Raw genomic sequence first — 72,089 nt, forward strand, 5'->3', positions numbered from 1 at the left:
GGCGTTAGAAATTCTCGCGCCCAGGCCTGGGCGCTGAAAATGCTTCCCAGACAGCGAATATTTGCTGTCGGGCACGCGTGCTCCCCTACTTTGTTTAAAGACATCCGTTATCTTATTTCTATCCCAAAAAAGAAAAAAAACGGTATTTTGAAAAAATAATAATAAATAAGAAATAATAAAATAAAATATCGTTAAACAAAAATATACACAATGTGGACCCACTTATAGGACACATCTAATCAGGAAAAATTACGACCCACCAACAGGTTGTAATCACAAAAGCCCTTCTACATAGGCAAAATAAGAAATTCAAAATGGGCTCGCCCACCCTCAGCGGGCGGGGTCTGCGTCACTAGCCGCGCAGGTCCTCAGTTTTCGAAAAATAAAGTCTTCAAATTTAAAATAGGCTCGCCATCTTCAGCCGGCGGGGGTCTACGTCACAAACCGCGTAGGTCCTTATTTTCAAAAAATTTCAAACAGATTCGTCCACTTGAGCGGATGGGGTGTCCACCCTCAGCGGACAAGGTTCGCCACCTTCAGCGGGCGGGGTCTACGTCACAAACCGCGTAGGTCCTTATTTTCAAAAAATTTCAAACAGATTCGTCCACTTCAGCGGACGGGGTGTCCACCCTCAGCGGACAAGGTTCGCCACCTTCAGCGGGCGGGGTCTACGTCACAAACCGCGTAGGTCCTTATTTTCAAAAACATCAAACAGATTCGTCCACTTCTATCGGACGGGGGGTCCCCCTCAGAGGACAGGCTCGCCCACCTTCAGCGGGCGGGGTCTGCGTCACTAACAGCGCAGGTCCTTAGTCGCTGCAGCGATAACTTTTACTGGATTTTCCTTCGTTTTACTTCCTATAAAAACAAGGGGGTTTTCTCGTTTAGCTAACCTTGAAAATGAGAATCTTTAAAAACGTTTTACCTCGTGATTGGGCTTGGCCAGGCCCAATTACACTTTACAGCTTTAATTTCGAAAACATCTGTAGTTACTCCCAATGACAAAGTGAGGGAGTTTCTACGCATCTTTAGATCCTTCCAATGACAAAGTGATGAAGTTTCTATACTATCAGTTGACAAATCCCAATGACACGTGAGGGATATGTCGACACTTCAAGTGATGACCCTTAAGTCAAATGTTATCACTCGGGGGCTCGTGAGACCCTCGCAAAACAGGTCACATACACCATGACTTGTGTGACGCACTCCGTCTAATACTTTGACCATCGTCTTACTCCAAGACTCAGTCAAAGTGGGGGCTAACTGTAGACACCTACTTTTGTCCGCATTCCCGCAAGGGAAAGGTTCGATGATGAAAGCATAAATCTCCACTTGACAACGCATCTCCTATAAAATAAACGAATCTCGATTCCCCATTCCATTTTACCCGAAACCTGCTATTTATGGAAACCTGCTAAAAATAGTAACTACCGTAAAAGGTAGCTTCTAAAAGTGGCAAATCATAAAAGATAGAAACCTGTCAGAATTAGGTGTTGCATTCCAACATAAATCCTAAATGAGATAGAAAACTGCGAGAATCCTATTCCTAAAAGGATTCGGAAATAAGAGTTACGTATTAATTAAAATCCTAACGAGCCTAGAGTTCGTAACGGGCCCACACGCATTCCGTCACAAATTGATACGCGCTAAAAGACTCAAATTAATCTCAAACTCTACGGATTTTAGAATCCGAATCTGACTAAACAAAAAACTGCCCAGACCCTATTTTCAACGCCTGGCTCTGGGCGCCGAAATCTTCGGCGCCCAGGCCTGGGCGCTGAAAATACCTGGGTACGTTTCTTTTCCTAATTCTTTGTGGATTAGAACTCTGCAATTCTATCTTTCCACGAACTCTTCCCTATAAATTGACCCCTAGTTTCGACGTGAAAACGACACACAAAAACACATAATATATTCTGAGTATTGACTAAGCCTCTCGCTGCGAAACTGTTCACGCGTTCTGTCGCAATCGATCCATAAATCGAACAGAACGTATCCTGTCCCATAATCGAGATTCGTTAAATAAAAAGGAGAAATAGCAAAGTCAATGTGGTTAGTTTTCTGAGAACCCTGACGCACCTCTCAATGGTGCGTCGTAATGTGTCCCTTTTCGATGATTTAACTGCTTTCCTCGCCCTTTTTATGAACTGTTAAACTAACCTAATATGATTGTTCTATCATGCCTAATAAATATAATATTTTTGGGAAATCGGATTATCATGCTAGGTCCCTTAATGCTATTTAAATCAGATAATCACGATCGAATTAGTATTATATGCTGCATGTTGCTAAAATCAATTCAGATTAGTTTAATAGTTAACGCATGTCCCTTCAATTATTTATGCTGAGCTAGTAAGGATATCCTGCCTCTGGAGTTATCGACGAGCGAATTACTCCTCTCGGTAGTTACAGTCCCCCTAACCCTCAATCTCTACCTTGCGGGTGTATATTGAGAGATCCCCACACCAGGGATCACAAGGGAACCTACGGCCGTCGTGGTCAAACATAATTGCACTCCCTTTATGTCACGATAACCAGGTTTTGTCAGTTTTTCTCATTGTCGTTAAAAACTGAATGGCGACTCCTATATTACTAGTCAATTGGGTGTATACTCACAGGAAATACAATTACACTTGATTGAATAAAAAGAATAGTCACACCCACGAGGGACAGGTCACGCATTAGCCTCGCGCTTTTTCGACCCCCTCACAAACACTAGACGACTAGAATGCAAGATGAGTAGTAGTTCTGTTTATTGAACTATGTGGACATGGCAATGTCGCAATCATTTGCATAGATACTTACTTGAAAAGATTAGTATCGGACAAACCTATGAAACTTTACAGTAAGAGATGAAAATCTGTCATAAGTAAATTTCATTACATTATTAGACACTAATCCTGAATACCTGAGTGATTTGAGATTACTTGTTTGAGAACTGGTTACTTTGACGTTGTCAAGCGTCGCACCGTAAAAGGAGACTATAACGGAAACGCTCAGGTAATCACCTATCAAACGAAGTCTAACCTCAAGATCGCAAGATTGGGATTGTCCTCCTATAAATCGGGATGAGATGCCGAAAGTTGTACAAGGCTACTCGGAGAGCTAGAAACTGAAAAATGCATGGCCATGCTCAGATGAATCACAGGCTATGATTATTTGTTTATTTGATCAGTTGAACTCTTAAATCGAGAAATACCTCTGGACATAATAAGGATGACTACTCTTACCTATGTTCATGAGCAGGCATCAAGCGACAAAGGAATTAGGAAATGCACACTTGTCCCTAAGGACAAGTGGGAGACTGAAGGAAATAATTCCCTTGGTCCAAGTATGCATTTAATGCTAAGTCAAATGAATGCGGTTCAATATTAATTAACAAGTTAATAATTCAGTGAGATCAAGTGAACTGAATGCCTAGCTAGAGGCCGCTTCAGTTCAAGTGGAATTAATGATATTAATCCATAACTTACTCTTGGCTGAACCGTAGGGTCACACAAATAGTACGTGAACGGATCAAATATTTAAGTGAATGCATTATTCACTAGGTACTCCATTTATGATCATTCAGAAACGACGGATCTCGGTTCCAGTGGGAGCTAAAATAGTCGAAAGGCAAAATAAAGAATACTCCGGAAATGATGATATTGCTGGAAACAAAAATATGGTTCATAACGGAAATATAAATATTATCCAAGTCGTAGATGTTGTTGGAAACAAAAACATGGTTCGTATCGAAAAATATTATCGGAAATAGAAATATTGCCGGAATCGGAAATATTACCGGAAACGGAAATATTACCGGAATAAAAAATATTGTCTGAAAAGGAAACTATTTCCGGAATCGGAAATATTAACGGAAACGTAAATATTTTTTTGAAACGGAAATGGATTCCGGAATCGGAAAACGAATCGGAAGCTCGACGAGCGACAAGCCGGCAAGCGAGCCGGCCCATCGCTCGACAAGCAAAGGCCGAGCGCATAGGGGTGAGCACGAAGCCTAGTGCTAGTGCCCAGCCGATGGGCCTAGAAGCACAGTGGGCCGCGCCAAGCAAGCAAGGAATCAACAGCGGTGCAGCCCGCCAAACAAGCAGCAAGCCCGCCAAGGCAAGGCTGTAGCACGCTGGGCCTTTGGCCAGCTGCGGCTGCGGCTGGGCCTAGGCAGGCACGCGCACAAACGTGGCCCATTGTGGCTACGTTGGTTGCTTCGTCTTGGGCTCGAAGAACAGTCCGATTACTTAGTTTCCAAGTAACTTTGGGATTAAGTATTCCTAGTCCTACTAGAATTGGTTTGATTAAGAGTTTAATTAATATTACAATTATAGTTGGATAAGAATTTCAATCCTAGTAGGGTTGGTAATTCTTTTCCTAGTAAGACTCAAATTCCTTATTTCCTACACTATAAATATGAGGATAGGCCCTCATAATTATATACATTGAAAATCATATTCTTTTCTTACATTGTGTTCAAGGGAGAACATAATATAGCCTAACCCGAATACATAAAACCTTAAGTAAAATCCTAGTTGGTTAAATCTAAAGCGGATCTGAATGTGCAGTGGACTTTCTACGTAGGGGCAATGTTTGGGGCTATAAAGACTTGTTCTTGTTCGGTATGGGAGGAGCTAGGGAAGGCATGCATCACATTGTATGTAACCTAAATTATGCTAATTGACTATGTGGCAATTAATTTGGATTCTGGCTTTATGGTTTTTCCACATGAATTATATTATTGTATTATTCATAACCTAACACCTTTAGCCCGTGCTTCCGGCTTATGGATCGAGTTTCGCGTTTCCGATTCATTTTTTGATTCTGGTAATATTTTTGACTCGAACAATATTTTCGTTTTCGATTCCGACAATATTTCCGATTTTGACAATATTTCCGTTTTCAATTGTGAGGGGGTCATAAAAAGACGGGTTTAGGGTCTCTTCGTTCTCTCCCCTCGTGTATGTGTGACAAGCAATATTAAGTCTATGACTCTAAACCCCTTAGCCTAAGCCTCTCGCTGCGAAACTGTTCACGCGTTCTGTCGCAATCGATCCATAAATCAAACAGAACGTATCCTGTCCCATAATCGAGATTCGTTAAATAAAAAGGAGAAATAGCAAAGTCAAAGTGGTTAGTTTTCTGAGAACCCTGACGCACCTCTTAAGGGTGCACCGTAATGTGTCCCTTTTCGATAATTTAACTGCTTTCCTCGCCCTTTTTATGAACTGTTAAACTAACCTAATATGATTGTTCTATCACGCCTAATAAATATAATATTTTTGGGAAATCGGATTATCATGCTAGGTCCCTTAATGCTATTTAAATCAGATAATCACGATCGAATTAGTATTATATGCTGCATATTGCTAAAATCAATTCAGATTAGTTTAATAGTTAACGCATGTCCCTTCAATTATTTATGCTGAGCTAGTAAGGATATCCTGCCTCTGGAGTTATCGACGATCGAATTACTCCTCTCGGTAGTTACAGTCCCCCGAACCCTCAATCTCTACCTTGCGGGTGTATATTGAGAGATCCCCACACCAGGGATCACAAGGGAACCTACGGCCATCGTGGTCAAACATAATTGCACTCCCTTTATGTCACGATAACCGGGTTTTGTCAGTTTTTCTCATTTTCGTTAAAAACTGAATGGCGACTCCTATATTACTAGTCAATTGGGTGTATACTCACAGGAAATCCAATTACACTTAATTGAATAAAAAGAATCGTCACACCCACGAGGGACAGGTCGCGCATTAGCCTCGCGCTTTTTTTCGACCTCCTCACAGTGGCGACTCCACTGGGGATAGTGAAGGAAATACTCGTGCTTGTAGGTAATCAAAATAGCCGAAGGGTGAACGATCCTACCCCGCGTTTATTTCCCCATCAAGTTGGGACGACCTGAAAATCAGCATATTAATGTGAACGGGCAGAACATCATAACAAATCTCGGCTCCCTCGGGAGTTGGGACTAAGGATACCTTTTTCGCCAATAGGGGGGTTCATACGCCGCGCATGTTTCCCACTCGGTACTTGTGCAGGTAGTACACCTATCCCGAACCCAATCGCTCGCTTTTTAGGTCCCTCTCGCCTGCATGCCCCCTTGGCTTGCACTTGCGGGTTGGCCTCTTGAGCGAAATTCGTCTGTTGAAGACACTACATCGACCGGGGCATGTGTTGGATCTACGATAGAAGCGGTACCGAGCCAGGCGCAAATATTACCCATAGAAGCCTATCATAAACTACGTGGTATATTTAATTTTTAAATCCATGTTTGTAATGTAGTTATGTGTAGCGAAATATGTGATTGTGTGTGACAAACTATCCTAGAAAACCAATGACCTTAAAAATTGCCCAAACATTCATAGACTAATTTGCCAAAGAGTTATACCGAGACACGTGTTCCGCAAACCCGAATGATCGACACAAAATAAGCGACGCTCGGGATGGCCTGTAACGAATCCCGCAAACGCTGTCACGCGTAAAGGACGTTATTAGACAAGCACGCAAATCGAAGTCGCATAAACAGAAAACAGAAAACGAGAACCAGCCAGGGACGCATTTTCAATGCCCCTGGCTGGGCGCCAAAGTTTCTCACGCCCATTACTGGGCGCTGAAGTTGCTGCTTGACTTTCTGGTCAGGCGCAGCAGCCTCGGTGCCCAAGCAAAAAGAAAGTACGTAGCACCAAAAAAATGTTCATCAAAAGAATTGCTACGGGGGCGTAAGAAAAGCACTCGATTTCAAAAAGGCGATTCGCGAAAAATTAATAACTCTTTGTATCGTCGTTAGGCCTCCTACGACGGCAATGCTCGGCACCAAAACCGAACATGCTAACAACTATGAATGTCACACAGGCAAGTGTTTCGAAAATCCAAAGAATGACCAAAATAAAAAAAAACCCCAAAAAGTATACCGACAGAAGAAAGAGCGAAAAAGTGAAAAACCAATTTAGAGAGTCGAAGTCTAGACTAAGTAATGCTTGAAACTTTGGGAACCTAAACTTTAGCTTATCTTATCCCTAGGACCGATCCTGCCACTTGGTGCCGATCACGGAATCAACGGCTAGTACGTCTCGAAGATACATCACCAACATCAGGTTTAGTAACCCCAAGCTCTGTCCGTCGTCCCTCATTTCAAGGATCTCCGCTTCCCCAACCTCAATTCGCGCCTCCAAACATGTCCATCGAAGATTTGCGAGACCAGATGGTCCAAATGACCCAACTCATGGGCCAACTGAAAATGGAAAACGAAGCCTTAGCGGCTGCACAAGCCAAAAATGACCTCGAAAACGAGAAGAGGATCGAAAAAATGGTCCTACAGCAAACCATGGGGAGCAAATACTTCTCCCTCGAGCCTGAACCTTTTTCTGGCAAATTACCAGAAAAGTTCAGTTCATCTGACTTACCAAAGTTCAAGGCCACGGATAACCCCCGTGATCATCTACTAAGCTTTGTGAACACCATGAACTTGAAAGGCGTGGACAAGTCCATGTACCTACCTGCCTTTCCTTTGTCCTTGGAACCTGTGCCACTCAAATGGTACTATTACCAGGACCCTAAGCTCTTCCCTACTTGGGAAGACTTTGTCAATGTCTTCATCAAGCAATACTCGTCGAACATGGATTTCCAAGTCACCATGCGCGAGCTGGAAGTTCTCTTCCAAAAGAAAAATGAGGGTTTCACAACCTACTTTGCTAGATGGAGGGACCAGGCGGCCCAGCTAATCAATAGGCCTCCCGAAACAGAATTGGTCCAAAAATTCATTGACAACTTAGACCCGGCCTACAGACAACACCTTAGGTACCTGGGACTCGACACTTTCAAAAGAGTTTATGATGTGGGAATAAAAATCGAGGACGACCTCGCCAAAACCATACAGAGCAAACCTGCATATAAGACCAACACCTATAATCGGGGTAACACACCAAGAAGTCCATGCTATAGAAGAGGCTCCCGCCCGAAGATACCCTGTAAGATGGGTCCGAGACCGAAAGTTTGCCCCACTCGGGTCAACTTTGGTACAAGCCTTTGAAAGACTAACCAATCAAGGAAAGTTGAGACCTATAGGCCCCACCCGTGACCCTCCTGTCAAAAACAAATATTGGGTCGAAGGTACTTACTGCAAATTCCATCAAGGAAATGGGCATGACACTGAAAACTGCTGGTATCTAAAACATACGATCCAGGACATGATAGAGGATGAAGTAATACCTCTCCCTAACGTTGGCAAACCCAACAACAACAAGAGCCCACTCGGCTCTTGTCACATCTCTCTCGACCGACCAGAGAATTTCGACCCCACGGTGTATATTACACCTCAAGGTGCACCACTCGCTGTGGTACCTATGGATCGAATCGAGGGGGAAGTGTGCGGTGTGTGGAACGATGATGCTGAAGATATTTACCTATCTCAAGTCTCGGGCCAGGACCTCTTCACTGAAACTTGGCCCGGGTATGCTCTCATTGACACCACCTCTCAGGAGCCCGAGGTCGATAACCTCACCCGATCTGGAAGGATATACCAACCGGATATTCACCCACCTCCTATGGACGACATCCCGGTCAGGCAAGCTCTTGAGAACGGACGGCACGCCACCGTCGCGGAAATCATTGAAAATCCTCTCCTGAAACAACTGAAAAGAACCAAGGCTGAGATTACCATCTGGGATCTTATGTGTACTTCAAAGGAACATCGCGAAAAGCTTATTCGCTCACTTGACCTCATCTCAGTACCCACAGATATCACACCTGACTCATTGGTTAGCCATGTCACGAGAGATGCCGGAGAAAAAGCCATAGTTTTCACTGATAAAGACTTACCCAAAGAGGGGGGTGCTCACAATAAAACCCTTTACTTAGTGGTTGGATGCAAAGGACAAAACACCCCCCTAGCGCTCGTAGATAATGGTTCGGCGGTTAATGTCTGCCCATTGCGAACCGCCCATTGCTTGGGGCTAGGAAGCGATGACTTCCAAACCTCCTCACAAGGGGTACGAGCTTATGATAACTCCCGAAGGCCTGTGTTGGGAAAAATCAACCTTACCATACAAACTGGGCCTGTGGCACGCACCACGGAGTTTCAAATAATCGACATCAAGCCCACTTTCAACCTCCTCTTGGGGCGACCTTGGCTCCATGACTTAGGAGGTGTGGCTTCAACCTTGCACCAAATGGTTAAGCTTAACCATAACGGGGTAATACTAGAAATCCGCGCCCCTCCTCTCGACGTCAGTTGTACTATGGTTGGAACGGCCGAAACTGCAGATGACCTTTATGGGTTTCAAATGGAAGAAGCAATCCAGTTCATCGAAGATTATGATCCAGCATTCCTAGACCCGCATGCATCCCGAGTCATCCCTAGAATGCTGTTGGCTCAAGGTTATTTCCCAGGAACCCCATTGGGCATAAGGAAGAAGGAATGCACATTCCATCCTTTTCCCGACAAATCTACTCCCTTTGGCTTAGGTTATGAACCAACGGAGGAAGATATTGCTGACCGCCTATCTAGGCTACGCCTTAACAAAGCCAAACAAACCACCCTCCTTCCCCCATATCAAAGGACCCTTAACGGGATGTTTGTTCGGGAAGGAGAAGAACACCCATGCTGTGATTTCCCTGAACCCTTCGTTCAGGATGGCTTGCTGAAACCCGGATTTGAAATTTTCCATGACTGCCACACCTTGGATGAGGCACCCCACCCCACCAAGACTAAAACAGCTGAAATATTGGACAACCAGGCTCTATGGACATTGTTTAATGAATCGAGGCCTATGGAGAACGAGACTCCGATGACTACCCTAGCTTTACAAGATGAAAGTTTCGATCCAACCCGGTTAATCTCTCCTGCATCAACACTAGAAGAGGTCGAGAACGGATGGGTGAAGATATATCAGTGGGTCAACGCAAAAAGAATAGAATTCAAGACGAGTACCGGTGAAGGACCGAAGTTTTATGAGACTAAACCCCAGGCTTGAGCCACATAGAGCACCATTAGTAAAAAGCTCCTAGTAGTTCTTTAGATTGATAGAAAAAATAATAGAGACTTTAGATGGTCCTAAGGCCCTGTAGAATATGGGTCAGTTTTATTTCAGTGTGTTTTCCTTACTTTCCAAATCAATAAAGGCGTAATATTTTTCCTAAAAATTTTATTCTAACACTAAATAAACACCAAATGTACTTGCAAAATAAAAAATAATAATAATAAAAGCGGCCCACTATAGGCCCAACAAACAAAGCCCACTCGGTTTTGAAATAATGCCATGTGAACCAGTTCCCGAAACCCACAAAATAAACCACATTATCCCATCCTCAAAACCTAAAAAGCCAACCAATGTCATCATCGAACCTTTCCCTTGCGGGAATGGGGACAAAAGTAGGTGTCTACAGTTAGCCCCCACTTTGACCCAATGTTCGGAACCAATGTCATCATGAGAGCCAACCCATGCAACCCAAAATCAAAAAGAAATCAAAAAACAAATGCAAATGTTACCAAAAAAATAAATTCATAAAACGTAGAATTCACCAACAGCTTTCACATAAGACTCCATCATACCCTCCACAAAGATCTTCATAAGTTCCGCACCCTAACTCCATTTTCAAAACTGTTTTGAGTCACCAATAGAAAAAATTAATCTGGACAAAAATGCATTTCACGCTAACAGTCAAAAAACCTCCAAAACAGCCTCAAAATTAACTTTAACTATGAAGCAAAATATCAAGGCACAAAAAAAACGAAATAGAAATAAACGCAAGAACATGTGAAGCAAAACGTCAAAATTGACCGCCCAAGTTATTTTCAGCGCCCAGGGCTGGGCGCTGAAATTTCTGACGCCCCAGCCTGGGCGTTGAAACTCTCCGCCTGCCAAAGTTTCCTTTTTTCGAAAAGTGCTCGTCATTTTATCCGCACACAACGAAAAAATAACGAACACTTGGGGGGTACAGTGCGTATCCAAATAGGTTTACCAACAAATTGGTCGAATTTTACGCAACCTATGGAAAACGGCAGATGAAAATAATGGCAAATACTTCACTCATTTAACCGATTAAGTAATATGTTTCCACTTTAGAACATATCTACCAAAATCCGGCATACTAGAACTTATTCTAAAGCTAAGAACTACGCGTGACCTGATTCTGACAAGATACGTAGGCAATCCTTACCAAGGATTCGGTCCAATTAATAATAAAATTATATTCTTTGTGTAAAAAGGGTTAGACATATAAACAAAATTGAATGGGAACTAAAAATATGCCTTTATTAAAATATAATAAGAAGGAAAACAAAGTGCTAGGAATAAAAACAAACACAACTGAAATAAATAAAGGGCACCTACACCCTAGCAAAGAACTACACTACTCTAGTTCTTCCAGATCATCAAATAAAGTCTTGAAGAGAGCAATGTTCGCAGGATCCATCCCCCATAGTCTTCTGCGCTGCCCCAATATCAATCTCCATAAGAACTGGCTCGTGGACACTAACTTCCAAAGATGCCAAAGCTTTAGAAACATTCTGAGTTATAGCCTGCTCAGCCTCAAGGGCACAAACAGTGGTGGGAGAAGGATTACTATCATCGACTGGACCAGCCACTGTTTCTACAGGCGGCTGAGCCTTCCTAACCCATACATTGTTCCGGCGACGATCTCCGCGAGAGCTTGTATTTCTTTTAACAACAGCAGGCCCCTTCATGTTAGGCACCTTTTTAGGCCTGACACTGGAACGGGGAAGAACTTCCTTTCGCTTTCGATCAGGACGAGCTTTCACAGTCTTAAAACTATAGCTACGAGGTCTGGCAGAATCAGGACCCTCATACTTAACACGAATACGAGGTATCAAAAGCTCAGCCGGCTCTCCATTACGAGCCTCGGTCCTCACATCCTTGTCATCGGAACTCATCCACAACTTATAGTTTTCAGAAAGACCCACAAACCCATTTGTAGCTACAGCCCAACGCGGGAGACCATCATAACACCTAGCCCACGCTAAGACCCGTGTTTGAGCAAAGGTCGCTACCTTAGGTGGTACCGTATCAGAAAAGGGGATAGTCTGCCTTAAACCATATTGACGCATGACTCGGTAAGGGAAAATATAAATGGGACAAGATAGCCCCAACAAAGAAATATAAACCGATACATCAGACCCCCCTGTCATAGTAGTCAAACCCCACCATGGTACCACCCACTTAATAGAACAAATGCCGTAAGTAAAAAAGGAGGTCCATTCGGCCTCGTCCTGGCCTTGGTGCAAGTATTTTCGGTTACCCAAAGCTATAGGGCGATAATGTTTAGGATCGGCAGGAGCTTCCAAAAGTCTAAGCCGTTCCGCAAGCCAAATCTGCAAAAAACAGGTACGATCGAATCAAAAGAATGAAAAGAAAAAAAGGGTTCCTGGGGCGCAGTTTCAACGCCCAGGACCAGGCGCCGAATATTCCAGCGCCCAGCCCTGGGCGCTGAAACTCAGCCCCAGGCCAAAAAATGAAAAGAGGCGTATATGCGCGCAAAGAAAAAAGTAGATTACCTGCAGTAATAGGGGGCTTCCCTTAAAAATTTCGGATTTGGCATCCTTTTTCAGCTCATCCGCACTCAGCAAAGTCTTAGCAACAACCAACGGCATAATAGAATAGCAACTTTCCATCTGGCTAATCAAGGGGATCAGCCTTATGTCACCGAACTCACCATTATTATTTGACAGCAAATAATGATTCAACAAGCAAAATACAAGGGCTCGAATGTTCAATTTTTGTTCGGTCATATTCTTACTAGGCCTAAAATGATGGTTTACGAGTTTTGCCAAGTTAACCTTATCATCCACAACAAGTTCAGCAAACATGTTATCATCTAGCCCTAGGAAAGTCCTTATGGTTGTTTTACCCTCTTCAATAGTGCCTGGGTAACAGGAGTAGCATTAGTAGGATAACCAAGGATCGCAGCAAATTCATCAGGCAAAGGACATATTTCATTGCCCCGAAAGGAAAAAACATGATGATCGGAGTCCCAAAAGTTTAGGGCAGCATGCAAAAAATTATAATCAATATTAATTTGTTGTAAGCCTAAAAGTGCCTCTAAGTGGTATTCTTTTAACAAAGCTTTTTCTGTGGGAGTAAGGGCTCGTAGCCAACGCCTAACAGTCCTTTGGAGAGAGAAAGTAGGGATCGACATGGCAAAAGAAGTAAATAATTAGAGCACAGCAAAAAAAAAGAGAGAGAAAGAATTTGAGAGTGGTGGAAAATAAGGACGTACCTAGCCCCTATATATAGCTGAACGCACCCAATAAACATCCTGATCCCATTCGGAAACGTGTTTAGAAATCCGAAAATCAAATATAACCAGGAAAGAAATTTCAGCGCCCACCTCTGGGCGCCGAAATCTTTAGCGCCTGAGCCTGGGCGCTGAAAATGCAGCCCAAGGCCCAGATTTCACAAAAACACGGAACAGGAAAGGACTTAAGACCGTGTTGCTAAAACACGAGGCCCTATTGCAAGTAAGATCAAGCCCAAAGCACCTTTAGCTCCCAAATAAACAAAAAAATAATAATAACATTGAAACTTGGTCGAAACTTAGACTCATCTCAGAAAACGCTCCTGTACAATTTTCAAAAAAAAGCAAGTTAAATATCATGGTCATTCTTCGAAACACCAAAAATATGTGTCGTCAAGTCATTGGTTTTCCAAATAGAAAATGTCTGTCTGTCAAAGGGATAATCCGGGCCAAGCCAAAACCGGATGTCACCTGAAAGGTAAAATCGCACTCCACGGCTTCACTAAAATAGCACACTACTATAGGAGGTCGCTCGCACATACGAGCTTGACCCCGAACATGATTACAAGACGCGAAAAACAACCGACGAGCCCCAACACTTGGGGGCTCACGAATAGTGGACTCCAACAAAAAGCGTGCAATCAAAATCACATTCCCAGACTGCGCCACGCACCATAACATGTTTGGATATTTCAAAAAATATTGTTACACAAAAATATACACAATGTGGACCCACTTACAGGACACATCTAATCAGGAAAAATTACGACCCACCAACAGGTTGTAATCACAAAAGCCCTTCTACATAGGCAAAATAAGAAATTCAAAATGGGTTCGCCCACCCTCAGCGGGCGGGGTCTGCGTCACTAGCCGCGCAGGTCCTCAGTTTTCGAAAAATAAAGTCTTCAAATTTAAAATAGGCTCGCCACCTTCAGTGGGCGGGGTCTACGGCGCAAACTACGTAGGTCCTTATTTTCAAAAAAAACAAAACAAAATAAAATTTCAAAACAGATTCGTCCACTTCAGCGGACGGGGTGTCCACCCTCAGCGGACAAGGTTCGCCACCTTCAGTGGGCGGGGTCTACGTAACAAACCGCGTAGGTCCTTATTTTCAAAAATTTCAAATAGATTCGTCCACTTTAGCGGACGGGGTGTCCACCCTCAGCGGACAAGGTTCGCCACCTTCAGCGGGAGGGGTCTACGTCACAAACCGCGTAGGTCCTTATTTTCAAAAACCTCAAAACAGATTCGTCCACTTCTATCGGACGGGGGGTCCCCCTCAGAGGACAGGCTCGCCCACCTTCAGCGGGCGGGGTCTGCGTCACTAACAGCGCAGGTCCTTAGTCGCTGCAGCGATAACTTTTACTGGATTTTCCTTCGTTTTACTTCCTATAAAAACAAGGGTACTGGATTTTCCTTCGTTTCACTTCCTATAAAAACAAGGGTACTGGATTTTCCTTCGTTTTACTTCCTATAAAAACAAGGGGGTTTTCTCGTTTAGCCAGCCCTGAAAATGAGAATCTTTAAAAACGTTTTACCTCGTGATTGGGCTTGGCCAGGCCCAATTACACTTTACAGCTTTAATTACAAAAACATCTGTAGTTACTCCCAATGATAAAGTGAGGGGGTTTCTACGCACCTTTAGATCATTCCAATGACAAAGTGAGGAAGTTTCTATACTATCAGTTGACAAATCCCAATGACACGTGAGGGATATGTCGAAACTTCAAGTGATGACCCTTAAGTCAAATGTTATCACTCGGGGGCTCGTGAGACCCTCGCGAAACAGGTCACATACACCATGGGTTGTGTGACGCACTCCGTCTAATACTTTGACCATCGTCTTACTCCAAGACTCAGTCAAAGTGGGGGCTAACTGTAGACACCTACTTTTGTCCCCATTCCCGCAAGGAAAAGGTTCGATGATGAAAGCATAAAAACTCCACTTGACAACGCATCTCCTATAAAATAAACGAATCTCGATTCCCCATTTCATTTCACCCGAAACCTGCTATTTACGGAAACCTGCTAAAAATAGTAATTGCCGTAAAAGGTAGCTTCTAAAAAAGTGGCAAAGTCGTAAAAGATAGAAACCTGTCAGAATTAGGTGTTGCATTCCAACATAAATCCTAAATGAGATAGAAAACCGCGAGAATCCTATTCCTAATAGGATTCGGAAATAAGAGTTACGTATTAATTTAAATCCTAACGAGCCTAGAGTTCGTAACGGGCCCAGACGCATTCCGTCACAAATTGATACGCGCTAAGAGACTCAAATTAACCTCAAACTCTACGGATTTTAGAATCCGAATCTGACTAAACAAAAACTGCCCAGACCCTATTTTCAACGCCTGGCTCTGGGCGCTGAAAATACCTGGGTACGTTTCTTTTCCTAATTCTTTATGGATTAGAACTCTGCAATTCTATATTTCCGCGAACTCTTCCCTATAAATAGACCCCTAGTTTCGACGTGAAACAACACACAACAACACATAATATGCTCTGAGTATTGACTCTAAACCCCTTAGCCTAAGCCTCTCGCTGCGAAACTGTTCACGCGTTCTGTCGCAATCGATCCATAAATCGAACAGAACGTATCCTGTCCCATAATCGAGATTCGTTAAATAAAAAGGAGAAATAGCAAAGTCAAAGTGGTTAGTTTTCTGAGAACCCTGACGCACCTCTCAAGGGTGCATCGTAATGTGTCCCTTTTCGATGATTTAACTGCTTTCCTCGCCCTTTTTATGAACTGTTAAACTAACCTAATATGATTGTTCTATCACGCCTAATAAATATAATATTTTTGGGAAATCGGATTATCATGCTAGGTCCCTTAATGCTATTTAAATCAGATAATCACGATCGAATTAGTATTATATGCTGCCAATTGCTAAAATCAATTCAGATTAGTTTAATAGTTAACGCATGTCCCTTCAATTATTTATGCTGAGCTAGTAAGGATATCCTGCCTCTGGAGTTATCGACGAGCGAATTACTCCTCTCGGTAGTTACAGTCCCCCGAACCCTCAATGTCTACCTTGCGGGTGTATATTGAGAGATCCCCACACCAGGGATCACAAGGGAACCTACGGCCATCGTGGTCAAACATAATTGCACTCCCTTTATGTCACGATAACCGGGTTTTGTCAGTTTTTCTCATTGTCGTTAAAAACTGAATGGCGACTCCTATATTACTAGTCAATTGGGTGTATACTCACAGGAAATCCAATTACACTTGATTGAATAAAAAGAATCGTCACACCCACGAGGGACAGGTCGCGCATTAGCCTCGCGCTTTTTTTCGACCCCCTCACAAATGCCTAGTAGACATTCTAATATTTTTTCTGGTGTTGCCTTGTTGTTGCCTTCTGGATTGGTTCTTGGCTTGCTGTTGGGCTTCCCCGTTTCTCTGTGCTGTTGTGTTGCTCCTTGGAAGTGGAAAACATAATATTTTATTCCTCCTTCTGAACAAACAGGGCAATTGGATGATGTATTAATTTGTTTTTATCTTATATGTTGTTTTTAATTTTTTTTGTGATGCAATGATGACAAATGTCTAATCCCAGCTCTTTTTTGAGATCTTTTGTAGATCCGGGGAAATACTATGTTAATTTGTATGAGTTTTAGAATGAATCAATTCGCACAAACCTACATCCCTTAATTTGTACACGAATATAATGTAATTTGTAGTTATTTAAACTTCTTTAGTTTTTGTGAAAAGGAAAGGAATAATTGAAGTGCTAAATATGACAATTGTATACTGTAGTATGGAATATCACTATCTACAGAGGTATTAAGTTAAGCAACTAGTATATGTCTGAAAGTTCAGTTCCAGTATTACTGGGAATTCCGCTGAATAAAACTTCAGCAGTAATTGAAATTGCTTTTTGCAGGAATTCTTATTCATATTAGTGGAATTTTTTAGGGGATCCTGTCATCAAGTGACTCTGAGATTATAATCAGGCATGAATCTCAGTCTATTGTTTTATGATCTAGAGATTCTCGCGGCAACAAACATTGGTTCTGATGGAGAGAGGCAAGAGTTATTTGTTCTTGTTTAATGGTAGTTTATTTTTGAGGAATATTATTTGTTGAACTTGAAAAAAATATAAACATGTAATACACTCAAATGCTTACTGAACAAAGCACGAGCAACTTTGTCTTATAGAATCTCCGACTTTGGTATATGCCGTTTCTTCACTTCTTGCTACTGAAAATGAATGGAAAATGCAGTGTCTTGAAAAGAATTTTGATTCAAATTCATGGAGATGCAATATTTTTTGTACAATAGATAATGACCCTTGTTGCTTTAGGGTGTCAATAAATTGTAGTTCATGAATTGTCATGATATTTATTTAAGGGTTAATATTCTTTTAAAGAAATACCCAAAAAAGTTTTTGAAAAAAACATCCTCACCTTTAACTACTACATTAACCATAATCCTAAAAAGTTTTCGATCTCTCCTTAACATCTCGAGTCTAGTTACTCTCCTCTTTCTATTTGGTCTCACAAAGCAAATGTTTGCCCGAAACAAGGTTATTTTCTCGTGCTTATGGCTAGTTTGTAAATCTTACAAACACTATGTTTTCATCGTTTTTACTTTGTTTTTGTTGGGCAGTAATACAACTTTTGAATTAAATGTACCAATTCATGTTTTATAATAATGTCTTAAGATTTAACGCAATTTCGGTCAAAATTTTAAATTGGAAACAACCTGTGCAGCGTCGCAGTTGTGTGTGTCAGGTTATAACGTACAAGTGCGCCAATATACACCTTGGGAGGGAGCCCTTCAATTGGAGGTTGTATGACATTTACTATGTTACTTCTTTTGACTTCAAGATGAAATTTGTTACCAAACCTTTATTGAGATGACTAGTAATAAAAGTTCATTGGTTTGCTCTTTCATGATCAAATTAGGAGTACAAAAAAAGATGATTAGTTCTAATTCTTAACTTTAACATTAGTACTTGGTCTCTTTTGTTAAAAGCTAATAAACTTACCATGAAAAGAAAGGTAAACAAATATGGGTTCCTTTAGTGTTGCTTTGACATGTTATATTACTATATATACATATATATATATATATATATATATATATATGTGTGTGTGTGTGTGTGTGTGTGTGTATATATATATATATACATATATATATATATATATATATATATAACCCTTAAGATGAGAACTGAGAACTAATCTCAACCATTGATCCAATTAATCTAACATTCTAGGATTCACCCGAAAAATCAAAATAGTAAGGGTAGTATGGTAATTTTGGCTGGCTGAATGACATCCCCTTTTAATTTTGGTTTTCAGATTTTTTTTCTCTCTCTCTTCCTTTCGTTTTCTCTCTCCTATTTTCTCCCTCCTCCTTTTTCCGCCATTTCTGCAGTGAAATTTTCCTCATCTTTCAACTTCTTCTTCCATTATTGCTTGGATTTCCCTCTATTTTCTCATTTTTTCCCGCGATTTACCTCAAGGTATGTTTTATTTTCCGATTTAGATTATTGATTGTTTTATTTTCCGATTTAGATTGTTGATTGTTTTATTAGGGTTCGAATTGATAATTTTTGTTGTTTTACATGTTGATTGCTGCTCGATTTTTTCTCTTTCCTCTCCCTAATTTGGCGATTCAATCTTACTCTGGTTTGCTCGAATTTGTGCGTTTTATTGTATGTTGAAGAGAAAGAAATGAAATTATGTCTCACTTTGTCTCGTCAATAGGCTTGGTAATTTCTTACCTTGCAATGTTCTAACTTGCTTCAATTTTAGTTTTGCAATTTGTATATAATCTTCAATTTGTAGAATGAATTTGGTTAATTTTTGGATTATCCCTTTGGTTTACTGATTTTTCTGGACAAACGTTCTGACTGAAACAATTAAACTCAAGTGTTTAGAAGGTAGTATCTTAGCTTTGTTTAATGTTAGTTCATTCTAAAAAATTGCTTTGCTCCATTTCGGTAGAAAATTGGAGTTTCTCTTGCAATCCTCTCATCTGTAAGAAGTAAAAGCTCAATTCAAGCCTTTAGTTCTTGTTTCTCTTTCTCATATTAGGATCTCAATCTCTTGAAAATGATTAGGACCTGCTAATCCATTATTCTTGATGATTAGGACCTGCTGATCCATTATTCTTCTAGTTGAAATTAAGAAGTAAAAAAAAAATTGAATTGAAAATGATGATTAGGACCTGCTGATTCATTATTCGTCCAGTTGATAGTGTAGGTAGTTCGTTGTCTTGGTGTAACACTAATGTCAATGGTTGGTGTAGGGGAATACGTTAAACATAATAACATGTGCGGAACAATCCTTAAAGCCAGGAAACATGTAAAAGCACAGATTAAGCAAACTTACATTCGAAGCGTGTTTTCCACAATAATCTGTCAACGAACACGAACAAAGAACTCCACTTGTCGTTCCTGGTTCACCGACACGATCAGATACGTCTTGATAATCGTAGCTTAGACAATTGATCAAGATACTTTGCTTTTTGGAAGAACTCACTTTGGAGGCACAGAGAGAATTAGGGTTCTCTGTGTCTCTAGGGTTTGAGTAATGTGAATTGTGCTAAGTTGGAAATTCGGTTGTAAGGTTATTTACATAACCTTACTAACCGACCAAGCCTAGAGGCAAGGCCGGCTAGCAAGCCTTGCACGCCAAGTCAGACGGACCGCACGCCCGCGCCCAGCGACACACTGCAGGCCGAAGCCCAAAGCGCGCGCCGAGCAGCTGGGCCGTGGGCCTTGCTCGCTCGTCGCTGCTGTGCGCTGTTGCGTGCTGTTGCATGCTCGCGCCCTATGGGCTGGCCTTGCTGGCCTTTTCTCGCGAGCTTGCTGGCTCGTTGGGCCTTGCACGTTTACGTGCTTGGCTCGACGGGCCGGCAACTCCGATGCCCTTCGTATTCGCGATTTAATATATTTCCGATATTATTTATCGTTTCGTATACGACGAATCACCGTCGTACGATACGATTTATTCGTGTCGCCCAGCTTACAAATATTCGCGATAAGATATACGATTTCGACAAAGGTCGTATCGTATAATACGTTTCCAACTAATTCCCGAAAAGCTATTAAATGAATTTCCGATTCATTTAATCCGGTGATCTGTTACGTGTCATTGGTGTGACCTTGTAGGTTCAGTCAAAAGTAAGTTGTGAGTTCAATATCCATTAGAACTCACTGATCGGAAGCATTGCTCCAGCTAGCTGTTCCGATCACTTGATCTCACTGAATTAATTTTTCGCAATTAATCTGAACCTTGGTATTAGACTTAATGCACCTTGGGTGAAGGACATATTTCCTTCAATCTCCCACTTGTCATTCAGACAAGTGTGCATCCACATTCCTTTGTCACTTAGTGTTACTTACTGAACATAAGGTAAGATCCAAGCCATCCTTATTAGGTCCAGAAGTGTTTCTCGGATTACAGAGTTCAATTGTCAAACTTTTGCAGAAGGTTAAGCCTAACCATTCTGAGCACGGCCATGCATTTTACAGTATCTAACTCTCCGAGAGGCCTTGTTACACAACAACACCATATCCTATCAAAGATACGAGGACAATCCATTCTTGCAATCTATGAACACTCACTTTGATTCATAGTACGCCCAATAACTGCTTTTATAGCCTCCTTTTACGGTGCGACGTTTAGCTAGTATCAAAGCGAACTAATTCTCAAACGAGCAGACATAATCGCTCATGTTCTGAGGAATGGTTTCTAATCACCATTAATGAGAACTACCTATGACATGACTTTAATCTCTTAAAGTGTTCTCATGGTCAATCCGATACAAGATCCAATAAGTATCTATGCAAAAGATTCTGACATCCAGTCACTCTAGTTCAAGAAACAGAATTAAGTAATATACTTGAAATCTAATCTTCATTAGTCATTGGTCGTCCACCTTTCAATGACCTGGATTAGGGATCCTTTGTGACTTCAATATTCAAGTTCACTTATGGGTGTTTCTTTGTCGAAGAATCCATCTTGACATCCCATTTGAATGATTTGAATCACATGGACTTATCATTTAATTCTAAACCACAATTAAATGAATATGAAATAAATAAATTTCATAAATATGAAATGGTTAAACCAATTGTTTTAAACATAGATCTAACAGATGTTCTAAAATAATACTTAGAAAATCAAAGCCATCCTCCAACATGCTTGATTCCCATGGTTGCTACATGTGCGTTGTGTTTCACTTGTGGCAACGGTTTAGTCAATGGATCCGCGACGTTGTCGTCAGTTCCAACCTTGCAAATCTCGATTTCCTTTCTTTCAACGATCTCTCGAAGTATATGAAATCGCCGCAGTACGTGCTTGGACTTCTGGTGGCTCCTAGGCTCCTTTTCCTGGGCAATGGCTCCGCTATTGTCGCAATACAAAGCCACTGGTCCTTTAATGGAGGGGATAACACCAAGTTCTTCAATGAAGTTCCGAATCCAAACAGCTTCCTTTGCTTCTTCTAAGGCAGCAATGTACTCGGCTTCAGTTGTAGAATCTGCAATAGTGCTTCGCTTAGCACTTTTCCAGCTTACTGCTCTGCCGTCGAGGCAGAGCACAAACCCAGACTGTGATCTGAAATCATCTCTGTCGGTTTGAAAGCTTGCGTCCGTATAGCCCTTAACAATCAACTCATCTGTACCACCATAAACCAGAAACTGATCCTTAGTCCTTTTTAGGTACTTTAGGATGTTCTTGGCAGCAGTCCAATGCGCCTCACCTGGTTATGACTAGTACCTGCTCGTTGCACTGAGTGCGAACGAAACATCCGTCCTTGTACAAATCATAGCATACATGATGGATCCAATAGCCGAAGCATATGGAATTCCACTCATCTTTCTACGCTCATCAGATGTTTTGGGACACTGATTCTTGCTTAGATATACGCCATGTGACATGGGTAGATGGCCTCTCTTGGCTTCCATCATATTGAACCTAGCTAGCACTTTGTCAATGTAAGTGCTTTGGCTTAGTCCAATCATCCTCTTAGATCTATCCCTATAGATCTTGATGCCCAATATGTACTGTGCCTCTCCTAAGTCCTTCATTGAGAAACACTTTCCGAGCCAAGTCATTACAGACTCCAACATAGGAATGTCGTTTCCAATAAGTAGTATGTCGTCAACATACAAGACTAGGAATGCAATTTTACTCCCACTGACCTTCTTGTATACACAAGATTCGTCCTGATTCTTGATGAAGCCAAACTTATTGACTGCTTCATCAAATCGTTTATTCCAACTCCTTGATGCTTGCTTTAGTCCGTAGATGGACTTCTTAAGCTTGCATACCTTTCCTTGGTTCTTTTGATCGACAAAACCCTCCGGCTGTGTCATGAACACAGTCTCTTCAAGAACACCGTTCAAGAAGGCAGTTTTGACATCCATTTGCCATATTTCATAGTCATGAAAAGCGGCAATCGCAAGGATTATCCGAATAGACTTAAGCATCGCGACTGGAGAAAAGGTTTCATCTTAGTCAACGCCGTGAACTTGCCTGTAACCTTTTGCTACCAATCTAGCCTTGTATATGTATACAATTCCATCTTTGTCTTTCTTCAACTTGAAGACCCATTTGCATCCGATAGGTGTGAACCCATCCGGCAAATCAACCAAATCCCAGACTTGATTTTCAGACATGGAGTCTATTTCAGATTGCATGGCCTCTAACCATTTAATGGAGCTTGGGCTCGTCATAGCTTGCTTGTAAGTCAAAGGTTCATCACTACCCAATATGAGAACGTCTAAGTTTTCAGTTAAGAGGACGCCTGTCCCTCTGTCCGGCTGAAAAATAGTTCTATTTGACCTACGAGGGGCAACAACGTTTTGAGGAACTACTCCCACTGGCTCTTCTAAAGACCTTGGAGGTTCATCAACTTGAACTGCTTCTAAAGAGTTCTGAGTTCGTTGTTCGTCTCGAATCTCTTCGAGGTCTATTATTCTCCCACTTGTCAATTTGGAAATATGATTTCTTTCCAAAAAGACACCGTCACGAGCAACGAATACCTTGTTGTCTGACTTGTTATAGAAATAATACCCCATAGTTTCTTTTGGATATCCAACAAAGAAACATTTGTCAGATTTAGGTTGTAGCTTGTCCGAAATTAATCGCTTGACATATGCTTCGCAACCCCAAATCTTCAGAAAAGACAACTTTGGAAGTTTCCCAGTCCATAATTTGTATGGAGTCTTTTCAACAGCTTTTGACGGAGCACGATTCAGTGTGAGTGCTGCAGTTTGCAACGCATGTCCCCAGAACTGTAAAGGAAGTTCGGCCTGACCCATCATTAACCTGACCATATCGAGTAAGGTCCTATTTCTCCGTTCCGACACTCCATTCCATTGAGGTGTCCCCGGAGCAGTCAATTCAGAAAGAATACCGCATTCTTTTAGATGGTCATCAAACTCGTGGCTAAGATATTCACCTCCTCGATCCGATCTTAGAGCTTTGATTTTCTCGCTATGTTGATTGTCTACTTCATTTTGAAATTCTCCGAATTTCTCAAACGATCCAGACTTGTGCTTCATTAAGTAAATATAGCCATATCTACTGAAGTCGTCCGTAAACGTTATGAAATAGCTGAACTCACCTGTAGCTTTCGTACTCATAGGCCCACATACGTCCGTATGTATTAGCTCTAGTAGTTCGCTTGCTCTTTCTCCCACCTTTGAGAAGGGTTGCTTTGTCATTTTGCCAAGTAAACAAGATTCGCATTGATCAATCTTCTCTAAGTCGAATGATTCAAGAATTCCTTTCCGTTGAAGTAATTCCATGCGCTTTATGTTTATATGGCCTAATCGACAATGCCACAGAAATGTGAGATCCGAATCACCAGTTTTAGCTTTTTTGGTATTTATGTTATAAATGTGTTTGCTCGTATCTAGCACATAAAGACCGTTTTCTTGTTGTGCTGAACCATAAAACATTCCATTCAAAGAAAAAGAACAACTATTGTCTTTAAATTGAAAACTAAAACCTTTAGAATCCAAACTTGAAACGGAAATAATGTTTCCGGTGATACTAGGAACGTAGTAACAGTTTTCTAGTTCCAAAACAAACCCACTAGGCAAAGAAATAAAATAAGATCCTACGGCTAATGCAGCAATCCGTGCTCCATTTCCCACGCGTAGATCCATCTCGCCTTTATCAAGCCTTCTACTTCTCCTTAGTCCCTGTGAATTGGAAAATAAGTGTGAGCCACAACCAGTATCTAATACCCAAGAAGTAGAATTAGCTAGATTACAATGTATAACATACATACCTGAAGGAGAAGCAACGTTTCTGTCCTTCTTCTCTTCCTTTAGTTTGGGGCAATCTTGCTTGTAATGACCAATTTCATTACAATTGAAGCATTGCGATGTAGAAGGAGAAGCATTCCTCTTCATCTTGCTCTTGGAAGGCGCCAGATACCCTCCGGGAGTGGACGAAGATGCAGCCTTGCTTTTCTTCCCCTTGCCTACTTTCTTGAATTTAGTGCACCTCACATTCAAAGGGTCTTGATTGAACTTAAGGATTTTCTCCCATTTCATGAGTAATTCCGCAAGTTCATAGAATGTGCTCTCTTTCTGATGAAAGAGATAGTACGTCTTAAAACCCTCATAATCCTTGTGAAGAGAATTCAGCACTAGTGCAACAGCTACGGACTCTTTGATGGAACCACCAAGTCTCTCAATTGTGAAAAATAATCCAGACATCATATCCACATGAGACCGAATTGATGTGTTTTTTTCCATCTTGACAGAGTAGATGCGCCTTTGTGCCTCCAGAAGTTCGATTTCTAGGCACGATTTGCGTGGGGTTATGAGCTTGAGATCGCTCATTGAATTAGCCAATTCGTCAACCCCATTGCCACCAGTTTGGCACAAGGGTCGAAAACCCGCACACTTATCCTCGAGGCTACTTAGGAGAGCTTGAGGTTCAAAAGTAATGAACCTCCGTCTCCAACTCTCACGGATAGACTTAAGGATGAACTCCGTGACAAGGTACTTGTGAAGTGCCTAACTTCTGTACCTTTCAGGAGTCATGCCTCGCGCATCATAGCCAGGGAAAGGTTGTTCAATGACATAGTGTATGCCATTAACTTTCAAAACTTCGACAAGTTTCTCTTTCCATTAAAGAAAATTAGTCAAGTCTAACTCGACATCCTGAATTTCAGATGATATGATTGTGGTTATGTTTGCGACCATTTTGATTACTATAATCGAAAAGAATTTGCAATAAATAACCATTCATACAATTCAATAACTTTGAAATAAAAGCAAAACATGCAATCATTAAAACTATTAAAACATTTCATTCATGCAAAAAGCAAAAACATGGTCCAAAATGAATGAAACAATTCAAAGACCCCAAAAGTCTTAAATCCTTAAGCAACTTTAGCATGTCTTAAGTAGTTTAAGATTTTAGGTAAGCAAAACCTATTTCTAGTAATCTCCAAATTACTCTTGGTTAATAAATTAATGCCATAATTTATCCCATTGCCACAACTTAATGCCATTGTTGTTTGAGTTGTAACCACAATCAACGTGCTCCTTTAGGACGCCTTACCATCTAAGTCAACTAAAATAGCACCTCGCTTTAGCGTAAACCTACTATCTTAGATCCCTAGATTTTGTAAGTGTTGATTTGGAAGGCAATTTTTAAACTCAATATTACTTGGACCTAGTTGTTTCTATGTTGGTTCGATTATTAAGTGAACTTAAAACTAATCGATTAATAGGAAACAACCTGTTCATGCAAAGCATACATACATTCATACATTCACGCATAATATATATATATAGAAGTGCATAAATAAATGGTGATCTAGTATGGCCCAAAACTTTTGTCTTGAAGCATCCAATCTTCATCACCTTCTTGTTAGCTTGGCATCGTCTTGAATCTTCGTTCAAATGCTAACTTAAAGTTCTAAACTTAGAAATACTTGAAAATAATAAATTACATCAAAATTTCCATGGTACGCAGACCATATTTAAAACTTTACATTCAAAGATAGAACGGTACGCATACCGTATTTAACTATCCTAAATTGGCCATACTAGTCACTTAAAGTACCTGCATTACATAAAATAGATATTCTATGCATTCACCCATTCGTGCGCTAAAACGAATGACCCATATAAATATGCAAGTATTTACGTGAATTAATTAAAATTCACGTTCACATAAACGCGTCCTAAAAGATTAATCAATTTCCAAATTATTAATCCTTAGACTTTATTCTAATTAAAATTGAATTTAATTAAAATAATGCGACCTACGAAAATAATTAAAAATAATTATTTCATTTTAATTTCATTTAGTGGCTCCCACTCAAACCAATAATTATTCCGGATAATTAATTATGAAATATTAAATTAAAACTCGCGGCCCGACCCAAGCAAATAAAATATTAAAATTAAATATCCCGTTAGCCCAAATTAATGCAAATATACGAAGCCCAACGAATTAAATGATTTTTAACAAAAAGATCCAATTACTTAGTCGTGCTAGGCTTGTGCCCAGCCCCGTGCCTTGCATGAGGCCCAAGAGCGCACGAGCAAGGCTCGCACACCCCCCGCCCCATCGCGCGCGCGCACCGCGTCCCCACAGCTATGCTGCCCCTGCGCTGCGTGTTTTGCATCGTGTGTGTGCTGGACGTCGCAAGGATCGCGCCTTGCTTCGTCGCAGCACCGCAAGCAATGCCGCCTGCCCTTTCCTTGCCCACCGCGCACGAGGCACGCAGCGTACCTGATGCTGCCCATGTCGCATGCGGCTCGGCCTAAGCACATCAGCCCATATGGCTCGACGAGCCATACGTCCACCATACTTGTGTTCGTGCTTGGTTCGTGATACGGACCAACTTAATTAAAATTAAATTTAATTTCACGAACTTGCATTAATTTTATTTTTCAAAAAGTTACGATTTTTATTTTCGAAAATCAACGATTTTTAACGATTCAATAAACTTGAACGACAATCCAATTTTGTAAAATTATTAAATCAAGGGCTAACAATATTCAAACTTTTAAGAACGAACGAATCAACATTTAAAGTTTGAACTTTTAATTAATAAAATGCGAAGCTTTAAATCGTTCATAAACAATTAAATTTCAGATTTTTAATAATTTGGTTTAAGTGCGATTAAAATTAACGAAACAGTTCAAAATTTTAATCCAATAATTTATAAAATTTTCCACTTACCCATGAAATTATATCCCCTTTCCCAATTAACCGAATTATTAAACCAAAATTAATTAAAATTCAATTAGGGTTTCAAATTTTACGAATTGGGGAAAGGCAAAATTAGGGTTTTTACTTATCGGAAAAATCTGAAATTTTTACCATAGATCAAGCATGTACCCAGAAACATTTTGTCAATATTTAAAGCAATTCCTAGTAGTTTAGATTGACCTTTTAATTGAATTACTGTCTGACACTTTTAATTTTTAATGAAAAATTAACAAAAACGCCCAAAAGACGATACTTCGAGGCCTGTTTTCGCAATTCTATTATCGTGAGTTGATCTTAGAAAATCGTTTTCCATCAGATTAGGGTTTTAAAAATCGAAAAAGCGATGATTTTTGATTTCGGACCTGATTATTACGCAATTCATCCAATAATTCTTAAAAATTCCGAAAAATTAACAAAAAATCCAAATTTTTCGATTGATGCAAAAACAATAATAATCATGCTAATTCATGCTTTGAATACATAAGGCTCTGATACCACTTTAGGGGAATACAGTTAAACATAATAACATGTGCGGAACAATCCCCAAAGCCAGGAAACATGTATAAAGCACAGATTAAGCAAACTTACATTCGAAGCGTGTTTTCCACAATAATCTTTCAACGAACACGAACAAAGAACTCCACTTGTCGTTCCTCTACTTGGTTCACCGACACGATCAGATCCGTCTTGATAATCGTAGCTTAGACAATTGATCAAGATACTTTGCTTTTGGGAAGAACTCACTTTGGAGGCACAAGGAGAATTAGGGTTCTCTGTGTCTCTAGGGTTTGAGTAATGTGAATTGTGCTAAGTTGGAAATTCGGTTGCAAGGTTATTTACATAACCTTACTAACCGACCAAGCCAAGAGGCAAGGCTGGCTAGCAAGCCTTGCACGCCAAGTCACACGGACCGCACGCCCGCGCCCAGCGACACACTGCAGGACGAAGCCCACAGCGCGCGCGCCGAGCAGCTGGGCCGTGGGCCTTGATCGCTCGTCGCTGCTGTGCGCTGTTGCGTGCTGTTGCGTGCTCGCGCCCTATGGGCTGGCCTTGCTCGCCTTTGCTCGCGAGCTTGCTGGCTCGTTGGGCCTTGCATGCTTACGTGCTTGGCTTGACGGGCCGGCAACTCCGATGCCCTTCGTATTCGCGATTTAATATATTTCCGATATATTATTTATCGTTTCGTATACGACGAATCACCGTCGTACGATACGATTTATTCGTGTCGCCAAGCTTACGAATATTCGCGATACGATATACGATTTCGACAAAGGTCGTATCGTATAATACGTTTCCAACTAATTCCCGAAAAGCTATTAAATGAATTACTGATTCATTTAATCCGGTGATCTATTACGTGTCATTGGTGTGACCTTGTAGGTTCAGTCAAGAGTAAGTTGTGAGTTCAATATCCATTAGAACTCACTGATCGGAAGCATTGCTCCAGCTAGCTGTTCCGATCACTTGATCTCACTGAATTAATTGTTCGCAATTAATCTGAACCTTGGTATTAGACTTAATGCACCTTGGGTGAAGGACATATTTCCTTCAGTTGGCTCTTTACTGCTTTGGTTATTGGTTTCTTGATGTATTCCTTTAAGGAGGAGTTCTCTTGAATCTTAATTTGGTTGGGGGAGGAATCAGGAAAAATTCTATGATCATGATGACAATGCATAGATACCACACCCCTTGGTAAATTCTAGTCAGTAGTTGCTTTACTTGGTTTAGGATGATCTTGTAGTGCCAACTTCAGCGGGCTCTCGGTTTCTGATTGCAGTTGGTTTTATGAGCTGAAAAGTGGGGTTGAAATGTTGATTAAGGTTGCTGATTTACAGCCCAGTTGATTGTATCCATTGGTCTTCTGCTGCACAACTATCTTTGCTTGAAGATGAGATGCGGAGAGTGGAACGAGTTAATGTAAGTTGAAAGTGTCTTTATTTCAAGGACTCTGATTTATTGCTATCATTGGCCTGTAGCGATCAAGCTTTTTTGATATTTGCCTTTTGCTTTTATGCTTCTGGATCTTGAAACTGTGTTTGTGAATTGTGCCTATGCTATTCTAACTTCAAGCACTCGTGTTGGATCTTCGGCTAAAACATGGAATTCTGTTACTGAAATAAAATAGCCTAGTCTCTTAGACATGTACCAATCTCAGACACCTACTACTCAGTTTGAGTAACATCCGTCTCTACAAAATAGGGATCAAGTTGTTCTTTTGTTTATTTTGATCTATGCTTCTTCCAGTTTTATTTTCTAATTAAACATGTTTGCATTTTAGTTAATTAAGGCATGAGATATACATAGTTGAGGTTGAAATTGAAATGAGAAATCTCCACGGAGATAAGACGTGGCAGTCGTGGGATCTTGGTCATTTCAGCTTGCAAAATTATAAACTGATAGTAATTGCACTTCTAGGAACTGGTCAGATTCTTTGGGACTAGGGTGTGTTGGGGTTTATGTAGTTGCTCCTTGTTTTGCCTTTGGTCTCCTCGTTCTAGCAGAACACTAATGATTAACTTTACTGATTTTCTAGAAATTGATAATATCTGCATTTGAACTTTCCGGGATGCATAATTTAGCATGGCCGCAAGCCACTGATGATACTCCTGCCGCTGATGTTGCTTCTATTCTAACGAACAACAATAGTCTGTTTATATTGATAATGAAGTTGTTGAAATGGTTAATGATGTTTTGTTTACTTTCTATATTTTTTTGCTTACTTTTAATTTGAAAATATTTACTTTTAAAAGATAAAATGTATGATTTCATTCTAAGTATTCCTACTCCGAGAGAACATATCCTACTAGCTCAATAAGTAGAGCATTTGTGTGAATGCACAAACGATGTGGGTTCGAATACCACGTAGGTTCATCTCATTATGATGAGGAATACATATCCTACATGCGCTCGACATTACCTTACAGTGTGTTTATATTAGTAGTGAAGTTCTTGAAATGGTTAACCATGTTTGGTCTACTTTTTACATTTTAATTATTATGTGTTGGCTAATTAGCTTTCTACCTTTATTATTTACTTTTTGTATTGTTTTACTTACTTTTAATTCAAAAACCTTTACTTTGACCTCCGAGCATATACTTGTTTCTTATAATTTTGATCAGCTTGTAGGTTGATGAAAGTTAACGACTTGGAGTTTCTTTGCTCGATCATTAGAAATTGCCGCAGCGAAACATTTTGATGTACTCTTTCGTTATTTTGATTTACTTTTTAGTTATTATGATTTACTTTTGAGGTATTTTGATTTACTTTTTAGTTCCTTGTATTTACTTTTGAGTTTTTTTTTTTAAAAAAAAGTTTTGTATTAGAGACAACCTATGTAGGAATCAAACCTACATCCCCTATGCAACTGCATAGTGCTCTACCAGTTGAGCTAATAGGTTTTTTCCAAAACAACTCAAGTTGCATCGCATTTTCAAAAGTAGATAAATAACTAAGAAAAGTAAATGGAACTAATTTAAAAGTAAATCTCAAGTTGCATCACATTTTCAAAAGTAGATAAATAAGTCACAAAAGTAAATGGAACTAATTGAAAAGTCAATTTAAATCATAGATGATATCGATTTCCCGTATTTATTTCTAGTTCCTAGGACCATAGTGTCGCAGACGATAAGCACAAAACCTTACACAAAACCTTACAGAAAGGAAAATATCAAACTGCAGGATGTTTGAGCGAATGATTAGCAGACTGTTTGTGAGGTTTATATGCTATTCTTCCTCACTTTCCTCAGTACAAGTTTTGCTAGCTAATTCGCCAAGCGGCAGCTACAGACAAGAAGAATTTGAAAGTCACTAAGCCCGGATGGTATGCCAATAAACCACCAACTAAAACCGAAGTTCACTAAATGACCTGAAATAACTCAAAGTAACAATGTATGTTGATGTAATTTTCTCCTTACCTTGTATTATACCCTAGATACTAAATTGAACAGAACTCAGGATGAACACTAGCTAGTATTGTATAATAACTTCTGCCTCTGTTGAGAAGAAAATAAAATCGACTTTTAAAAATATTTTGATTTACTTTTGATTTATTATGATTTACTTTTTAAAGTTATTTATCTACTTTTTACTTATTTTGATTTATTTTTGAGTTTCTTTTATTTTGAAGTTTTTAAAGGTTATCTACTTTTGAGCATATACAAGCTGATCTATGGGTGAAACACAAACGAAGCAAATTATATAATCAGTACCAACTGCCTAGTAGCAACTACTATCCTACTTCGCGAGCATAAATTTTAGTTTACATTTTGCGAGATTTTATTTACTTTAATTTAGAGGGATTACGTTCCTTTAAGTTATAGCTCCGCAACCTGGTTGATTTTATGCATACGTGAGTTGTTCGTTGACGCTGAAACAATCAATCTAGTAGTATCTAAAGTTTCCTTTTTATCTGAGGTGCATCAGTAAGCAATAGACTGCTTCAAGCAACCAGGTTTACTTTTAGAGATATTTAGTTTACTTTTAGAGATTTTTTGTTTACTTTCCCGCAGTTTTAATACTTCAATAATTTTGTGTCACCACTCCATCCTAATTATCAACATATGTACTAACCACTGTTCATAGTTAGGTCCATATTCCACCAAAAAAACCACCAAAATAAACACCAAAGTCAACCAAGGTCAACATTTGCTTAAACCTAGCAAAATAGGTTCAAGCAAGGAACCATAGACTAGAACAACAACACAGGAACAACATAATAGCAACACAGGAACATCACAAGCAGAGAAAGCAAAGATCAAATAAAAAGAATAGGCAATCAGATTAGAAATAACAGTGAGATCTAAAATGTAGCAGCAAACAACAACACAATGCATAACAGAAAGAGCAACAGCAATATTTGTGCTAACGTAATGCAAGCAAAAAATTTCATGTGATTTATGGACAAATTAGACACCAAAAATTCAATTAATCCCAAAATTTAGAAGTTTATCTTAATTATACCTTTCAAATCTCTGGTTGTTAAAGAAATCCGCATAGTTGCTCTCGGAAACCTAATTCCAGCATCATAGAAAGTTAAATCAATTAATCAAGTAGTTTTTCTAGAATTCGAAGATAAAACTAATTTTTCTATGAAAAGCTGAAGAAATTTAAAAATCTTAAATCGAAAATCCTACCTTTGCGTATGATGAATTCGCAACAAATCGATCAAAAATCCAATCAAATTATTTATTCGATTTTCGCTTTTTGTTGAATTTATACCTAATTTCAGCTAAACTTCTGTAAAAGTTAAGAAAATGTGAGTAATACCTGATTTCCATATCGATTTTGAAGAATCGTGTAGAATTTGAGAATCGCATAAGCACCATCGAATTTGCTTGAAATCTTTGGCGAACTCCAAAATTGCATTTATAAATTACTACGAATCATTAATAATTCAATTTGGGGAAATATTTGAGTGCAATTGCAACTTGATATTGAAAACTATACCTAATTTTGGGTAGAGAAGTCGGAACCTCGAAGAAAATGGAAGAGTATAGAGTTGTGAGGAGAGAGAAACTATCAAACTTTCTGTTTTGGGAGTAGAGAGAGAAAGATATCCGTGTGTTCTAAATTCTGATAGAGCGAACCATCAAAATCAAATTTCTTGAGATTAAATCGCATCCGTCTATTTCATCTAAATCTTACGGTTGCTAAAGGTTCTCATTATAAGATTGGTTCTCATCTTAAGATAGGTTCTCACCAGAACCTAGTCCTATATATATATATATATATAATATTTTAAGATGGTGTGATTAGTTACAAATTTTGTTTGCATTTAATTTGTTTTCTTATTTGCATAATTTAATGGAGTATTTGTTTTGTTGTCATGTATTTTAATTAGAGTATGGATAAAGGAAATAAAAAGTGGTGGACATTTTCTAGATGGAGTGATGAATATGAACGAGGAGTTTGATGAGTACATTGAAAATACTTTTGCATCCAAGTCACAAGAAAATCAAATTTGTTGCCCTTGTGAAATTGTCATTACCGTTATTGGCATCATACCAATGTTATTAAAGAACATATAATTTGTAATGGTTTTGTGCCTAGATCTGACATAGTATGGGCGGACAACGAAAGAGAAAATGTGACAGTTGATCATGATGTATCTCCTAATACAAACGATGGCATAGAGGGGTTGTTGAATGATTCTTTAAGAGAGGGGCCAAATGAAGATGCAAAGAAGTTTTTGAAACTAATTGAAGAAGGTCAACAAGTGTTGTATCCCGGTTGTAAATTTTTTTCTAAACGTTCCTTTACAATCCGACTATTTATTCTCAAGTGTGATTATAAGTTGTGCAATGCTGGGTTTGATGCTTTTTTAGAACTTTTTAAGGAAGCGTTGCCCGATTATTCAAAGTTGCCTTTTTTTTAATGAGGCGAAAAGTGGGTTAAAAGTTTTAGGGATGAATTAATACTAAGATAGATGCATGCCGGGCCCTAATGATTGCATGTTGTATTGGGAGGAAAATGCAAATGCAACAAGTTGCCATGTTTGTAATACTCCAAGGTGGAAATCAAGTGATAAAGACAATGTAGATGAAAAGCCCCATTAAATTCCAGCCAAAATCCTAAGGTACTTTCCAATCAAGAAGAGGTTGTAGAGGTTATTTATGTGCCAAGAAACCGCAAGGTACATGACATGGCATGCAAATGGACATGAAGAAGATGGGCTTTTACAACATCCAGTGGATGGTGAAACTTGGAAGGAATTTGATAAGTTGTACCCAATGTTTGCTGAAGAACCTCGTAATGTGAGGCTAGGGTTAGCCACAGATGGATTTAATCCATTTCACACGATGAGCATTGTACATAGTACTTGGCCAGTCATCTTGATCAATTACAACTTGCCTCCATGGTTGCTCATGAAGTCTGAGTTTTTAATGTTAGCATTACTTATTCCTGACCCTTTATCCCTCGGCAATGATATTAACATCTATCTACAACCACTAATCAAAGATCTAAAAGATTTGTGGGAGTTTGGGTTGGAAACATATGGTGCTTCCACAAATAAAAGGTTTGACATGCATGCAGCTTTGATGTCTATTGTTTCTGATTTTCCGGCTTATGCAATGTTGTCTGGTTGGAGCACTAAAGGAAGAAAAGCATGTCCATGATTTCATTATGACACACAATCACGATGGTTGGACCATAAGCCGTAAATTTTGCTACCGAGAAAATCGTATATTTCTATATCCAGCCCACTCTTGGTCCCATTGATAAGAGAAATTTCAACGGTGAAATTGAGGAGAGAACTGCACCTCTTAGATTGAAAGGAACTGAAATTGAGGAGCTACTACATGACTTTCCAAATGAATTTGGAAAGAAGCAAAAGCAAAAGCCAGATGTAGAAGTTCCATGGAGAAAGTTGCCAATAATTTTTATCTTGCCTTATTGGAAGCATTGCACTAATCGCCATAATCTTGATGTTATGCATATAGAAAAGAATATATTTCATAGCATCATCGGAACATTGTTAGACATTCCTAAGAAGACCAAGAAACATGTGAGTGCTCGTCGTCATTTGAAAGTTCTCAAAATTATGCCGAAGCTTCAACCTATTGGAGAAGACGATGACGAAGAAATCCCGAGATCGCGATACTGGTTGAACTAGAAAAGAAGCGTATGTTTTGCCAGAGAATTAAGAATGCAAAGATACCACAAGGTTATGCTTCTAATATTTTTCGTTGCGTGCAAGTTAATGAAGGGAAGATCACAGGCTATAAGAGCCACGATGCTCATTTTTGTATGCATTATTTGCATCCAATTGCTTTGAAAATAACATTACCTAAAGATGTTGCAACTCCTTTAATAAGGTTATGTCATTATTTCAAAGGCATATGGAATAAAGCTATTAACCCTCGAGATCTTGATAATCTCCACCATGAGATAGTTGAATCTCTTTGTCAACTAGAAACAAAATTTCCTCCTTCATTCTTTACCGTGATGGTCCATTTACTTGTTGATTTGGTGGAAGAAATTAGGTTGGGTGGTCCTGTTGGTAGCAGGTGCATGTACGCAACTGAGAGGTATCTTCCTGAATTAAAGGATGATGTTCGGAATAAATTAAGCTTGCCCCGAAGGCTCAGTGGCAGAAGAATATTGGGCCAAAGAATGTCTTAGATTTTGTGATAGATACATAAATTAATCAAACACATCTTCAGATATTGTGAAGCCTAGTATCTCACAACCACTCTTTCCTAATATTGGCCAACCTACTAGGGGAAAAGGAAGGACCACAAAGAACCAGGGTGGGTTTGTGATTGATCATGCTACTTGGGCTCAAGAGCATCAATATGTCTTATTCAATTCTAGTTCTGAGGAAATTGAGGAATACATCAGGTAAAATAGCTTCTAATAAAATCATTTTTTTTATATTTTTTTATATTACATAACAATCATCATAGACTACTAGTACTAAGATATTTTTTTCCCACAGTGATCACATGGCATCTATAAGTTCTCATAGGAAAAGAAAATGGGATAGTGCTCAAAATCATAGCAAGGAATTCATGGATTGGTTTAAGGAGAAAGTTACTTATAGGCTTGAATAGGGTGAGGTAGTACCTGACCATGTTAAATGGTTATCAAAAGGGACTTCATATTTCGCAAAAAGGTACACCGGGTACTCTGTTAATGGCTATGACTTCCACACCATGAAGCGCGATGCAAATTCTGTATCTCAAAACCATGGAATTACTACAACAGCTCTAACACCTAGTTTTTCTAGTAGCAAAGATCAATATCCTATTATGGGAGATGTTGCTTATTACGGTTCGCCAGAAGAAATCATTGAGCTATCTTATCATGGTCAATTAAGCGTCGTCTTGTTTAGATGTGTGTGGTTTCACTCAGAAACGAATGATGACTTTACAATGGTTAACAAGAATAAGATAATTTGTGGAGGAGAACCATTTATCTTGGCATCTCAAGCACGTCAAGTTTTTTATGGGGAAGCTCCAACCAAGAATGGTTGGTATTATGCTGTCCACAACCTTCCCACTGTGAGGGGGTCGAAAAAGCACGAGGCTAATGCGTGACCTTGTCCCTCGTGGGTGTGACGTTTCTTTTTGTCAAATCACGTGTAATTGGATTTCCTGTGAGTTTACACCCAATTGACTAGTAATATAGGAGTCGCCATTCAGTTTTTAACGACAATGAGAAAAACTGACAAAACCCGGTTATCGTGACATAAAGGGAGTGCAATTATGTTTGACCACGACGGCCGTAGGTTCCCTTGTGATCCCTGGTGTGGGGATCTCTCAACATACACCCGCAAGGTAGAGATTGAGGGTTCGGGGGACTGTAACTACCGAGAGGAGTACTCGCTCTTCGATAACTCCAGAGGCAGGATATCCTTACTAGCTCAACATAAATAATTTAAGGGACATGCATTAACTATTAAACTAATCTGAGTTGATTTTAACAATATGCAATATATAGTACTAGGTCGAACGCGATTATCTGATTTAGATTATTTTAAGGGACCTAGCATGATAATCCAATTTCCCAACATATTATTTTTATTAGGCGTGATAGAACAATCAGTTTTAGTTAGTTTAACAGTTCATAAAAGGGCGAGGAAAGCAATTAAACCATGGAAAAGGGACACATTACGACGTACCCTTGAGAGGTGCGTCACGGTTCTCAGAAAACTAACCACTTTGACTTTGCTATTTCTCCTTTTATTTAACGAATTTCAAATTATAGGACAGGATACGTTCTGTTCGATGTTGGGATCGATTGCGACAGAACGCGTGATCAGTTTTGCAGCGTGAGGCTTAGGCTTAGGGGTTTAGAGTCAATACTCAGAATAATAATTGTGTGTTCTTGTTCCTTTCACGTCGAACTTAGGGCCCTATTTATAGAAAAGAGTTCGTGGAAAGATAGAATTGTAGAACTCTAATCCACGAGGAATTAGGAAAGAACACTTCCCAGGTATTTTCAGCGCCCAGGGCTGGGCGGCGAAGATTTCGGCGCCCAGAGCCAGGCGTTGAAAATAGGGTCTGGGCCGTTTCTTTGTCAGATTAGGATTCTTAGAATCCGGAGTGTATGAGACTTTAATCGAGTCTTTTAGTGCGTATTAATTATATGATGGAATGCATCTGGGCCCGTTACGAACTCTAGGCTCGTTAGGATTTTAATTAATACGTATCAGGTTTTTCGAATCGTATTAGGAATAGGATTCTTTCGCAATTTCTATCTCATTTAGGATTTATGTTGGAGTGCAACACCTAATTCTGACAGGTTTCTATCTTTTATGACTTGCCACTTTTAACAACTACCCATTACGGCAGTTACTATTTTTAGCAGGTTTCCATAAATAGCAGGTTTCTATAAATAGCAGGTTTCGGGTGAAATGAAAAGGGGAATTGAGATTCGTTATTTTATAGGAGATGCGTTGTCAAGTGGAGATTTTATGTTCTCATCGTCGAACCTTCCCTTTCGGGAATGGGGACTAAAGTAGGTGTCTACAGTTAGCCCCCACTTTGACTGAGTCTTGGAGTAAGACGATGGTCAAAGTATTAGACGGAGTGCGCTACACAAGTCATGGTGACCTGCTTTTGCGAGGGTCTCACGAGCCCCCGAGTGATAACATTTGACTTAAGGGTCATCACTTGAAGTGTCAACATATCCCTCACGTGTCATTGGGATTTGTCAACGGATAGTATAGAAACTCCCTCACTTTGTCATTGGAAGTATCTAAAGAGGCGTAGAAACTCCCTCACTTTGTCATTGGGAGTAGCTACAAATGTTTTCGAAATTAAAGCTATAAAGTGTAATTGGGCCTGGCCAAGCCCAATCACGAGGTAAAAATGTTTTTAACGATTCTCATTTTTCAGGGTTAGCTAAACGAGAAAACCCCCTTGTTTTTATGGGACGTAAAACGAAGGAAAATCCAGCACATCGTTCTTTTTTGGAAAAACGGAAAACCAATCCTTTAATTTTTGGAAAAAGGGAAAACCAGAAAAAAGTTATCGATGCAGCGACTAAGGACCTGCGCGGTTAGTGACGCAGACCCCGCCAGCTGAAGATGGCGAGCCTATCCGCTGAGGGTGGACGATAGAAGTGGACGAATCTGTTTTGATGTTTTTGAAAATAAGGACCTACGCGGTTTGTGACGTAGACCCCGCCGGCTGAAGATGGCGAACCTGTCCGCTAAGGGTGGACACCCCGTCCGATAGAAGTGGACGAATCTGTTTTGAAATTTGTTTGTGCTTTTTGAAAATAAGGACCTACGCGGTTTGTGAGGTAGACCCCGCCGGCTGAAGATGGCGAGCCTATTTTAAATTTGAAGACTTTATTTTTCGAAAACTGAGGACCTGCGCGGCTAGTGACGCAGACCCCGCCCGTTGAAGGTGGGCGAGCCCATTTTGAATTTCTTACTTTCTTTTCATTTTGCCTATGTAGAAGGGCTTTTGTGTTTACAACCTGTTGGTGGGTCGCAATATTTCCTGATTAAGTGTGTCCTATAAGTGGGCCCACACTGTGTATATTTCTGTTAACGATGTTTTTTTTTTCTTTGAGATTATCCAAACACGGGACTGTGTATAGCGTAGTCCGGGAACATGATTTTAACCTTGCACACTCTTTGTTAGAGTATATATTTTTTCGCGAGCCCCCAAGCGATTGGGCTCGTCGGTCATTTTTTGCCAAGAGAAGTACGTAGCTTATAACGTCTTTTAATCATGTCTGGGGTCATGCTCGTATGTGCGAGTGACCTTCATAGTGGTATGCTATTTTGACGAAGGCGTGGAGTGCGACTTCAGTTTCCGGGCGACAAAGTTTATTTTTCAATAATATTCGGTTTAGCTTGGCCCGGATTAATCTTTTGACAAACAAACATTTTTTATTTTGAGAAACCAACAACTTAACAATATTTTTTGGTGTTTCGAAGAATGACCTTGATATTTATTTTTCTCATATTTGTTTTGAATAGTGTACACATATATTCCTTGAGACGAGTCTAAGTTTTGACCAAGTTTTTTGATATTTGGGTGCTAAAAGTGCTTTTGGGCTTGATCTTAATTGCAATAGGGCATCGCGTCTAGCGACACGGTTTTAAGTCCTTTCCTGTTCCGCGTTTTTGTGAAATCTGGGCCTTGGGCTGCATTTTCAGCGCCCAAGGGAGGGCGTTAATTATTTCAGCGCCCAGGCGTGGGCGCTGGAAGTCCTCTCCTGGCGATTTTTGGTTTTCGGATTTCTTTACGCGTTTCCGAATGGGATGAGGATGTCACTTGATGTCTTCAGCTATATATAGGGGCTAGATACGTCGTCCCTATTTTCCATCACTCTCAATTTCCTTCTCTCTTGTAATTGCTGCGTTTTTAATTACTCCTTGCTTTCGTTATGTCGATTCCTCCTTTCTCACTCCAACGGGCTGTTAGGCGTTGGCTACGAGCCCTTACTCCTACAGAAAAGGCTTTGTTGAAAGAATACCATTTAGAGGCACTTTTAGGCTTACAATAAATTAATATTGATTATGACTTCCTGCATGCATCCCTAGGCTTTTGGGATTCCGATCATCATGTTTTTGTCTTTCAGGGCAACGAAATATGCCCTTTGCCAGAAGAATTTGCCGCGATCCTTGGTTATCCTACTAATGCTACTCCTACCACTCTTGGCACCATTGAAGAGGGTAAAACAACCATAGGGGCTTTCCTAGGACTAGATGCTAACATGCTTGCTGAGATTGTTGTAGGTGATGAGGTTAATTTGGCAAAGCTTGGAAAACATCATTTTAGACCTAGTAACAATATGACCGAACAAAAATTAAACATTCGAGCCCTTGTATTTTGCTTGTTGAATCATTATTTGCTGTCGAATAACAATGGTGAGTTCGGTGACATAAGGTTGATCCCCTTGATTAGCCAGATGGAAAGCTGCTATTCTATCATACCATTGGTTGTTGCCGAGACTTTGCTGAGTGCGGATGAACTGAAGAAGGATACCAAATCTGAATATTTTAAGGGGAGCCCCCTATTGCTGCAGGTAATCGATCTTTTCCTTGCGCATGTTTTTTTTTGCATTCTTTTTTACTCGTCCTGCCTGGAGCTGAGTTTCAGCGCCCAGGGCTGGGCGTTAGAATTATCGGCGCCTGGTCCTGGGCGTTGAAACGGCGCCCCATGCTTCATTTGTTTATTTATTATTTTTTTGATCTGATCGTACCCGTTTTTTGCAGATTTGGCTCATGGAACGACTTAGGCTCTTAGAAATTCCTGCCGATCCTAAACACTATCGCCCTATAGCCTTGGGTAACCGGAAGTGTTTGCACTGAGGCCAGGACGAGGCCGAGTGGACCTCCTTTTTTACTCATGGTATCTGTTCTATTAAGTGGGTGGTACCGTGGTGGGGTTTGACTACTATGACGGGGGGTTCTGATGTATCGGTTTATGTTTCCTTGTTGGGGCTATCCCGACCCATTTATATCTTTCCTTACCGAGTCATGCGTCAATACGGCTTAAGGCAGACCATCCCCTTTTCTGATACGGTACCACCTAAAGTAGCGGCCTTTTCACTAGCACGGGTTCAAGCATGGGCTAAGTATTATGATGGTCTCCCGCGTTGGGCCGTAACTACAAATGGCTTTGTGGGTCTTTCTGAAAACTATAAGTTGTGGATGAGCTCCGATGATAAAGCTGTGAGAACCGAGGCTCGAAATGGGGAGCCGGCTGAGCTTTTGATACCTCGTATTCGGGTTAGATATGAGGGCCGTGATTCTGCCAATCCTCGCACCCATGGTATTAAGACAGTGAAAGTTCGTCCTGATCGAAAGCGAAAGGAAGTTCTTCCCCGTTCCAGTTCTAGGCCTTAGAAGATGCCTAACATGAAGGGGTCTGCCATTGCTAAAAGAAATGCAAGCTCTCGCGGAGATCGTCGCCGGAACAATGTATGGGTTAGGAAGGTTCAGCCGCCTGTAGAAACAGTGACCAATCTAGTTGATGTGGATAATCCTTCTCCCACCATTGTCTGTGCCCTTGAGGATGAGCAGGCTGTAACTGTTCAAACTGGGAATGTTTCTGAAGCCTCGGTATCTTTGGAAGTTAGTATCCAGGAGCCGGTTCTTATGGAGATTGATATAGGAGCAGTGCAGAGACCTGTGGGGGTGGACCCTGCGAACATTGCCCTCTACAAGACTTTATTTGATGATCCAGAAGAACTAGAGTAGTGTAGTTCTTGCTAGGGTGTAGGTGCCCTTTATTTATTTCAGTTGTGTTTGTTTTTTATTCCTAGCAATTTTGTTTTCCTTCTTATTATTTTTTAATAAAGGCGTATTTTATTTTATTTTCATTTTTTTGTTTCTCCCTCTTTTTTTTATATATGTCTAACACTTTTTTCACAATTTATATATGTTTTTTTTATCGGACCGAATCCTTGGTAAGGATTGCCTACGTATCTTGTCAGAATCAGGTCACGCATAGTTCTAGCTAGAATAAATTATAGGATGCCGGATTTCAATAGATATGCCCTGAGGTGGAAACATATTATTTAATCGGTCAAATGAGTGAAGTATCATTATTTTCGTCTGCTGTTTTTTTTGCCGTATTTTTTTGGTACGCATATCTAGATAATCATGTTTTTTGTACAGCTATTCTTTCGTACGCTTTTTGGTACGCATATCTAGTTACGTGCTGTACCCCCCAAGTGTTCGTTATTTTTCCGTTATGTGCGGATAAATTGACGAACACTTTATGGAAAAAAGTTTAGGTAAGCAGAGAGTTTCAACGCCCAGGCTGGGGCGTCAAAGATTTCGGCGGCCAGCCCTGGGCGCTGAAAATGACTTATGGGCGGTCGTTTTTCGACGCTTTGCTTCACATGTTCTTGCACTTATTTCTTTTCTCTTTGTTTTGTGCTTTTGCTTTTTTACTCGTATTAAATCAATTTTGAGGCTATTTCGGAGGCTCTTTTGACTGTCAGCGTGAGACGCATTTTTGTCCGGATTAATTTTTTCTATTCGTGACTTGAAACAGTTTTGAGAATGGGGTTAGTGTGTGGAGGATATGAAGATCTTTGTATAGGCTTTTGAGTGGGCTGAGGTGCGTGTTCATGCGGGGGGCGGCGTTTATTTTTATGTGTTTTTTCTTGAGCAACCTTTGTATTGTTTGAATTTGATTTCCTTTTGATTTCTTTGGGTTGCGTGGGTTAGACCCTCATGTTTTGGTAATATGATAATGTGGTTCTCTAGAATTTCGATGTCACGATTCAAAACCGAGTGGGCCTTGTTTTATTGGGCTTAGAGTAGGCCGCCTCTTTGCAAGTACGTTTGGTGCTTATTTAGTGTTAGAAATAAAGTTTTTAGGAGGAATATTACGCCTTTATTAATTTGGAAAGTAAGGAAGACACACTGAAATAAAATTAACCTATATTCTAAGGGGTCTTGGGACCATCTAAAGCCTTTGTTTTTTCTACCAATCTAAAGAACTACTAGGCGCTTTTTACTATGGTACTCTATATGGCTCAAGCCTTGGGTTTAGTCTCGTAAAACTTTGGTCCTTCACCGGTACTCATCTTGAATTCTATTCCTTTTGCGTTGACCCACTGATATGTCTTCACCCATCCGTTCTCGATCTCTTCTAGTGTTGATGCAGGAGAGATTAACCGGGTTGGATCGAAACCTTCATCTTGTAAAGCTAGGGTAGTCATCACAGTCTCGTCCTCCATAGGCCTCGATTCGTTAAACAATGTCCATAGAGCCTGGTTGTCCAATATTTCAGCTGTTTTGGTCTTGGTGAGGTGGGGTGCCTCATCCAAGGTGTGGCAGTCATGGAAAATTTCAAATCCGGGTTTTAGCAAGCCATCCTGAACGAAGGGTTTAAGGAAATCACAGCATGGGTGTTCTTCTCCTTCCCGAACGAACATCCCGTTAAGGGTCCTTTGATACGGGGGAAGGAGGGTAGTTTGTTTGGCCTTGTTGAGGCGTAGCCTAGACAGGCGGTCAGCAATATCTTCCTCCGTTGGTTCATAGATTTGTTGGGTAAAGGATGGAATGTGCATTCCTTCTTCCTTATGCCCAATGGGGTTCCTGGGAAATAACCTTGAGCTAACAGCATTCTAGGGACGACTCAGGATGCGCGCGGGTCTAGGAATGCTGGATCATAATCTTCGACGAACTGGATCGCTTCATCCATTTGAAACCCATAAAGGTCGTCTGCAGTTTCGGCCGTTCCAACCATAGTACAATTGACGTCGAGGGGAGGGGAGCGGATTTCCAGTATTATCCCGTTATGGTTAAGTTTAACCATTTGGTGCAAGGTAGAAGCCACACCTCCCAAGTCATGGAGCCAAGGTCGCCCCAAGAGGAGGTTTAAAGTTGGCTTGATGTCGATTATTTGAAACTCTGTGGTGCGTGCCACAGGCCCGGTTTGTATGGTAAGGTTGATTTTTCCCAACACAGGCCTTCGAGAGTTATCATAGGCTCGTACCCCTTGCGTGGAGGTTTGGAAGTCATCGTTTCCTAGCCCCAAGCAATGGGCGGTTCGCAATGGGCAAACGTTAACCGCTGAACCGTTATCTACGAGCACTAGGGGGATGTTTTGTCCTTTGCATCCGACCACTAGATAGAGGACTTTATTATGAGCACCTCCCTCCTTGGGCAAGTCTTTGTCAGTGAAAACTATGGCCTTTTCTCCAGCATCTCTCGTCACGTGGCTAACCAATGAGTCAGGTGTGATATCTGTAGGTACCGAGATGAGGTCAAGTGAGCGGATAAGCTTTTCGCGATGTTCCTTTGAAGTACACATGAGGTCCCAGATGGTGATCTCGGCCTTGGTTATTTTTAGCTGCTTCAAGAGAGGATTTTCAATGACTTTCGCGATGGTGGTGTGCCGTCCATTCTCAGGAGTTTGTCTGACTGGGATATCGTCCATAGGAGGTGGGCGAATATCCGATTGATATATCCTTCCGGATCGGGTGAGATTGTCAACTTCGGGTTCCTGAGGGGTGGTGTCAATGAGAGCATACCCGGGCCAAGTTTCAGTAAAGAGGTCCTGGCCCGAGACTTGAGACAGGTAGATATCTTCAGCATCATTATCCCACACACCGCACACTTCTCACTAGTGGAAAAAGGGTAATTTGCATCGCACTTTTAAGCACATTTGCGTCGCACATCGTGCGTGGCAAAAGCTCTCGACGCAAATGACTAAAAGTCATTTGCGTCGCACATTTGTGCGACGTAAATGACCCTTATTTGCGTCGCACAATAAGAAAATGTGCGTGGCAAATGACTTTTCAAGCACCATGTTGAAAAGTCATTTGCCACGCACATTAGCTAAATGTGCGACGCAAATGACTTTTAGGCGCCAAAAAAAAAGTCATTTGCCACGCACATTAGCTTAATGTGCGACGCAAATGACTTTCAGGCGCCAAAAAAAAAAGTCTTTTGCCACGCACATTTGCTTAATGTGCGACGCAAATGACAATTTTAGCGCCAAAAAATTAAGTCATTTGCCTCGCACATTAAGCTAACGTGCGTGGCAAATGACTTATTTTTTTAAAATAAAAAATTCGTTTTTTAATATTTTAGTTGGAAATTCCGACATGATCGTCTTTGAAATTAGACGCTTCATTCCCAATACCGGGAATACATTTATAAATAATACCTGTCACAAAAGTTTACAACGTAATTAACGTTCCCAATAAAAGGCAATTAAATTCGTCATAGATCAACCAACATGTTACAACAAACATAAAATTATTACAACAAAGGTACGTAGCTAGCTAGAGATCAAGTTCATATTACAAATTAAGCTAAAAATTCGACATTGTTCATGAAGTAATCTGCCCAAAAATCTTTCACCTCATTAATCTCCTCTGGTGAATAAGGCAATGTTCTTGAAAAATCCTAAAAAAGTGTAAATAATTCAATTTATCAACGATCGATCAATATAATAGTTTTGTGTACTTCAATTTATTATATAAAGTACGTAGTTTATGAGAACATACCTTAGTAAGATCTTGACTATTACCATGATTCATTATTATGTCGTACATAAAACGCATGACGTAGTAGCCACAATCTAGTGATCCCGGTTGTTGAGCACACTAAATGCATTAAAATAAATAACACAAGTAAAATTTCTATCACATTGTATGTTATAATTTTGAAAAACTTGCTTCTTAGGTAAATAATAAACTAATTATACCTGTGCTGGAATCCATGTTAATTTAGTTCCCTTAGATTGTCCACCTAGTCTCTTGTAACTCCGAAAAGCACTACACATTCGATAAAATATGCAATTATATATACTTTGTTTACACATGTAAATGCAAAGAATGTTTTACATGTAAGTGCAATTATATACTTTGTTTACACATGTAAATGCAATTATATACGTAGTAGCCACATTTAAGGCTAATTGAGTCGTTCTAGGTCATTTTTAGGCAAAAATGATGTTTTCGAACCCAACTTTGAACTAAAGAACCTAAGGAATGTTTTCAAACTTATTACACGTCTCATATGCATAGTTATAACTTTCTAAGGCTCTTTACAATATATTATTTCACATTTAAGGCTAATTGGGTCGTTCTAGGTTATTTTTAGGCAAAAATGATGTTTTCGAACCCAGCTTTGAACCAAAGAACCTAAGGAATGTTTTCAAACTTATTACACGTCTCATATGCATAGTTATAACTTTCTAAGGCTCTCTACAATCTATTATTTCACATTTAAGGCTAATTGTGTCGTTCTAGGTCATTTTTAGGCAAAAATGATGTTTTCGAACCCAACTTTGAACTAAAGAACCTAAGGGATGTTTTCAAACTTATTACACGTCTCATATGCATAGTTATAACTTTCTAAGGCTCTTTACAATCTATTATTTCACATTTAAGGCTAATTGGGTCGTTCTAGGTCATTTTTAGGCAAAAATGAAGTTTTCGAACCAAACTTTGAACTAAAGAACCTAAAGAATGTTTTCAAGCAAATTTTTCAATACAATACAAATTATGTATCAGAATATTGTACCCAATCAATCAATATTAAATCGAGATTCTAATTTGACAATTGTGCACAAATTACGAAAATCAAAATAAGAAAAAGGGATGAAGTGAAGCTTGCCAGATGAGAAGACCAGATTAAAGTGACTGTGGATCTGCTTGTGTTTCTTGGTTTCGCCATAGTTGTAGATATTTTGATTTTGTGCGTGACTTAGAATTTTAGGAGAGATATGATGAGGAATATGCACACTGATATCATGACAGAAGATCTCTATCCTGGATATAAAAATGGAAGATGTTAGAAATCAAATCTATGACAAATCAAGATATGACTTTCAATACAAAGATGGGATGCATTACCAACGGTGATAGTCACAGTTAAGGTAGAGAACTTCAAGAAAATCCAGCAACTGGTGAAAATAAACACTCTTTAGGCTGGCTTGGTTTTGTTCTTGTTTCAACTGGCTGCTGCCAGAATTGCTGCTTTCTACTTCTGCCAGAACTGCTGCTGCTGCTTCTAGCTTGTAATCGATAACTGTTGTTGCCAGAACACCTGCTGCTGCTGCTGCTGCTGAAGCTATGTTCACCAGTGCTCGGACGCTCAAGGGATGAAAGATGTCACCCAATGTATGACCGAACCAGGCAGAGTCGGCCAGCAGATAATTGACGGCCTCAGAAGGATTACATGAGCTGTACTTTGGTTGCAAACCATCTCCATGGTGTCGCACCCCGATGCTGCTCCATGCCACCCTATTCCACAACATGCTCCTCTTGTTTCCTTGATGCCTACCACCCAAAAATTCACATACCATCACTACCAACATCACAACAGAATCACCTTAGAGACATAATTATGCATATATAACTGCATAAGTAACACTAAGTATTGTACAACATTATAACAAGCATTGTTACAAGATCATAGGTTAAAAACAGTTCCACCAATGTAATGTAATGAAAGTGCTTACCATAGTGTTTAGGGTTGGACAAGATACGCATGAAGCCTTGGTAAACATCACAGAACACAAACTGGGCATCAGAGAGCTCCAAAGGTCAATTATGTGATCCAACAAAAGCTGATTATGTTGCGAAATATACTGATTGATCTCATTGACACAACCTCTTGTACTTTTAATATTTCTGCCGGAATGAAAGTACCAGTCAACCACCGTCCTAGTAGCTCATTCCATCTGCAAGACACGTGGATGCTTCTTAGCGAGTTTACTGGCTTCAATCTTAACCATTTCCTTGTATTCTTAGCGAGTTTACTGGCTTCAAACCCTAGCTTCTTCTTGCTCCGGCCATCTTTCTCTTCTTTTCCTCAAGTAGAGACAAAAGGTAGTCAAGATCCTTCACAGACACGTCACTGCCCTGTCTACATATTATAGATTATTCAAAGAGTGAACTCCAATTTAAAAAGCGATAAATCACTATTAAAACATCCAACTCCATAGAGTTTCTGACAACGATTGTAACTAATAAGTAATTCCAAATTGCCACAGAAAGAAAGGTCGTGTAGAAACTTTAATCACCAAAAAGAGCATATGCCAAGACAACTGCTCCGAGTCCACTTCATAACTACGAAATTTATACATTGGTTACATGTCTAATTGCCAAATCACTAGTTTCGTGATCTAATTACCAACAGCAATTGAAAATTACAGTGTTCGATCATGTTCAATGCAATGATATGCAAGTGTTCGACAACTATCTTTTGTTAAGTCTTCACAAAATTTGAAGAAAATAAATAAAACAAGAACACAAAAAGGAGAAGCCAACAAAACTAGAGGAAACCTCTGTCAATCCGGGATAGCTTCTACACCTAACACAAACAACTCTTGTATGTTATCTTCAGCATCTACGGAGGTAGTATACGTAATATTCAAGCACATATTACCAAACAGCTTCTGTGGCAACAACATGAAAATCCTTACGGGACCTTAACAACATCTAGTATTTAACATAACAGAAAATAATAGTGAAGCTCTTTACCTGAAAGAAAAATAAAGAAAATAATGCCAAGTTGCCAACGAAAGGGTTTCTTCACAAGTTCCCAATTAAAACATGGAGTACAAAAATGAGAGCAACAGAATTTGGCAAATTGCATTAATATTATCCATACATTTGATGATATAAAAAATATATTGCAGCAAGAGAAATTGCACTTCACTCTCAACATTTTGATTTTTTTAGGAAACCAGACCAATACAAGTCAGAAGACCAATACTACAAGGATATAAGGGTAAAGCTGAAAATTAATTTAAACAACAATCAAAATCATAACACATTTCTCCCAAATACATCCAAATCTCACAAAATAATAGCAATTCCGTGCCTAAAACCTACAGAATAGCAGTCCAATGCCAAAAAAGTAAAATTCTAAACAACGAAATTCTAAGAATTATCAGCGCATTTTTCCGTCAAAAATCAAACGAACTCAAAACCTTAACAGTCAAGAGACAATGCACAATTAAAATTAAAATGAACAATTAAAATTCAATATCCACAAAAATTCAATCTTAATATCAAAATTAAAATTCAATCTTTAAATATACCTAGGAGAGGAGAGAAGACAGTGACTAGGAGCGGAGGAGTGGGCGGCGGCGTGGGCGGCTGCCGTGGAAGGCGGCGTTAAAACGGAGCAGCGACACTGATTAGTTTGAGTTGAACGACGCAGGGGAAGAAGAGAACGAGCAGCAGGTTGAAGAGGAGGACGAACAGCAAGTTGAACGGCGCAGGGGAAGGAGAGAACGACGCAGAAGGAGGGAAGACGACGGCGGTGTAGCTGGTAAACGGAAGGGTGAAGCCGGTGAGAACGGAAGTTTTGGGCTTAACTGGTTTCGATAGATTTAGGTCATTTGGAGCAAGTCAGAATATTGAAGAAAACAATTAAAAGGTGAGCGCGAATTTGAGAAAAAATTAAATTCACAAACACCTGTGCGTCGCAGCTTTATTAAACTACGAGGCAAATGACTCTAAGATGTTCTCAGAGTCATTTGCGTCACAGATTAATAAAACCGCGACGCACTTGATTGATTAAATTGCGTCGTTGTTTTACTAATCTGCGACGCAAATGACTCTGGGAGCATTTTAGAGTCATTTGCCTCGCTGTTTAATAAAGCTGCGACGCAAATGACTAAATTTTATGCTAAAATTTGTCATTTGCGTCACATGTTTAGATTGGCGATGCAAATGCAGCGATGCAATTAAACATTTTTGCACTAGTGTCTCTCTCGATTCGATCCATAGGGACCACAACGAGTGGTGCACCTTGAGGTGTAATATACACCGTAGGGTTGAAGTTCTCATTTTCTGGTTGGTCGAGAGAGAGGTGACAAGAGCCGAGTGGGCTTTTTTTGTTGTTGGGTTTGCCAACGTTAGGGAGCGGTATCACTTCATCCTCTATCATGTCCTGGATCGTATGTTTTAGGCCCCAGCAGTTTTCAGTATCATGCCCATTTCCTTGATGGAATTTGCAGTAAGTACCTTCGACCCAATATTTGTTCTTGACAAGAGGGTCACGGGTGGGGCCTATAGGCCTTAACTTTCCTTGATTGGTTAGTATTTCAAAGGCTTGTACCAAAGTCGACCCGAGTGGGGCAAACTTTCGGTCTCGGACCCATCTTCCAGGGTTTCTTCGGGCGGGAGTCTCCTCTACGGCATGGACTTCTTGGGCTTGGGATGTGTTGCCCCTGTTGTAGGCGTTGCTTTTGTATGCGGGTTTATTTTGTATCGTTTTTACGAGGTCATCCTCGATTTTTATTCCCACATCATAAACTCTTTTGAAAGTGTCAAGTCCCAGGTACCTAAGGTGTTGTCTGTAAGCCGGGTCCAGGTTGTCAATGAATTTTTGGACCAATTCTGTTTCGGGAGGCCTATTGATTAGCTGGGCCGCCTGGTCCCTCCATCTAGCAAAGTAGGTTGTGAAACCTTCATTTTTCTTTTGGAAGAGAACTTCCAGCTCGCGCATGGTGACTTGAAAATCCATGTTTGACGAGTATTGCTTGATGAAGACATTAACAAAGTCTTCCCAAGTGGGGAAGAGCTTAGGGTCCTGGTGGTAGTACCATTTGAGCGGCACAGGTTCCAAGGACAAAGGGAAGTCAGGTAAATACATGGACTTATCTACGCCTTTCAAGTTCATAGCATTCACAAAGCTCAATAGATGATCACGGGGGTTGTCCGTGGCTTTAAACTTTGGTAAGTCAGATGAACTAAACTTTTCTGGTAGTTTGCCAGGAAAAGGTTCAGGATCAAGGGAGAAGTACTTGCTCCCCATGGTTTGCTGTAGGACCATTTTTTCAATCCTCTTCTCGTTATCGAGGTCATTTTTGGCTTGTGCAGCCGCTAAGGCTTCGTTTTCCATTTTCAGTTGGCCCATGAGTTGGGTCATTTGGGCCATCTGGTCTCGCAATTCTTCGATGGACATGTTTGAGGGTGCGAATCGAGGTTGGGGAAGCGGAGATCCTTGAAATGAGGGATGACGGACGGAGCTTGGAGTCACTAAACCTGGTGTTGGCGATGTATCTTCGAGACGTACTAACCTTTGATTTCCCGATCGGCACCAAGTGGCAGGACCAGTCCTATGCATAAGATAAGCTAAAGTTTAGGCCCCAAAGTTTCAAGCATTACTTAGTCTAGACTTTGACTCTCTCTATTGGTTTCTTCGCTCTTTATTTTGTTGGTACACTTTTAGTTCTTTCTTTTGGTCATTCTTTGGATTTTCGGAACACTTGCCCATTGTGACATTCATAGTTATTGGCATGTTCGGTTTTGGTGCCGAGTATTGTCGTCGTAGGAGGCCTAACAACGACTCGAAGACTTATTTATATATTTTTAGTCGCTTTAAGAATCGAGTGCTTTTTCATACGCCATTGCAGCAATTTTTACGAACGGTTTATTTTTTTGCTACATAATTTTTTGCGCGGGCACCGAGGCTGCTGCGCCTGACCAAAAGTCTAGGCAGCAACTTCAGCGCCCAGCGTAGGGCGTGAGAAATTTTGGCGCCCAGCCTGGGCGTTGAAAATGCATCCCTGGTTGGTTCTCGTTTTCTGTTCACGTCTATTTTTCGTTTATGCGACTTTGATTTAGCGTGCTTGCCTAATAACGTCCTTACGCATTGTGCAGCGTTTGTGGGATTCGTTACAGGCCATCTCGAGCGTCGCTTATTTTTGTGGCGATCGTTCGGGCTTGCGGAACACGTATCTTGGTATAACTCTTTGGCCAATTGGTTTATGAATGTTTAGGCAACTTTTAAGGTCGTTGGTTTTCTAGAATTGTTTGTCGCACACAATCATATATTTCGCTACACATAACTAACATTACATTATGAGGCAATAATAATAAGTCACGTAATTTATGATAGGCTTCTATGGGTAGTATTTGCGCCTGGCTTGGTACCGCTTCTATTGCAGATCCAACACATGCCCCGGTCGAGGTAGTGCCTTCAACAGACGAATTTCGCCCAAGAGGCCAATCACGATGTAAGCCAAGGGGGTATGCACCAATGAGAGGGACCTAATGGGCGAGCGATTGGGTTTGGGACGGGTGTACTACTAGCGAAAGTGCCGAGTGGACAACATTCGAAGCGTATGCACCCCCCGATTTGCGATGGGTATCCTTAGTCCTAACTCCCCGAGGGAGCCAAGATTCGTTATGCGGTTCTGCCCGTTCACATTAATATGCTGATTTTCAGGTCGTCCCAACTTGATGGGGAAATAAACGCGGGGTAGGGTCGTTTCACCCTTCGGCTATTTTGATTACCTACGAGCACGAGTATTTCCTTCACTATCCCCAGTGGAGTCGCCACTGTGAGGGGGTCGAAAAAGCACGAGGCTAATGCGTGACCTTGTCCCTCGTGGGTGTGACGTTTCTTTTTGTCAAATCAAGTGTAATTGGATTTCCTGTGAGTTTACACCCAATTGACTAGTAATATAGGAGTCGCCATTCAGTTTTTAACGACAATGAGAAAAACTGACAAAACCCGGTTATCGTGACATAAAGGGGGTGCAATTATGTTTGACCACGACGACCGTAGGTTCCCTTGTGATCCCTGGTGTGAGGATCTCTCAACATACACCCGCAAGGTAGAGATTGAGGGTTCGGGGGACTGTAACTAGCGAGAGGAGTACTCGCTCTTCGATAACTCCAGAGGCAGGATATCCTTACTAGCTCAGCATAAATAATTGAAGGGACATGCGTTAACTATTAAACTATTCTGAGTTGATTTTAACAATATGCAACATATAGTACTAGGTCGAACGCGATTATCTGATTTAGATTATTTTAAGGGACCTAGCATGATCTGTTTTGCAGCGTGAGGCTTAGGCTTAGGGGGTTAGAGTCAATACTCAGAATAATAATTGTGTGTTGTTGTTCCTTTCACGTCGAACTTAGGGCCCTATTTATAGAAAAGAGTTCATGGAAAGATAGAATTGTAGAACTCTAATCCACGAGGAATTAGGAAAGAACACGTCCCAGGTATTTTCAGCGCCCAAGGCTGGGCGCCGAAGATTTCGGCGCCCAGAGCCAGGCGTTGAAAATAGGGTCTGGGCCGTTTCTTTGTCAGATTAGGATTCTTAGAATCCGGAGTGTATGAGAATTTAATCGAGTCTTTTAGTGCGTATTAATTTTATGATGGAATGCATCTGGGCCCGTTACGAACTCTAGGCTCGTTAGGATTTTAATTAATACGTAACTCTTATTTTCGAATCGTATGAGGAATAGGATTCTCTCGCAATTTCTATCTCATTTAGGATTTATGTTGGAGTGCAACACCTAATTCTGACAGGTTTCTATCTTTTATGACTTGCCACTTTTAACAACTACCCATTACGGCAGTTACTATTTTTAGCAGGTTTACATAAAAAGCAGGTTTCTATAAATAGCAGGTTTCGGGTGAAATGAAAAGGGGAATTGAGATTCGTTATTTTATAGGAGATGCGTTGTCAAGTGGAGATTTTATGTTCTCATCATCGAACCTTCCCTTTCGGGAATGGGGACAAAAGTAGGTGTCTACACCCACGGAACTTTCTGATGGTAGGTTGTTGAATAACATATTTTTTTGATGATGTTGAAGGAAATATGTCCTTCACCCAAGGTGCATTAAGTCTAATACCAAGGTTCATATTAATTGCGAACAATTAATAGTAAGATCAAGTGATCGGAACAACTAGTTGGAGCAATGCTTTCGACCAGTGAGTTCTAAATCTATATTAGGCTCACAACTTACTCATGACTGAACATATAAGGTCACACCAATGACATGTAACAGATCACCGGATTAAACGAATCGGAAATTCATTTAATAGCTTTTCGGGAATTAGTTTGGAAAAACGTATTATACGATACGACCTTGCATCGGAATCGTATATCGTATCGCGAATATTCGTAAGCTGGGCGAAACGAATAATCGTATCGTACAACGGTGATTCTTCATGTACGTTACGATAGATAATAGCCGTAAGGCATTCGTCGCGAATACGAGCCACATCGGAGCTGCCGGCCCGTCGAGCCAAGCGCGCATGCGCGCAAGGCCCAACGAGCCAGCAAGCTCGCAACGCAGCAAGGAAGCCAGCCCGCGTGGGCGTGGAAGCGCGCACAAAGGTGCATCAACACAGCAACGAGCAAAGCAAGGCCCACGGCCCATGCTGCTCGGCTGCGCTGTGGGCTTCGGCCTGCAGTGCATGTGTTGTGCGCGGGCTGTGCGCGAGTGTGTGGAGTGTGGCCAGTCAAGGCCCCTTGGTCTTGGCCGGTTACACTTAACATAACAATTAGGTTATATTTTTCCCAAATAACACAATCAGTTTTTCCAGTAACCTAAACTTAATTCCAAAAGAACGTTGTTCAGTTTTTCTCTCTACCCAAAAACTGTTCATCCCGAAAAGCAAAATACCTTGTACGTTGTCTAAGCTACAATAATCAAGACGGATCTGAACGTGTCGGTGAACCAAATAGAGGAACGACAAGTGGAGTTCTTTGTTCGTGTTCGTTGATACTATACTCGGGAAAACACACTTCAAATGTAAGTATGCTTAATCTGTGCTTTATACATGTTTCCTGGCTTTGGGGATGTTCCGCACATGTTATGTATGTTTAACTGTATTCCCCTACAGTGGTATCATGAGCCTTATGTATTCAAAGAATTTTTTAGCATGATTTTTTTTTTTTGCTGTTGTCGAATTTTTTGGAATTTTTATTGAATTTTTTCGAATTATTATGGATTATTGGATGAATCGTGTAATTGGTTCTGAATTCAAAAAAATTCGTATTTTCGACTTTTCTGACCCTAATCTGATTGAAAACGATTTTCTAAGATCAAGTCATGAGAACGGAATTGCAAAAACAGGCCTCGAAGTCTGTGTTTTTGGGCGTTTTGGTTAATTTTCGTATTAAAATTAACAAATTTGGAAAGTTTTTCAATTAATTGGTCGATCTAAATTACTCGGAATTGATAGAAATTTTAACAAAATGCTGTTAGGTATATTATAGAATTATGGTAAAAATTTCGGCCATTTTTGTTAAGTATAAACCCTAATTCTACTTTCCCCAAATTCGTAAATTTTAGATCGCTAATAGATTTTTCAAATAATTTGGATTTGGAAATTTGGTTAATTGGGAAAGGGAAAATAATTTCATGTAAAGTGGAGATTTTAAAAATTATTGGATTAAAATTTTGATTAGATTCGTTAATTTTAATCAACACTTAAACCAAATTCGTAAAAATCTGAAATTTAAATGTTTAGAACGATTTAAAGTTTTAGATTCGATTATATAAAAGTTCAAATTTTTAGTTGAAATTGTTCGTTCTTAAAATATGAATTAAGTTAGCCTAGATTTAATAAATTTAACAAAATTGGATTGTTGTTAAAAATTAATTAAATCGTAAAGTCGTTATTTTTTGAAAATAAAAATCGTAAATTTTGTGAGAAATAACTTAATGCAAATTTGTTTGTGATTTTTTTTTAATAAGTTGGTCGATAGGCACGAACCAAAGGCACGAACACGAGGGTGTGTGTGGACGTGTGGCTCGTCGTAGCCATGCGGGCTATCTCACCTCTGCCGAGTCACAATAACGCGAGCAGCAGCAAGCATGCTGCGTGCCGCGCGCGCTGGGCGCGTAAGAGCGCAAGCAAGGCAGGCGATCCATGGCTTGCGAGCTGCGAGCAAGCAAGGGGCAAGGCTGCCTTGCCTTGCGCGCAGCGTCGAGCACAACCGCAGCACGGGCAGCGACATGATGTGGTATGTGTGCGCGCTGGCTGCGGGGGCATGGACGCACGCTCGTGTGCCTCGTAGGCCACATAGCAGCGAGCATTGCTGGGCTGGGCGCAAGCCTAGCCCGCATTGCACTTAAACAAATTTTTTTGTTTTCGTTGGGCTTGAAAATTTATGTTTGCATTAAAATTGGCTAACGGGATAATTAATAATTATTTTATTTAACTTGGCCCGGGCCGTGAGTTTAACTTAATATTTAAATAATTAATTATCCGGAATAATTATTGGTTTGAGTGGGAACCGCTTAATGAAATTAAAATGAAATAATTATTTTAAGGAAAAATTGGCATAAATAATCCCAACTTTCACGCATCTTCTAAAAATAATCCCAACTTTTAATTATTTTATAATAATCCAAACTTTAGGGGTTACCTTCTCAAAATAATCCGAATTCTTTTTTTCTTGTCTTTACTAATCCATTTTGGGTCTATTGTACATAGGCAAATTGATAGTTTAGATTATTTTGAGAAGGAAACCCCTAAAGTTTGGATTATTCTAAAATAATCCAAAGTTTGGATTATTTTGAGAAGATGAGTGAAAGGTGGGATTATTTATGTCAAATTTTCCTTATTTTAATTATTTTTCGTAGGTCGCATTATTTTAATTAAATTAAATTTTAATTAGAATAAATTCTAAGGATTAATAATTTGGAAATTGATAAATCTTTTAGGACGCGTTTATGTGAACGTGAATTTTAAATAATTCACGTAAATACTTGCGTAATTATATGGACCATTCGTTTTAGCATACGAATGGGTGAATGCATAGAATATATATATTTTATGTAATGAAGGTACTCCAAGTGACTAGTATGGCCAATCTAGGATAGTTAAATACGGTATGCGAACCGTTTTATCTTTGAATGTAAAGTTTTAAAATGGTCAACGAACCATTGAAATTTTGATGTAATTTTATTATTTCAAGTATTTCTAGTTTAGAACTTTAAGTTAGCGTTGAATGAAGATTCAAGATGATGCCAAGCTAACAAGATGGTGAAGAAGATTGGATGCTTCAAGACAAGAGTTTTTGGCCATACTGGTTCACCAAGTTTATTTATGCTTTTATATATTGAATGAATGTATATTATGCATGAATACGTTGTTTGCATTCCCGATTAGATTTAGTTCACTAAATAATCGAACCAACATAGAAACAACTAGGTCCAAAGTAATATTGAGTTCAAAAGTTTCCTTCCAAATCAAGCACTTAAAAAAATCTAAGGATATAACGTAGTAGGTTTACGCCAAAGCGAGGTGCTATATTAGTTGACTTAGATGGTAAGACGTCCCAAAGGGGCACGTTGATTGTGGTTTCAACTCAAACAACAATGGCATTATGTTGTGGCAATGGGATAAATTATGGTATTAATTTATTAACCAAGAATAATTTGGAGATTAATAGCAATATGTTTTGCTTACCTAGAATCTTAAAATACTTAAGACATGCCAAAACTGCTTGAGGATTTAGGACTTTTAGGGTCTTGGAATCGTTTCATTCATTTTTTTGACCATGTTTTTGCTTTTTCATGAATGAAATGTTTAATAACTTTGATGATTGCATGAATTCTTTTATTTCAAGTTATTAAAGTGTGATAAATGTTTTCTTTGCTAGTTCATTCTGTAGAATCGTAAATCTTCAACCTTATTGCGTTCAGACAATATAACTGCGATATTTCCTCGATCGATTGGTAACTAATTTTGAGAGCGATTCTCAAAGAAAAGAAGAGTGAGAGCATATCTTGAATGCTGTTTTCTTATAGTGATATTCATGGTTGTTTTCAAACTAAAATTTGAATGGTAGACCAATTGAACCTCATATATTCAGAATACTGGGTAGTTTTGGAATAATGAAGTATTGAGTTAAAGACTCATGTATAACCAATGGTTAACAACCAATTTTCTTTTGATTCGATAATGAACTAGACTCATTGGATGCGGTCATTCAAAGTGAATAAAAGAAAGGGACTTTGTAAGCATAACAAAGTAAGAAGATCAAGCACAAAGTAAAATCTTTAGGACTATAACAAAACGTGCTAGAAAGGAAAGAAAAGGGGAACAAAAGAAATGAATTCAAAGATTCAATTTCTACCTAAAAGTTTGTGTTAAAGAGAAACGAGTTAGTAAATAAACTCCTATGGTATTAGATTACCGCTTGAGGTTCTAACTCTTGTAAGAACTCAAATTCCGGGAGCTAAGTCTGGTTATTGACCTACAAATGGGAAATGAAGCAAAGTTGGGTTACATTAATTGTAGGGTCATCATGTTTGTTTTAAAGTCATTCTAAAGGCTGGAACTTAATGGTATTATATTCCATTAATCATCATAATCAATTTATGTTTGGACAACGGAAAGACTCACATTCAAAGTAAATAAAAATATTCGTTGAGTGTTTATTTGAATGAAATGGTCATTTAAGGGTTGAGTCATATGATTGATTAATAAACAAACGAATCTCTTCACACTCAAACTTCAGAAGGTTCAAATCAAACATTTTGATTTGTGTTTCACATATCTTTGGCAATGTCATACGACCATATCAACAAGACAACATTCTAAGATTCCATGGCATGGATTTCTGAAAGTTGGTTAATTAAGACACGTGGGTCTTGCTTGTTGAACATGACATCGAAATGGACTATTGTTAAGAGAGTCTAGACAATTATGTTCATGGGCCAAAGATGGATTTTATGACTTACCTATTTCACAAGAATTTGAGAAAATATGGCTATATTTACTCAACGTGAAATATGTGAAATGCTTCAATGCGATTCACAAAAGGGTATAAAATCAACTTGGCAAGAATTTTGGAACATCTAGGCTGGGTCAAGGTGATGTTTACATGAGCCAAGAAAGATTATCTAGATTGTTTATATGGCAATATAACAATCGAAGCTCCATAAGAATATGGTATGTCCAAATGGAGAAATCGGAATCTATTCGATTAACGATAATCACGACTATTTTCCTATATAGTTTCTAAATGATACTCTCAAGTGACTATCACACTAAACAAAGTTGTCAAAGCTAAGGATAATATGTCATAAGGATTGAACTTTGGTTCAGTACATCTTTTAGGTACATATATATCTAGGGTTGTCAAACCTAGTGGGAGTTAGTGTTTACATCAAACAAACTCATGAATAGATATATGTTTCTTTATGAGCGACTCATAGAAACAAAAGGTATTGATTCTACCACAAATCTGAGAACATATGGATGTTGCTCTAGATAATGTATTTTAGGAAACCATCATATTTCCAAAAAGGCAAGTGGGAGAAAAATTACCTCGAAGTGACCTCAAAAGAACTTCGAGTCAAGCAACAAACACATGTAGGATACTTAGGAGTCTTTGGAAAAGCTCCGTACTTAGAAGCCTTTGGAAGAGCTTCAGGAAGACTTTGAAAGTGCTTCAAGAGCATCCTAATACTCAAAGGACTTGAGTAATGTCTTTATAGACACTAATGTTTGATGTTCAATACCTAGGTAAATCGTATAAGGAACACAATTCAACCAAGATAGATACATAGATATCTTGAGGAATGAAAACTATGAAGACTTTGGAAGTGCTTCAAGAACATACGAGTTACTGGTTAGCTACGACGAATTAAAAATTCCCAAGTATGGGTTGAGGCCATCAGAAACACAAGTATGGTTTGAGGCCATCAGAAACATAAGTATGGTTCGAGGCCATACAAAATGGTTTGAGGCCATTTTATCCGAAGTATCTTCATCTTAAAGAATCAAAGCTATGATTTGATTGATTTGCATAAAGGGTTCACTCCCATTAGTTGCAAACATGTTTTCTAAACATACAAGGTTGATTTGCTTAAAGGGTTCACTTCCATTGGTTGCAAACATGTTTTCAAAACAGACAAAGATGATATTGTATACACATACAAAATAAAAGCTAGATTGGTGGTTAAAGATTATAAACAACTTCACGACGTTAATAATGTTGAAATCTTTTTCACCAAGTCGGAATGCTTGAACTATTTTGGATAAATCTAGCAATCATTGCATATGGCAATATGGCAATTGGAAAACGAAACACCTTCCTCAATTGGACTTGTAGAAAGGAAATGTGTACATCACACAATGTAAAAGTTTTGGATGCTAGATAAAAGAGCAATCTTAAGAAATCTATTCGTAGATTAAAGAGTGCAAGTGGGAATTGGACCATATTTTTCAACAAGGCTATTGAGCAATCATAGCTTTATGAAAACATGGATCATCTTGTAGATGAGGACTTTAGTGGGAGCTAAGTTAAATTTATTGGTTCTATATATTAGATACATTTGACATTCAAACTCTAAATGGTTAGATTTGAAAGTATTTGTCAATATTAGAACCATGGCGAAATTTAGAACATACTGGGTTAAAAGATCTATTGGATAAGATCTAAAGCGTTGTTTGGATTCTGTAAAAGTAATTACTAAATTAAACATTGAGAGACTCAAAAGAGACTCTCAACCCATATGAGTAAGTCTAAGTAATGAATGCTTTAACTTAGTATAAAGCTAGGCTGTTATCACTAAAGTTAAGCATGAAGGACCTTGAAGAGGTGCCTTCACCTTATACCACATGGCAATGCAAAGATTTTTAGCAAGATTCAGTATCATTTGAAACAGAATAAAGCTAAAAGTTACATGGATAGATTTTAAAATACGAATGGTTTTTGCATTACAATCAATCATGTATGATGTGATATATAGATCGCCAAGATAACTCGTAAACATTGGATCCTGACGAGTTTATACCAATCTCTATTGATCTGGATCAAAGATCATTAAAACAATATCAAGAACATCCAACACATTTGGATATGTAGGATGAGCACTTGATAAGAGGAAGTGAAGATGAAGTAAAGTTTTGATGCTACATGCATTTGCCTAATCAAAAGTTGAATCTTGTTGTTAGGCAAACCACAAACATACACGGGAAATTAGGCGTCGTGATTAAAAGGTGGTAACATAGGTTCTAAACAATATGTGATGCATGGGACACTGAATCAATGATTATTTTCCAAAGTTCTCAGTTGAAAGATGTATCTCCCACATCTTTGTGAACCGGTTGGAGTATTCCAAAAGGATAACATCATTTGAAATTCTACATAATTGAAATGAATTCATTATTGCCTAAGAAGCAATGAGAGGGAATTGTTTCTAGTGGGAGTTCTTCAATGAACTCAGGTTGATCACAAGTCTTCTATCTGGATAATTTTCTATTTTGAATATGAAAATCATTCTAACAGCAATGAAAGACTACATCATTCTATAAACATATTCAAAGATCTTTTCATCTTACATCGAAAGGATTTCGATAGAAAGGATGCTAAGAATAGCAAAGTATGATAAACTAAACCTCTGCATTGAATGAGACACAACATTCATATGCAGAAATGGAATCAAGTTTGAATTCCATGAATGTTTTAAGTATTGGGTGAAAGGCCTATATTAGTAAAACATTAAATGCTTGATTTTTGGTTAGAGGCCCACAAATTGGTAAGCATTTGGTTTAAATATTTATCATTTATGAAATTACGTTTCATAGATCATTTAATCTTGGTTTAGTATTAAATGATGAAGTCCAAGTGATTCAAAACATTCAAATGGGATGTCAAGATGGATTCTTCGACAAAGAAACACCCATAAGTGAACTTGAATATTGAAGTCACAAAGGATCCCTAATCCAGGTCATTGAAAGGTGGACGACCAATGACTAATGAAGATTAGATTGCAAGTAGATTTGTAGTTCGGTTTCTTGAACTAGATTGACTGGATGTCAGAATCTTTTGCATAGATACTTATTGGATCTTGTATCGGATTGACCATGAAAAAACTTTAAGAGATTAAAGTCATGTCATAAGTAGTTCTCATTAATGGTGATTAGAACCATTCCTCAGAACATGAGTGATTATGTCTGCTCGTTTGAGAATTAGTTCGCTCTAATTCTAGCTAAACGTCGCATCGTAAAAGGAGGCTATAAAAGAAATTATTGGGCTTACTATGAATCAAAGTGAGTGTTCATAGATTGGAAGAATGGATTGTCCTCCTATCTTTGATAGGATATGGTGTTGTTGTGTAACAAGGCCTCTCGGAGAGTTAGATACTGTGAAAATGCATGGCCATGCTCAGAATGGTTAAGGCTTAACCTTCTGTAAAAGTTTAACAGTGGAGCTCTGTAATCCGAGAAACACTTCTGGACCTAATAAGGATGGCTTAGATCTTACCTTATGTTCATCAAGTAACACTAAGCGACAAAGGAATGTGAATGCACACTTGTCTGAATGACAAGTGGGAGACTGAAGGAAATATGTCCTTCACCCAAGGTGCATTAAGTCTAATACCAAGGTTCAGATTAATTGCGAATAATTAATTCAGTAAGATCAAGTGATCGGAACAGCTAGCTAGAGCAATGCTTACGATCAGTGAGTTCTAATCTATATTAGGCTCACAACTTACTCTTGACTGAACCTATAAGGTCACATCAATGACATGTAACAGATCAATGGATTAAATGAATCGGAAATTCATGTAATAGCTTTTCGGGAATTAGTTTGGAAAAACGTATTATACGATACGACCTTGCATCGGAATCGTATATCGTATCGCGAATATTCGTAAGCTGGGCGAAACGAATAATCGTATCGTACGACGGTGATAAGTCGTGTACGATACGATAAATAATAGCCGTAAGGCGTTCGTCGCGAATACGAGATGCATTGGAGTTGCCGGCCCGTCGAGCCAAGCGCGCATGCGCGCAAGGCCCAACGAGCCTGCGAACTCGTAACGCAGCAAGCAAGCCAGCCCGCTTGGGCGTGGCAGCGCGCACAAAGGCGCAGCAACACAGTAGCGAGCAAAGCAAGGCCCATGGCCCATGCTGCTCGGCTGCGCTGTGGGCTTCGGCCTGCAGTGTATGTGTTGTGCGTGGGCTGTGCGCGAGTGTGTGGAGTGTGGCCGGTCAAGGCCCCTTGGTCTCGGCCGGTTACACTTAATATAACAATTAGGTTATATTTTTCCCAAATCACACAATCAGTTTTTCCACTAACCTAAACCTAATTCCAAAAGAATGTTGTTCAGTTTTTCTCTCTACCCAAAAACTGTTCATCCCGAAAAATAAAATATCTTGTATGTTGTTTAAGCTACAATAATCAAGATGGATCTGAACGTGCCGTTGAACCAAATAGAGGAACGACAAGTGGAGTTCTTTGTTCGTGTTCGTTGATACTATACTCGGGAAAACACGCTTCAAATGTAAGTATGCTTAATCTGTGCTTTATACATGTTTCCTGGCTTTGGGGATGTTCCGCACATGTTATGTATGTTTAACTGTATTCCCCTACAGATGTAAGTGCTCGAGTTTTTCTTGCACTTGCTTGATGATGGCGGTTCTTGATTTACTGGTGTAAGCACAATTTATCTGTTACTGAGAATTGATACCTTATATTTCTTGGAGAATCTGATTTTTGGTTTGATTTAGATCAATTCGACTTTTCGAATATTTATGTTTTCTGTTTTGCTAAGTTTTTATGTGCCCTAAGTTTGTTGTTAGATGTTGTGTTAGCTGTAATGAAGAGAATTTGGTGAATGATGTAGAGGGAGTAGTGTTGAAAGTCGAAATCAATGGTGGTTGTTGTTGATTACTGGTTTAGGGAAGTAGGGAACATCAATGTACTGTGTTGAGGAGCAATTGTTGATACTGATTACTGTAACTATTTGATACACAAAGAAAAGAAATGTATAGAGTAGTTTGTAAGCATTTGAGAATTTCTTGTGTTATATTCATAATTTCGTTGTTTCTTTGGATGTCATTGCTTTCTGCTGACTTTTGTTGCAAATCACATTATTTTAAATTAGCTTTGTCATATTTCTGCTGTTGGTTTTATTTCAGTTATAAGATACTGTGATTTTGGGTATAAATGAAGTAGGGATTTGATTAATTGTTCCTAATCTTTTGACATGCATGTTTGTTTCTTTCCTAAATTGAATAGAATCATTGTTGTTGATCTATGTAAGCTCCAGTGTTGGATTTACTCATTCAAACATAAACTTTTTGTGTAAATGTAGCTATACTTTACCTTAATATTTAAGTTATGAAGATATGTAAGATCTAGCAAGCCAACTCCATAGGTTCGTGTAAGTTCAGAAACCTGATTGTTTGATTCTCTTCTTGCCAAATCAAATTCAACCATTTTTTTCAAAGTTACATTGAGCTTTCTTTCCTAGTTCTCATTGTCAAAACACCCCTAAAATTTATTTTTTCCCTTTAGCCTGGGAATCAGTTATATGAACTTTTCAAAAGTAATTAAGATTATATTGGATCTTAATCCATCTTAAGCATTGTGTTGTTGTTGTTAAATGTTAAAAGGTGTTGAATTGTGTACTCTTGATATACCATCTGCTAGGACTGCTGCTCTTAATTTGCAGATAGGGTAGGACTACTGTTTTAATATTGGTACCTTATATGGCATTTTTCTAAAGTTTGTACCAGATACGTACAACATCTGTGCTATTTTTTAGAAGTAATTGCACAATTGCCTCGAAAAAGTGAGCTTAAACTTTTCAAGTTTTGTAAGTTAGTAGCCGATAGCTTGAACTTGAAAACTCTATATATTTAAATTTCACGCTTGAAAAAGGGTTTTCCTATGGAAATCCCTGGTAGGGCCTCCACAGTCCACACTGTTGTTGATATGTTGAGTTTATTTTTTTTATCATGGTTTTTAATATATAATGATTCTTAATTGTATAATTTTTTTCTACAATTGCAGATGAAGGGGATTAAATCTAAATCTATCCTCCAAAAGAACGTGTTACCAGATTACGAAAGGCTAAGACTAGAGAAGTTGAAACGCAATGCAGAGTTCATGGCAGCTCAAGGAAGAGGAAGTTTGGCAACGTAGATATATGATAAATCCAAGGCATTCGCGAATACTATTGTTGCAATTAACACATGGGATGATAACCAAGGGCTTTCAGATAAAGATGGCGATGATGAGTACATGCCGGAGAATGAGGGTAGTGAGGATGAATTCAGTTATGGGAATGTAAAAAGAAACTCCAAGGTCAGTATCATATAAATGCAAAATTGTATGTCATGTGTTAGGAGCCTACAATATGTTAAATTTTCTGTATGTACTCTCTTTATTTCTCTACGTGCTATTATTGTTAACAATATAGGTCGATGTGTACCTTTTTTGCAGGTTCGTGCGACTGCTAAAAATAATGGAAGGTCATCTTCTTTACAGCTGCCATGTTTTACTGAGGTGGTTACCAAAAATATTGCACGCAAGGTCCGTGAGTTAACTGATTTTTAAATTATCTTCTATATTTGTTAAAATGCAAAATATCAATAATCAGTCATGTTCACACACCTATTCTGCTTACATGAGTGTATTAAAACTTGGTTTATGTTGTTAAAGTACATTGGAATCCTTACATGTTTTATTGTTGAATTGAAAACTGACCTGCAACAAATCCGAATTTATGAATTGAAAACTAACCGGACATGTAAGTATACAGTATGCACCCAAGGTTTTGGGGGGTTATGTGTGTGTGTGTGGAAATAGGAATGCACTAAATATGAAATACATATGGCACTAAGTGTATTACAGTAATCGGGGAATGTTTAGAGAAGGAAGGCTGAATACAATCCTGTGAGTATACATCATAAAATTACAAGGATTTTCAGTAATAATTTATTTTCAATCATAGGTGAAGAATAGTACTTATAAAGTATTCACAAGCATCAAAGATAAAAGTTACATTTGTTAAAATCGGTTTCTTTTTCCAAAAATGTTCTTATTTTCAATGGCCTAATGGCCCTAGTTGTCCTTCATTCTATGTATCTTAAGACAAGTTTAGACTCAAATCACACAACTAATTAATGAGAATAGTGATCTTAGTTGAAAAGATTTTTCAATCTTCACTTCTAAAGTACAAGCCTACCCAACAGAACAATAGATCTTTGGCTTTTGACCAAAAAACTTCCATCAGCTAATTTTAGTAGATACCTTTTACTGCTAATTTCCTTTTTTATTTAATAAAAATAATGACTTTGACTTTGACTGTGGAGAACAACATGGTTGTTAAGCATCTGAAATATTCATGACTTTGAAATATTCGAGTTAAAGTTGAGATATTAGCCTTATTTGAGTTCTAAAATGATTGTTAAGCATCTGAAATATTCATGATTTTTATTGTGGAGAATAACATGTTTGGTTTAAAACTTGGTTTATGTTGTTAAAGTTGACCAAAGAAACTAGCTAGTGTTAAGATAATCAGACGGAAACCATGGAATTCGATCCCTCTAAAAATTAACACATGGGTGACATGACTTGATCCTAGATTAAAGTGCAGACCTGGAGCTCAGTGGTGACAGGATACTCATCCATGTCAACATAGTTCCTGTTCATGGAAGCCATCACTAGTTTATCGCACTCCAAGTATTAATCATGCTACACTTAACACTCCAACTTGCACTATGTGAAGGTTCATAGCTCCACCAGTTAGATTGTTTAAATTTATTTTGAGACTTGATAAATCAGTTGAAGAATCGTTATTGGTATTTGCAGGTCTTTAGAGAAAAGTCTGGTCCTATGGCTGCATTTATCAAGCACAAAACATAACAACAACCTTCAGAAAATCATAATGCAGAGCAACTTCCAGAATTGCAACTCTCAGAAGAACAATGTGCCAAAAGGCAACATCGCACACTGATATTTGGAAAGAACTTGCAAAACATTGATGATCATAATACAGTCCATCCAATGAGTAAGGTTCAACAGAAAATTCAGCAACACAGAAATAACCAACCTGAAAAACAGTCAGTCCGGTTATAGAAGAAGCAACAACAAAAGGCATATTGTCGTCTAGGGTCATTGTCTGCATTCCGTGAGTTACGAAAAAAACAATCAAGAAATATGATTCACGACTATGAATTAGAAAGTCCTTCCAACCATGAAGTGTCATATGAATATGAGGTTACATCCACTAATGCAAATGGACAAGGGCTTGAAATTCAACCATAACTTAGGGATGCTGAAAATGTAGTAATGGATGGTAGAACCGTAGCTTTACGAGAAAATGAATCTCAACAAATAACTGAAGTCCACATCGAAGGTATGATTTAGTTTATATATATATATTATATATATATATATATATATATATATATATATATATATATATATATATATATATATATATATATATATATATATATATATATATATATATATATATATTACAACTTTTTCCTTTTTAGCTACTGCATTGTAAATAAGAAACGTCCATATCCTTGTAACTTTTACATTGATACTACTTCCTTTTGTCCTTATAATAGCTCCTACAATCAAGAAGCATCGTGGGCCGACAAAATTGGTGAAGGTACATGCCCGTAAAATGGACGAACGCCCTTACCTTATTCTGAATAAGTTTGGGCAACCAGTAGGGCCTGATGATGAAATTGTTGAAGAATTTACTCGGTTTTTGGGAACTGTGGCTAAAAATTATGAGTTAGCCCCTCTTAGTTTTCTTAATTGGCCAAGTCTTCCCACACATGATAACATATGGGAATATTTCCAGGTTTGTTTCTCACTGAAATAATCATTTATCCCAACTAGGCAGTTCGATTGAAATTCTACTACTTATGCATATATTTTTCTGGTTTAGGAGAAATACTTGGTACCTGAAGTAGGAAGAAAGTGGGTAATGGAAACTGTTAACTATGCATGGCGTATCCATAAATGTAGAATGAAACAGAAATATTACTATGCATTTGATACTGACGAAGAAAGACTGGAAAACCCTCCGAAAACCATTCCAAAAACAAATTTCGAAGATCTCTTGAACTACTGGAATTTAACGACGACTAAGGTACTGCAAGGCTTTTCATTTTCCTTCTACTAATTTTATTTTGGTAAGCATGTCATTAGTCATTATATTATTTCTGCTTTTCATTTAAACTCTCAGTTCAGTTGCATACTTTCTTGCATATAACATGAGTTAAGGGGGGAAAAAACCAATTTCGTAGGAATAAAGTGAGACCAACAAAACGAATCGTCAAATGCTCCAGGATATGCACACAATGGTTCCAAAATCATATGCCTTGTTACGTCAAAAATTGGTAAGTATTTTTGTAACTCATTTTCACTAAAATCTTAAGTTTGCAACTATATAATTGTTGTTATGTTATCTACTTCTATGTTGACATGGTCGAATTCATTGAACTATATAAGCATCTAATATCATATCAATATTTTAATATCAACAAGAGGACCCGAATAAGAAAGAACCTTCCCAAGAAAAGGTCTACAAAGCATCCAGGTCAAGAAATCCTAAGAAGACATACAAAACAAGTTTCAAGAAAACGAAAGATAATATTGTGAGTTTATATTATTATATCCTTACTTCCGTGAATAGCTATGCTATGTGTAAACTTATAATGGTTCATGGCCAGGTACAAATGGAGGCGTTACTGTCTCAAGACATGAAGAAGGACAGAAAAATGCAGATCCTTACTACGAAGTGATAAAAAAGCCGAGCACAATGGACGTGTACGTCTTTTTGGGAAAGTTGTGACCAAGAGTGATTTAAAGAAAAGAGGCAAAGCTTCAGGATACACAATTCCCGAAGAGTTCATATAAAGCATCCAAGCAATGTTAATTAAAAATTTTCTAGAAGCTAATCCTGGAATGAATCTCGTGGTTCCAGGATCCTCTACTGGATCTATTCTAAGGGAGTCAACTAGTGATAGGTCACAAGTTAACGAAGAGCAAAAGGGAACAGTCTGCTGCTGGGACACAACTAGAAAATCAGGTAAACTACGCATATTGACCTTTTTAATCGATTAAAATGTTTTGGAGACAATTTTCTTTTGGAATTTTGGAGAAAATTTTCCCCTATCTTTCTCTGGTCTTGACTCTCTAGTTAGATTCTGGTTTTGGTCCCTACATAGCCTAACCATTCATGATGAGATAGTTAACATTTGTGGTTCAGTTTCTTTGCATAATGCTTACAATGAGGGCATTGGTTAATGATTAGGGAAACTAAACAATTACTATCGGTAGCAAAATTAGGCTAGGAATTCAAATGCAATGGTGTCATTGAAAAGTTTTGAACTTTGCATGCGTGGTCCTGTGAAGCCTTCTGATTAGCAAAAATGGACCTGTAGGCTGTAGCATCATGAGCAGCAGTTCTTGAAAAAAAGACGTGAACACCCTTCTAATTATTTTTCAGAATTCTGTGAGCTTGCAATTGTTTACAATCAGTTTTATGGTAGTTATTTCAGGTGCCTCAACACTGAGTTATTATGTTTTCCATCGGATAAGCTGTGGTTTAGAACTTTAGACTAAGGGGATGTAGTAAAGCCTTGGTTTTACTCTGTGCTCTTGTTGTGTGTAATAATTAGCTATTGAAACTTGTGTTGATTCCTGTACTGGAATAGTGGAATCAACCTCGTTAGACCATTGTCTCTTAGACACTTGCTGATAGTGGTACCACAACTTTTTCATTTGGTAACATTGGCTGCTGAAAGGTTGCAAATTCTTTTGGGGTACATATTACAGTATCTAGGAACCGTAACTGAGTTTATAGCACTCCAACAGTAGGTACTGTATTCACCAATCACTAAGTTAGTTCATATTTACTTTGTTATTTACAATAAAGGTTATTTAGGCTTAGCTTGAATTTCTTGGGGGCTCTATGGAACTTTCATTTGCATCTGGGTATTATGATTTTGCTAAGAATCAACCTGAAAACGAAGTATAAATTGTACTTTTGTGTTTTCTGAATAATAGAGATGCAGAAGAATATGTTTGTAAGAATTTAAGCAGCAGAATGATTTATATTAGCTCAATAGAGTCATTAAACTAATTACAAAACTCCTCACATTCGAGAGGTGAGAATTCTCTCCCAATACAACTCTTAACAATTTACCAGCTGCCTATTCTCTGGTTATTACATTGCCTTATATAGTCCAAAAGCATAACTAACTTTAAGATAAGGACAACTTCTGTTATAGCAATTAAGTTAAGTTACTGACTTTCCCTTGCCTCGCCTTTTCTCCTGCTGTAGGTGTGTATGAGAGGGGGTGGACTAGCTTAATTCCTTGCAGATTTATAAGTGTACTTGCTGTCATAACATGAATTATGATATCAACCCTACCCTATCCTCCCAATCAATCGTCTTAGCAGTCATATGACATTCTAAATCCCACTCAAAATTATGCAGTAGTGTAGTAGTGTACAGATACATTTTCTTCATCCCAATAAAAAATTCATCCTAAACCTTCACTACATTGTTACTAAAATAGGGGTTACTTGAACTATGCAGCAACTAAATATCAAACAAAAATAACTATGCTATTAATCAAAAGAGTAGCAAGAAAGAAACTTGCATTGTTCTGCAGGCTGGTTTGTTGCAGATCGTTGTCTGTTGTAAGGTTGGTCTGCAATGGTTGATTGCAGAGTTGGTGTTGTTGCTTCTGTCTCCTTCAGTCTTGTTGGTGCAATTGATTCTGTGTTCGTTGCTGCTGGTCTGTTGGTTTTCTGGTGTGAGTGAGGGCTTGTTGTTGCTCTATTGTGTGCAGGATGTAGCTTGGTGTGTGCCTCGGCTGCAGTTGGTGCTTTTTTTTATTTGTTTTGGGTTGCGGTTTGTGCACCCTAGTCCTGGTTTGTTGTTTCTTTATTTGGATTATGTTTGTTCTACCTTTTGGTAATAAAATTTGCTATTTTACCAAAATGAAAAAGAAAAGAGTAGCGAGAAAACAACTCCTCATAATTGCTAAGAAAATAATGGAAATATGTGTTCTTTTGTGGCCCTTTTTAACATTTAATGGAAAGGTTTATGTTATATTATTTGAGACTTTGAATCTTGCTCATTACTTTCCTTATATTTTAATCTAAGGGTTGTTGAAGAACAAATGAATTAGATATGAAGTATAACTTTTTGGTGTTGCATGTATCTCAAATGTGTAATTAGTTGGCCATTTTGATATATGTATGTGTGATCTTATCTACGTAAGAGAGTTGTAATACGTTATAATATTTTGGGAACTTGTGATACCTTATTATCTTTTGGAATACTTATATAAGTACTAGAAAATTAAAGTACTTATAATTAAATTCATTTTGTAGATATTCAAGTGCTTGGAAAAGTATATATATTTATGGTCTCATTGAAATGTAAATTTCTTCCTCCTGGATTTGCATTTTGACTTTATAACAACTTGTTATTTTAGGTATGTGTCCAAATTAAAAATGCAGGTATTTAATTTTTATGTAGGGAATATTCCATTTACAAAATGATACGAGCTCTAATAATGTAGTTCACCCGTTTCATTTTCCAAAAATAGTTGTCCCTAAATCTATGGCAACGATCAAAAGAAAATGGCGGTAATTGTCAATGCCTGTTGCATTAGGTCTCTATAACCATTACAATACATGTGAAGCAACGGTTCTTGTAAAAAAATTTTAGCCGTTGCAATAGGGTTAAAGGGGCGTTGTAATAGAGCTAATGCAACGGTCTACATTGCTTGTCAATGAACCGTTGCGTCAGCTGTAGTAGACCGTTGCAATATATCTAAAGCAACGACATTAACTGCAACGGTTTAGGGCCCGTTATAATAAGTCTATAGCAACGGTTATTTGGCATTTTACAACGGTTATGTGGTGTTGCATATTCTCGTTTATGTTGTAGTGTTTCTTTATCTTTCTTCTCTTTTTCTTTCTCCTTGTGTGCGGGTCTACCGAGCTTCGCCCATCTCTTGTGGCAGCTTCCCCGTGCCACGCTGCCTTCATGCAATGCATGTTGCTCTCCCCGCGCACGACCCTCGCCCGCGCCCAACACTCCTCGCCTGTCGCTGCGCCCAACGCACTCCTTGCGTGTGCATGCTATGTCGTCAGCCCGCAAGCGAGCCGCAACCCTTGCTGCTTGTTCGTGAACTCTTCCTTCACTTCTCCTCTTGTTCATTTGCGCCCGAGTACCTAGTTAGTAATCGTATCATGCTATAGGCCGGTTAGGTATATTTCTCTTCGTCCGAGCCTTATTTATGATAAAGCTTGAATATTTATTATATTTTGATGATGGATTGTGATTATTTATGTATTTGAGATTGGTTATGAACACCAAAGTTGAGGATCGTTATGATTAGAATGTTGATGATTATTTTTGATTGAAGAGTAGTAATTTTCATATTTGATTATGAAATAAAGTTTCAATCTTTATGGATTTTTAATGATTTAAAGTTAGGGTTTTCCCCTAAACCTTATGGCTAATTGATTAGCATGATTAGATGACAATTTTAATTATGGTAATCAATTGAAATTTTCAGATTTGGTTTGAGACATAAAGTATCAAATTTTAATGGTTTTAAGCATGAAATTAGTCAATTTCATACTAGGGCTTTAAGGGATTA

The 72,089-nt window shown here is 39.0% G+C and overlaps 1 protein-coding gene and 1 non-coding gene across 2 annotated transcripts; one reads left to right on the top strand and one right to left on the bottom strand.

Annotated features, from left to right (window-relative positions):
- Positions 1-16,783: 16,783 nt before the first annotated feature.
- Positions 16,784-16,880, top strand: LOC130466670 (small nucleolar RNA snoR69Y). The gene has a single exon (XR_008926839.1). It is a non-coding gene; the product is annotated as a small nucleolar RNA snoR69Y (small nucleolar RNA).
- A 29,373-nt stretch (positions 16,881-46,253) lies between these two features.
- Positions 46,254-47,779, bottom strand: LOC110781391 (uncharacterized). The gene is made up of 4 exons (XM_056834704.1): positions 47,525-47,779; positions 47,373-47,433; positions 46,765-47,190; positions 46,254-46,680 (listed from the first exon to the last, which is right to left on the bottom strand). Exons 3-4 carry the CDS (start codon positions 47,166-47,168, stop codon positions 46,437-46,439), a joined length of 648 nt encoding a protein of 215 aa, XP_056690682.1. The 5' UTR covers positions 47,169-47,190; positions 47,373-47,433; positions 47,525-47,779; the 3' UTR covers positions 46,254-46,436.
- Positions 47,780-72,089: the final 24,310 nt, after the last annotated feature.

Source organism: Spinacia oleracea, chromosome 1, assembly GCF_020520425.1.
Source record: "Spinacia oleracea cultivar Varoflay chromosome 1, BTI_SOV_V1, whole genome shotgun sequence".
Taxonomy (NCBI): Eukaryota; Viridiplantae; Streptophyta; class Magnoliopsida; order Caryophyllales; family Amaranthaceae; genus Spinacia; species Spinacia oleracea.

Bases quoted from the DNA above. Each gene is read 5' to 3' on its own strand.
- LOC110781391 (XM_056834704.1), bottom strand. From the start codon at position 47,168: ATGTTGTGGAATAGGGTGGCATGGAGCAGCATCGGGGTGCGACACCAT. The intron at 46,681-46,764 runs GTAATGCATCCC...TTTTATATCCAG, and splicing joins AACTGTGACTATCACCGTTG to GATAGAGATCTTCTGTCATG.